We start from the raw sequence: 71,904 nt of genomic DNA on the forward strand, positions 1-71,904 counted from the left end.
TAGACAAAGAAAAGAACCCTAAACCTAAATATGATTTCAGATTTGGGTGATTTTTGGTAGACCTAATGTTTGAGAGAAGATCTAAAAGATAGACGGTTCATCTGATTTCAGATTTGGGTGATTTTTGGTAGACCTGATCTTTGAGAGAAGACCTAAAAGATAGACGGTTCAGATCGTTGAAATATATTATGGAGTGAGCTACACAAAAAACTTGTGTAAAAAAAGTAGTGTCACGAATCTGTATATATATATATAAAGTGAAGGGTTTTTTTATAAGAAGATATTAAGTAAAGGAGGTTAAGCTAAGCTTCACAATTATTCGTAAATAACTTGATGTTGAACTTAGTCATTGCATAAGTCTTATCTAAAATCTTCTATTTACATAAAAAAGATGAACACTACGAGACTGTAATACCTGTTGCCAAACCAATATACATTTGTTTTGCTTGAAACGCTGGTGTTTAGAAACGAAAAACGTTGTATTGCAACAAGTTTGGTGCTAACTAATAATGCATAATGCATGTCAGTTGGTATTGTTTTATCATTAAACTTAAAAATCGAATTATATATGCTAAGATAGAAGATTAAGTTTAGCTTTAACAAAGTGATGTCAATCCCACGATGTAAGTCAAAAGATGCTGAAATGTCTCTATTAGTATTTTTGACCCTTGAAAATATAGATTATCATGAGTTAATCCCTTTTGAAAAAGGCATATTTGTCTATTTGTCCCCTAAACTTGTATGGAGCTGCTAATTTTCTCCTTAAACTTAAATTTTAGTTGATTACCCCTTTGAACTTTTATAATTAGCTAATTTTCCCAGAATTTTAATTTTAGCCGATCATCTCCAGAACTTTTATAAATAGCCAATTCCCCCTAGCGTCAAAATTTAAAAACTTTCATTCAATTTTTCATCCATGGCCAATTATAAAATTTCTAGAGATAATCAGCTAAAATTAAAGCTTAATGAAAAAATTGACTCATTATAAAAATTCAAAGAAATAATCTGTTAAAATTAAAGTTCAGAGGATAAATCAACAGCTTTATGTAAATTCAGAAACAAATCAACAAATGGCTCATTAAAAACATTTGATATGAGTCAGAACCAACGCAATTTTTGATTAAAAACATTGAACTAATTGCGCTGGGCCTAGCGAGCGCTGGAGGCCAACCCATGCAGGGATCGGATGACAAGAAACTTCTAGCAAGACCTAGTCTATGCTAAAGGACAACATTTATAAAGGAAAAGGATAAGATCATTTTTCTACGAATCCTAAAGATCCCGTAATCGTATCTAAACACGAAATATAATTTAGGGTACGACAAACACAATAAAACTACACCGTGCCAGGTGAGTTCCTCTCTTCTACGTTGAAAAGTTTATTTACGGTTATAACAATAAAGAAAAAACATATTTTCAGTTGTAACTAAAACCAACTTCAATGGTGGGCTAAAAGCTAAATTATCCTCCAAATTTCCCCTCAAACCCACTCCAACTTAAGGGGAAATTTTGGGCTAAATGCGTGCTAAACCAATGCCAAATTTCCCCCAAAATTTAGCCTAGAAATCGGAGTGGACTCCATCCAATATTTATCGGAATTTAAATTTTTTTAGATTAAAATGTTCATAAAATTAATTTACGATAGTCTACATATTTATTTTTAAAAAAAAATTTAATTTAACAAAAAAATAGCCTAAGTTCATTCTTTAATAATTTCGGGCTAAAATTTTAGGCTAGAACGGTTGGAGCATAAAAACTGTTTCTGGGTTAAGAGTTAAATTTTCCAGACTAAAAAATTTAATTTTTAGCCCAACCATTGGAGATGGTCTAAGACCTTTTATATTTTCGTCAACAATTTGTTAGTCAGACCACATGAGCATGATAACGTACAAAACCAAAATTACAATACTTTTTTCTATAAAAAAGTTGATTGGGGTAATAAATCTGCAAACTGGGAAACTCAATATCTGCAACCAATCAAAGGTTGAAGATTGAAGACGGAGAAAAATAGGCGCCAGTATTTGCTTTGCCCTCTCTCTCTCTCTCTAAAACTTTCTCTCTCTACTCTTTGAAGCCTACTTGCAACGTCTTCTTTTTCCTTCTTTAAATAAAAAACAAAGTTAAATAGAGGATTCAGAGTCGATACAATACAAATATATTTATGTACACAGAGAGGTCAACACACACTCATAAATCTCTGTTCACCAACTCCTCTTCTTCTTCCTCAAGCGGCTCTGATTTCACGGTATGTCCTCTCTCTCTCTACAATTTTGTTTGGGATTCTATATTTCTCTCTTCTTCCGCTCAGTCTCTATGGTCATATGTTGTTTCAGAAATTTGGGATTTTTGAATTGCTTTCTGGGTTTAAATGGTTCTGCCTCTGATTGAATCTGTTTTTGTTAGTCATCCTCGAAAACAAGACGTGGGTTGTGCATGTTTTTCTCCTCGCTTTGATGGGTCGGTGCTTGATTTTCCATATTTTTTAAAGTTCAATATTTTAATTTTTAGATGCTTTTCTCTTTTTCTGAAGTGATAATTTCAAGTTAATTTCAAAGATTAAATGGTATGTAGCTGCAAGATGAAGCTGCTTCTACTTTGTAGATTACTGGGTTTCTCCCTTTTTGCATAGGTTTCCAGCCATTAGGGTTTTTGATAAAATTCATGAAAAAGAAGTTGGTGGTTGCCAAGATGTAACCCTGCATTCCAATTCAGAAGTCAAAACCTGCATTATGAGCACCTCATAATCTCCTAATTAAATCTTCTACCCGGTCAACTTCAAGTTACTGACCCTTGTGATAATTGATGCAACTGAATGAAGCCTGAAAACCCTCAAATCGCATGTTTATGGTGGCGGATTGGTTTTGGTTTCAATCCGATATGTTGAGAGCATTCAATTTTGTGTGGAATTTGTGCATGATTTTCAATAGCTTGTTGGGGTTTCATATTATGTGTTGCGGTTTAAAGATACCGGTTCTACACTTTCGGGAATCAGAATTTGATCGGCACAAAGCTTGCCGGTTCCCTTTGTATTTGAGAGGGATACGTTTATTTTGTGTTTCCTGTTATTCTGAAGAATCCGAAACCCTGCCCCTTTTGTTGAACGTGACAGTATTTTTTTTTCTTCACTTTTTATGGCTTTGAAATCTAGTTGTCACCTTTGATTTTCCTGGAGGGACGAATTGGAAATCTAGTCGTTACCTTGTGTCCGCATCTTTTCAACATCATCTTCATTTTTACCTCGGTTTCCTAGTCTTCTGTATTTTGGGTTTTCTTATGCTTCCCTTCTAATTTAATCATCATTGGGGCCTTTTCCGTTGTTGTGCAATATGCTGTCTTACACTGATGTAGCGGTTGATTTGCGATTTTTTATTTTGCCATATCATGTAAACTTTTGTGACTGAAAACACTTAAAATCGACTATCTTTTATCAAAGCCAAGATATACTGAAGTAGTCTATGTTCTGAGAATATAAAAAAGTACAAATCTTTGAAGCAGCGTGGCCAGTAGCCCTCCCATAATTTTGTTGGTTTCTTTTTGGTTGGTGAATGGGGATTCTCGGATGCATTTCTATTGCAAATCGAACAACTTTGTGAGAACATTGTGGTAGTAATTGGAACTTCTTGTGAATGTCTGTTTCGATTTTCTTGTCACCATTTTTCAACTTATCTCCGGTTAATATGATATGTTTGGATACATGCAGACCAAGCACATCAGACATTTTATGGATAAAGCAGGACTTGGCAAGGAGGCTCCTGAAGAAGTGACTCGTGAGTCGCTTATTGCCATTTCGTACTCTTTACCAGAGAAGAATCTCACTTCAAAACTCTCTTCTGGAAAGTTGAATGGCGAGGCAGTAGATACTGATGGAGAAGAGAAGTTTAGGTCTGAGCTGATCTCCATTTCGTATACAGAGTCACCGGAAGTTGGAGGCTTACCTGTTACCATGGGAGAACTTAACGGCTAGGGTGCAGGCGGTTCCTGTATTAATAGAAACCGAGTAATACTGTGTGCATGGACTTGTACTGTGGAAGTTGTTTACATGTTCTGTAAAATAAACCTTAAAAGAGTTCCTTGAGACAATGAATGAAAAAACTTCCTGTCTTCTGTGTCTCTGTGTGCTGCTGGTTGTGAAATCTGGGTTTTGTATCTCTGCTACCTCGAAGTTTACTCTAAATCTTTTGGCCCTTGTGTTACCAATTGTTGGGACTCACAGCTCGCCTGCAATGAATAATATAAACTTTGTGTTATCTTTTCATGGTACTTTAAAACTTTAGAGATGAGATTGAAAGTTTTAGATTTTGCTTATGGGATAAAGTATTTTGAAGTTTGTAGTATGATGATGAATTGATAGGTTTATAAACTTTTTCTTATAATTAATTTCAACATAACTGGAAATTTTCATATAGTCTTAGTAATATGTGCGTGATAAACTCCAAATCGAACCAAACTGCACAGCAATATTGGTGAACCGATTACATCGGTTTAAGCCATTATGGTTCGGGGTGGTTTGAAATTCAGGCAAATCAGTTTGGGTCTTGGTTTGTACCCAAAACTGAACCAATCCAAACCGTGTCAACATTTTATTAGGCTGGCAGAATATTCTACAACTTAAAAAAAAAAAAAAAAAAAACCTTGCACAATAGACTAGTCAGACGAGCTAGTCAACAAGTTACAGTTTGATACTGATGAAAAATTGTTTGGGCCCAAGGCGGTGTCAAATACTATGGGCCGAATGATAAATCCCGGGCCAGTTGGCAGGGTCGGTCAAATCTTATCCTAATAAGTAGTCCAGATAAATAGAAAAGGTCGAGGAAGTCCTGGTGCGACCAGGATTCTCGACCGGCAAAGAATAAAGCCTCGAAAAAGGGGAAAGTTCAAAGTCCTAGTGGGAGTAGGTTGTTCGAGGTAGAGTTGAAACGGGACAAGGACTCCCAATCCAGATAAGGATGTAATTCGGTCTCAGGGAATGGGGTGCTATAAATACAAGAAATCATGCAACAGAAAAACCCCTTCAACTCAGCATACAATTGCACTGCGCAAAACCTCTCAAATACCTTGAGATTTTTGTTTTTCTTTTTCTGCCGATACACCTTCAGTTTGGATAAACAGCACTATGGAGGCACCCGGCGAGCATCTTCAGTTTGGATAAACAGCACTGCTGCCGCAGAATCAGCCGACCGAGAAGCACCTTCAGTTTGGATAAACAGCACTGCGTCGAGGCCGACCGGTTACCTATCTAAGTCTCGGCCGAGAAGGGTTTTCAAACCCTTGTTGGTAGAGGTCACCTTGCTAGCCTTCTCGGCGTAGTCAAGTGTTACGAATTGTGTTACTCGGCGTACTGGACGCCGAGTGATTTTATGATTGGATACTCGCAAGTAAGTTTCAGGGTTCGGCATTCCGACGGCCGAACTACATTTACCATCAAGACATACATCACATTTGAGTACCTGTGCCCATATAGTTTGGTCTCGATTCGACGTGCTTATACTCTTACGAATATAATCACAGTGACCGAATCGGGCTCCGACGATTTGTGAACTCCGCAGAATTAGTAACCTTGTCTTCAGGCTATAGAACCCAGAGACCGAGAATGTTCCTTCCTCGGTCGCAATCGCAAGATAGAGAAGTCAACGACGCGCTCAACGCGACATCAACGAATTTTACTCCTTGGCCGAGCTCGGCCGACGAGTTGGCACGCCCCGCATTCAACCGAATGACGTAGTTAGCTTATTAGTTACTCGGCCTGCGCGCCACGTAGGTTTTGTAATTTTTAGAGTCAACAAAAACATAGTTGTAAGATATAAACTTAAAAGACTAGAAATCTTAACTAGTCAAACTCCACCAAGTTTAAGTTTAATAGCAAATATTCATACACAGAAGCTTATTCACTTATCAGATCACACAATACCAACAAGTAACAATAACATAAGAATGTAAGTTAAATAAAAATATGTTGTGAAATCAACGGTATGTGTGCAGTGGAATAAAGTAAATAAGACACAATATTTACGAGGTTCAACAAGTGTATCTACATCCTCAGGGTAGTAGCAGTAGTCTCTCTTATTATCATACTAAAATTACAAAGTAATGGAAACAATACATTGTATTTATGCTTCTCTATCATATTTGTATTCTGATAGGCCTTTATATAGAGAAACTTTATCTTCTTTGTTAAGGTCAACAAATGTGAAAGTAGGCAGCACAACTTTAACATTTGTTGGCTGTTGGTGCCTTTTTCTTCAAGTGGGTCATCCACCTTTATAACACTCCTTCTTGGATGACCACAAGTTTTTAACTGATTGTCTTCATTAGAACTTTGCTCATATGGCCAATGTAACATACTCTTAGACACTCCCTAAGATGATATCTCCCCTTGATTAGAATAAGCTTTGAATTAATTAATTTGTCATTAAGCCAATACGCAATAGTTGGAGTGTTTGCTTCTGAAGGTGAATCATGTGTGCTCCAAATTTGATTGGCCATAGGTCTTAACCATACACATGTATTTCTAAGAGATATAAAGATGTAGCACTGAATGCTTGTTTCCTTGATCATTGCAAGATCAATCTATTTCCATATGTAAATACTAATCATTCTGAGAGCGATTTGAATGTAGACTAGAGAGATATTTAGATTTTGCTTGCTCAATGTGACTATGGCTATTAGTAAGTTCTTTGGAATAAAACAAGCACATGCCTATAATTTTCTGGTGATATCAATAGATAAACTTTATTCCATTGCAATACCCATTTTGTTGGTATTGTGCTCCACATGAAATGTAATAATTGATTCAGTATATTGTGCTAAATACAGTAAGGCACGTACTTCACTAAGATAAGGTACTTCTAGATCAAATATCAATTCATCATTTACCTCACGAGGATGAATGACCTTTCTTAGTGCTTAAAAATTAATTAACCATTTGAGTGTTCAACTCATGATCTTCAAACCACATGGTTTTTAATACCATAAACTTTTGGTGGATAAGAATTTGTGTTGGCATATCGTTCGATCTGCATCTCGAGACAATATTCCTTTCAACACTTTATAATCTGTCTAGAGTCTCAATTTTATATGAACTCTTGCAACAGATTTAGTATGTTGCAACAATATAATGAAAGTACTCTCTGGCAATTTTATACCATCTATTAGTATTGAGCACATAATGTGTGCTTTACCCTTCTAGGGTTTACTTTAAGCAATTTGAATCATTTAGGGGTTTTTTACACTTCATGACACATTCTCCTTTAGAATTTATACAGAGCAATTTACCTCTATGTATACTTGAGGGATTTACTTGTGGAGATATGCTTCGGGCATATATATATCTCCACTGAAATGAACGAGTTTCACAATGAGAAATCATGTTTAAAAGAGTATATAACAATTTCAGGTTTCAACTAGGAACCAGGTGTCATATCATGTAATATTTCACTGTATTACAAATGTCAATATGTAACGTTATGGGTTCAACATCATTTGACGATTTGTACTATAAGTCTATTTTTCCACGTTTTTACTAAATTATAATGAAATTGCCTTTTTCCATTTTGGCCAATAATTTTTCTTTTCGTCAACGAACAAAAGAACGTGGCTCACTATCAACACAGCTCATTGATGAAATTAGTAGCTACTGTAAAACAAAAATCAACATTGGTTATCATTAATTCGTGATCCACAATTCTCATGTACATGCAGATGCATAGTTCATAAGCATTGTTGGAGTTTTGAGCTACTTTAGTCCCACATCAGGGAACTCAAGTTCCCTAGAGGCCCTTATATTAGGTTAGTCACCTTTATTAGTGATTAGGTGTTGGACCATTTGGAATGAAAATTGAGGTTTGGGCCACTAATTGTGTGGATTAGGCTTGTGATAATTATACCATAATATTAATATTATTAATCAAGATCAGAGTTCATTAATTTTAATTTTGAATTAAGTTTTTAATTAAACTAATTAAGAAAATGTTTTGATTAATAGACACAACAGTTTGGAAAGAGTTGTGCGGTTTTAGATACATCCAAAAGATATTTGAAAATGCACGAAATATCCTATATAACTGAAGATTCTCAGTTCTTTCGTATATCATCTTTTTCCTTTCTATCTCTCCCATACAAAACCTAACAGAGAGTAAACACACAAAGCAATTCGCCAGAATTCTATAATCCAGTGCGGGTTGTAGAATTAGATAGTTGTATCCTGGTTGAGTAGACGCCATAAAACCACAAGCACAAGAATGAGACGGAAATACTATTCGAAGGACATAGTTTTTGTACTAGCCTTTATCTGTGTAAACCAAGTTAGTACAATTTTAATTCCTGTATTTATTTATGTTATTTCATTTTGTATTGCAAGTATTTTTCGTTAGTAAAGTTTTAGAATTTCAAGTTCTATTATTTTTATTTATTTCTGAATTGTTCTCCAACAATCTTGGAACAGTATGAAACAATCAGAAACTAAACCTCATTCTGAAAGCTTGAGAAATTTAAGGGCGGAGACTTCAAAAGTTGGCAACAGAAAATGCTGTTTTATTTGACAACTTTGAATCTGGCTAATGTTATGTGTGAGATTGTGCCTAGCCAGAAACTTTGACAGTTATAAATGCCTAGAATCATAATGATTTCCTCTGCAGAAACTATATTCTCAATGCATTAAATGATTCGTTGTATAATGTCTATGTGGTATGCAAGACAACCAAGGAACTTTGGGAATCACTTGAGAAAAAAATATAAAACAAATGATACTGGTTTAAAGAAATTTGTCGTGGCCAAATTTTGGGACTACAAAATGGTTGATTCCAAGTCTGTTCTCTCTCAAATTGAAGATCTCCAGAAAATCATCCATGACATTTATGTTGAAGGGACGGTGATCAATGAGTCTTTTCAGGTGGTGTATTTTATAGAGAAATTGCCACCTTCTTGGAAGGAGTTCAAGAATTATCTCAAGCATAAATGTAAAGAGATGACCCTCGAGGATCTCATTGTAAGGCTGAGAATTGAGGAAGATAACAGAAAGAATGAGAAGGGCCTGGTTTCAAGTATGGAAGCCAAGGAGAATGTTGTTGAAGGAAGTTCATAGCAAAGGCCGAAATTCTAGAAAACTAAGAAGAAGGAAAAAAACTTTGTCCCTGGTGTGAAAGGCAAAGACTTCAAGAAAATTAAGGGAAGTTGCTGGGTTTGTGGAAAGTTAGGCCATAGGGCTCAAGAATGTCGCCATCGAAGGGATCAAGGTCCTGGAAATCAAGGCAACAATAACTGCACAAACCTGATTCAAAATGATGTGGATCCCTGATTGCAATGATTTCTAAAATCAATCTTGTATCTGACTACGCTGATTGGTGGATAGATACAGGTGCGACTCGCCATGTATGTGGTGACATAAATATGTTATCTTCGTACCAGAAAGTTGAGGGGAACAAGCAGCTATTTATGGGAAATGTGTATGCATCTGTGGTGGCTAGAATAGGGAAATGTATTATGAAATTCACTTCTGAAGAGGAATTAACCCTCCTTGATGCACTGCATGTACCCGATATAAAGAAGAATCTTGTTTCCAGTCCTATCCTTAGTAATAAGGGATTCAAACTAGTTTTTGAGTCTAATAAGTTTGTACTAACTGAAGGGGAATGTTTGTAGGAAATGCTTACCTTGCTGATGGATTATTCAAACTGAATATACTTGCTAATGCTATGAATGAAATAAATAATGCTTCTGGTTATATTGTTGATTCATCTAATTTATGGCACTCTAGGTTAGGACATGTAAATTTTTGTTCTCTTTTTAGAATGCATAATTTAGGTTTGCTGCCCAAACTTGATTATTTAGATAATGTTAAATGTGAAACTTGTACAGAATCAAAATTTGCAAGTAAAAACTTTAAATTAGTGCATGAAAAATCCAATGATTTGTTAGATTTAATTCATAGTGACTTGTGTGATTCCAACTCATGGTGGAAAGAACTGTTATGTAACATTTATAGATGATTTCAGTTAAACCTGTAAACGGGTCGGGTTTATTGGGTTTGGGTCGGGTTCAATCCTACTCGTTAAGTTAACGGGTCACCTAAACCTAACCCGTTAAGTTAACGGGTCACCTGAACCCAACCCGTTAAAGCTAACGGGTCACCTGTTTCATCCGTTTTACCTATTAACAATTTGCTTTTGGGTTTGGTACCCAACCCGTTAAGCTGTGGTCCGATTCGACGTCGACTGACCGAAGCTTTGCGATAAAAAATGGTGGAGTAGAGTGAAGCGAAGACGGCGTCATTTGTGTAGGATTGCAACATTGCAAATGTGGCGTGGCTACATGTTGGGGAGTTCGATAATCGGATCAATTTCGGATCTTGGGGCGGATTTTTGGATTTTGGATTTGAGATTTGGTCAAGGCTGAGAGTTCAGCTGGGAAATGTTTTGCAGGTGTTTTGGTGAAAGAGCTGCTTGGATTGGTCGATGCGTCGTCGCGAAAGAAAAACAAGAAATGTCTCGCTTTATAATCAAGAAGAACATGAAATGAAGAAGATCTTCTGCATTATTGCAAGGCTTCGAATCCTTCTGCATTATGATTTCCATACAAATCTATGGAAAATGAAAAACAGAGACTGAAAAATTTGATAAGAAATCGAACGAACAATTAAAGCAGAGACTGAAAGGCTGTTTGGATCGAGGGAAAATGAAGAGCAGTTGTTTACCTTCCGAAGCAACAAAAGATCTTCTCCTCCTTCTCCTTCTCCGTTGGAGTGAGAAGAGTGACTAACAGACTATTAAAATTACACAAAAGTCCTTAATAATGGATGTTAATGGGTGGTTAACGGGTTTTGCAGGTTCACCCGAAATGACCCGTTATTTAACAGGTGATTAACAGATTGACCCGTTAACCACCCGACCCGTTTATCATTCACCCGAATACTAATTTATCATGTCGGGTCGGATCGGGTTAACGGGTTGGGTTGGAAATGCCAGGTCTAATTTCAGTAAGTATTGTTTTGTTTATTTACTTCATAGTAAAGATGAGACATTGGATATGTTTAATACATATACGGCAGAAATTTATAATCAACTTAACAAGAAGATTAAAGTCTTAAGGTCCAATAAGGGAGGAGAATATGAGTCTCATACCTTTGCTGAATTTTGTGCCACACATGGCATAATTCATCAAACAACAACTCCCTATACACGACAACAAAATGGTATTACCGAACAGAAAAAAAAAGGACTTTTAAAGACATGATCAATTCCATGTTGAATAGCTTTGGGCTTCCACACAATTTGTGGGGTGAAGCTTTACTTACTGCAAATAAAATTTTGAATCGAATTCCACCTAAAACGAGAAAGGAGTCACCATATGAATTATGGAAAGGAAGAACCCCAACATTTAAATTGCTTAACATGTGGGGTTGCTTGGCCAAAGTACAAGTCTCATTGCCAAAGAAAACAAAATTAGGGCCCAAAACTATAGATTATGTTTTTATTGGTTTTGCATCTAATAGCTCAGCTTAAAGATTCTTAGTTTTTCATTTCGAAGTACACGATATACATGTCAATACTATCGTAGAATCTATAAATGCAATATTTTTTGAGGATATATGTCCATGCAAAATGGGCAAGTCTAATTTCTTGAAAAAGAGTTTACATGATGATGTATCTAAGGTTAATGACCAATCTAGAGAACATGATGATGATTCATCCTCATCTAGAGTTCAAGAAGAAGAACTTGAACCTAGAAGGAGTAAAAGGACAAAAATCCGAAAGGACTTTGGGCCTGATTTTGTGATCTTATTAATTGAGATAAAACCACAATCATTCAAGGAGGCCATATCCACTTCTGAAGCTCCATTTTGGAAGGATGCAGTTAACAGTGAAGTAAATTCCATTATGAAAAATCATACATGGGAATTAGTTGATTTTCCCCCTGGCAATAAGCCAATTGGGTACAAATAGATCTTTAAGAAGAAATTAAAACCATATGAGACAATTGACATATTAAGGCTCACTTGGTAGCTAAAAGGATACTGTCAAAAACATGGTTTGGATTTCTTTGATACATACTATGTGACATCCCACATCGCCCAGGGGAGTGATCCTTATATGTATATTCCCATCCCCACCCAGTACGAGGCCTTTTGGGAGCTCACTGGCTTCGGGTTCTGTAGGAACTCCGAAGTTAAGCGAGAAGAGGGCTAGGGCAATCCCATGATGGGTAACCCACTGGGAAGTTGCTCGTGAGTTCCCAAAAACAAAACCGTGAGGGAATGGTAAGCCCAAAGCGGACAATATCGTGCTACGGTAGTGGAGTCGGGCCTGGGAAGTAGTTCCGCCTCGGGCCGGGATGTGACAAATTGGTATCAGAGCCTAACCCTAGTCGTGGTGTGCCGACGAGGACGTCGGGCCCCTAAGGGGGGTGGATTGTGACATCCCACATAGCCCAGGGGAGTGATCCTTAAATGTATATTTCAATCCCTACCTAGCACGAGACCTTTTGGGAGCTCACTGGCTTTGGGTTCTGTAGGAACTCTGAAGTTAAGCGAGAAGGGGGCTAGAGCAATCCCATGATGGGTGACCCACTGGGAAGTTGCTCGTGAGTTCCCAAAAACAAAACCGTGAGGGAATGGTAAGCCCAAAGCGGACAATATCGTGCTACAGTGGTGCAGCGGGCCCGGGAAGTGATCCGCCCCTGGCCGGGATGTGACAAATGGTATCAGAGCCAATCCCTGGCCGGAAATGTGTCGACGAAGACGTCGGGCCCCTAAGGGGGGTGGATTGTGACATCCCACATCGCCCAGGGGAGTGATCCTTATATGTATATTCCCATCCCCACCCAGTACGAGGCCTTTTGGGAGCTCACTGACTTCGGGTTCAGCATCAGAGCCAATCCCTAGCCGAAAATGTGCCGACGAGGACGTCGGGCCCTTAAGGGGAGTGGATTGTGACATCCCACATCGCCCAGGGGAGTGATCCTTATATGTATATTCCCATCCCCACCCAGTACGAGGCCTTTTGGGAGCTCACTGGCTTCGGGTTCCGTAGGAACTCCGAAGTTAAGCGAGAAGAGGGCTAGAGCAATCCTATGATGGGTGACCCACTGGGAAGTTGCTCGTGAGTTCCTAAAAACAAAACCGTGAGGGAATGGTAAGCCCAAAGCGGACAATATCGTGTTACGGTAGTGGAGTCGGGCCCGGGAAGTAGTTCCGCCCCGGGCCTGGATTTGACAAATTGGTATCAGAGCCTAACCCTGGTCGTTGTGTGCTGACGAGGACGTCGGGCCCCTAAGGGGGGTGGATTGTGACATCCCACATAGCCCAGGGGAGTGATCCTTAAATGTATATTCCAATCCCTACCTAGCACGAGGCCTTTTGGGAGCTCACTGGCTTTGGGTTCCGTAGGAACTCCGAAGTTAAGCGAGAAGGGGGCTAGAGCAATCCCATGATGGGTGACCCACTGGGAAGTTGCTTGTGAGTTCCCAAAAACAAAACCGTGAGGGAATGGTAAGCCCAAAGCGGACAATATCGTGCTACGGTGGTGCAGCGGGCCCGGGATGTGACATACTCGCCTATAACGAGTATTACTTCAATAAGATTGTTGAGTGCTATAGCTGCACTCCGTAACATGGAAATACATCAAATGGTTGTAAAGACTACATTCTTGACTGGAGACTTAGATGAGGAAATATATATGGAACAACCCATGGGTTTGTGGGTAAAGGTCAAGAACACAAAGTTTGTAAACTTGTGAAATCGCTATATGGCCTTAAACATGCTCCAAATCAATGGCATGAAAAATTTGACCATATTATGATCACACATGGGCTTAAGATAAATGAGTGTGATAAATGTGTCTCCATAAAAACTCAAAATAATTCTTGCGTTATGTTGTGTTTATATGTAGATGATATGCTTATAATGGGAACTAACAAAGAGATAATAAATTGGACCAATAAGATATTGAAATCAAGTTTCGATATGAAAGATCTTGGTCTAGCTGATGTGATTCTTGGTATAAAAATCAAAAGAAACCAATAAGGTTATACTCTTACACAATCTCATTATATAGAAGCTACACTTAGAAAATAGAAAATATGATCATTTGGAATGTAAACATGCAATTACTCCTTTTGATGCCAATAGCAAACTAAAGAAAAATAGTGGTGATGCTATATCTCAATGTGAATATTCACAAGTTATTGGAAGCGTATCTACATTATTAACTGTACAAGGCTTGATATAGCATACTTAGTGAGTAGACTGAGTAGATATACATGCAATCCAGGGCATGATCATTGGGAAGCTTTAATTCGAGTATTGAGATACTTAAAGCATACAATGAATTATGGATTGCATTATACGAGGTATTCTCTTGTGCTTGAAGGATTTACTAATGCGAATTGGATATCTGATAGTATTGATACGAAATCCATAAGTGGATATGTATTTACTTTGGGAGGAGCAATAATATCTTGGAAATCTTCCAAACAAACATGCATAGCCCGATCTACGATGGAATTAGAATTTATAGCTCTCGATATGGCTGGAGAAAAAGCTTAGTGGCTAAGAGATTGTTTGGAAGATGTTCTCATATGGCCGAAACCTATAACAACAATATGTATACACTGTGATAGTCTAGCTGCACAATATTGAGCTAAAAATAGTGTATACAATGGGAGGTCTAGAAAAATTAGCCGAAGGCATAATACAATCAAGCAATGGCTCTCTAGTGGTGTAATTTCTATTGACTATGTTAAGTCAAAAGATAATATTGTAGATCCGCTTACTAAAGGTTTGTCTAGAGAGCAAGTTAAGCATACATCGTAGGGAATGGGTTTAAAGCCAATAAAGTAAAATGAAACTGCCAAACAGAAACCTAACCTAGTGGATTGGAGATCTGATGGTCTAGGCTCAATAGGCAAACTGGTTTGGCTAGTTTCAATGAAGAAACACACTTACATACCCATTCCTATGATGGAAGAAGTGTGGTGACTACTGATGGGTGTAGGATATATTAGTTTAATGATATTGATACTTGTAAGTCAAGTGGAATAATAACAGCCTATTCTTAATCAATATCACCTATATAAGAGTAAATGTGGGGTCACATTTATGAGAATTACATGGCTACATTCTCTAAAGCTCTCATGAATCCAGGATTTGTTTAGGACCAAAATGAACACAAACGTATGAATTTACAAAGTGTTGGTGTGACATATGTTTTGCTTATTTTCTTGGTTTACTGCGGAGATGAATAGTTCAAGATTTTATATTCATTGCGTCATCTAGTAAATCCGATAAGTATATACTAAGGTATGTTCAAGTCCAAAAGACACCTCTCATGATGTGTGTCACATCTATTGTTTACTCTAATTTTTTACCTTACCCTAGGACCTAATAATCGGCTTAAGATGTGGGGTATTGTTGGAGTTTTGAGCTCCTTTAGTTCCACATCGAGGAACTTAAGTTCCTTAGAGGCCCTTATATTAGGTTAGTCACCTTTATTAGTGATTAGGTGTTAGACCATTTGGAATGAGAATTGAGGTTTGGGCCACTAATTGTGTAGATTAGGCTTGTGATAATTATATCATAATATTAATATAGGGAGTTGTTATTACCACTCTAAAAATCTCATTCTAAACTCCAAATTTTCTATATTAGGAAAAAAAAAAACCACTTATGAGGAGTGAAGAATGAGATTTTTGGAGTGCTAATAATATTTTCCTCAATATAATATTAATATTATTAATCAACACAAGGGCCTTGGGGCACTTGGGGCCTAAGAAGTTAAAATTAATAAGAGTTCATTAATTTTAATTTCGAATTAAGTTTTTAATGAAACTAATTAAGAAAACATTTTGATTAATAGACACAACTGTTTGGAAAGAGTTGTGTGGTTTCAGATACATCCAAAAGATATTTGAAAAGGTATGAAATAGCCTATATAATTGAAGACTCTTAGTTCCTTCGTGTATCATCTTTTTCCTTTCTATCTCTCATACAAAACCTTACAGAGAGTAAACACACAAAGCAATTCGCCAGAATTCTATAATCCAGTGCGGGTTGTAGAATTAGATAGTTGTATTTTGGTCGAGTAGACATCATAGAACCACAAGCACAAGAGTGGGACGAAAATACTGTTCGAATGACATAACTTTTGAGCCAGCCTCTATCTGTGTAAACCAAGTTAATACCATTTTAATTCTTGTATTTATTTATGTTATTTCATTCTGTATTGCAAGTATTTTTCGTTAATAAAGTTTTAGAATTTCAAATTCTGTTATTTTTATTTATTTCTGAATTGTTATCCAACAAGCATTTCATTACTTCGGATATCCTTGCCTCTTCAGGGTCTTTTCATTGTCTCTTTTAGGACAATCATCTCTTATTAGATGAATTTGTTCAGAGAACTAGGATCATAACCTCATCTAGAGCGTTATAGAGCTTGGATTTTTAATCTCCACTTTTGGGGAGTTGAATCATTGGAACCTATACATTTATCATGCTTCAGGCATGAGACACAGTAAAATTGACAGTGCATAGATTATCCTTTTTGGGACTTGAATCCATGTGGTGACGATTATGCTTTGGGCATGCAACATTTTAGTAGTGCTAAGTCCATGAATAGTCTTATTGAAATATGAGTCGGTTAGTTAGCACAAGATTTAATGCATGGATAGGTGCTCGGGGAGCATAACACTTTCTTGAAATATGAGTTTTCTAACAAAAAAACAGTTGAGCTTCTAAGAAGATTCAAGCAGGCATTTTCATGGATATTTTTATAAAAGGGTAATTCTTAGTTTATTATCCTCAAGTATTGTAATTTTCAAACTTTCATACGTCAAGGTCTTTTTCATCCCAATTTCATATTTCATACCTAATGTTTGAATTTTGTGACATTTTCATACTTCCATTAGTCTTTTTGTTATTAGCCTAGTTAACTTATGACGTGGCTAGACTTTCGCACATCAAAGTTATGTAGACCTGACAATTTCTTATACGACACGTAAACAACACGAAAATAACAAGTTTTAGGTCGACGCGATAACTAATCGGGTCGTTATTGAGCCACACGATAAGAACCCGTTAATAACAGGTTCTTAACATGTTTACACGAGAGTGACACGCAGGTAACTCATTTTGACACATTAAGAAAAAAGTTATTTTGATGATTTTAATTTTGTAAACTACTATAAAATACAATAGCCATTGTGTGTGCGCGCGCGTGTGTGTATTGTATATTAAAAATGTATTCTTGTATTATTTTTTTATAAAATTGAAAAATTTATTTATTTATTTACTTTTATAGTATACTATAGGCAAAAAGTGAGATTAAAAAAAATTATAAAACACATTAAAAATCAAGCAATTTAAAAATACCAAACACATTAAAAAAAATTATAATAATTAATTTACAAGTACGAAAAAATGTGAAAAAAAATATGCAAACACTTGTGATCGTATCCTTTACGCTTTGAGGATGAATACATCATCGTTTAAATTTTTAAAACCATACAAACCCTCAGGAATATTAATTTTAAAGGAGTTCAAAATAAATAAAATTCTTAATCATTAATGTACAAGTTTGAAACATGTGAAATCACATACAAACGCTCGTGATTGCTTCCTCTACGCTTAAACGATGGTTACATGATCGTTTAGATTTTAAAACCCTCCAAATCTTATGAAACTCAACTCCCTTTATTTTGCATATCCTTGTACATTTGGTATTTTATAGTAATGTACTAATATTTTTTCATTAGACTCTTTTTTTAGGGTATGCAATACTTGAAAGACAAATGTTTTTTCATTTTTTTATTTTTTATGTTTCCAAGTAATATTTATCTAACAATACAGTATGCATATACTAATTTAGTATTATGTTTTTCATTTTTTTGGGGTCAAATTATATTTTTCATTTTCACTATTTATTGATTTAAAATATATATTATTTAACAGGTAACGGGTTGGGTCATATTACTTGATAATATAAACGGGTCTATTTCGAGTCGGGTTAAATTATCCATTTACTTTAACCGGTGTTACATGACACGATCCGTCAAGATAATAGGTAAGTCATGAAAATGACATGAACACGAAAAACACATCACGAATACCAGGTCTAAAGTTATGCCACATGAACAATAAACATAAAGAATTAATTCATAAAAAGTAAAAAGACAAAATTAAAGAAAAGGCATCTCCCTTTTCTCTTCCCCTCCCTCTTTGACTCCCACCGCATTTCCATCCCACCCATCGGCCCATCTCCCCATTTGCGATCAAATGTCAGCGTCTCCACCACGCTCTCTGCTACGGCCTACACCGTCAATAAAATATGATTTTTACGGATTTCCTTGAGGAAATATGGTTTTTTTTTTTTTTTTTTTTTTTTTCAAAACCCATATCGAGAATTTGATTATTAAGAGGAGAAACTAGTTCTTGTGCTATGCAAGAGGAGAAACTAGTTTTTTTTTTCTTTTTTTTTATTTATATATATATAAGTTATTCATTTATCTTTTTAGTATCTAGAAGTGAAAATGTTTTAAGTAGTTAAATGAAAAAAAAAAAAAAATAGTTCTCAAATTATAATTTTGATAACTTTTCAATACTGAAATTTTTCAGGAAGCAACGAAATTTCATTTTCCACTGCTACAAAGATTGCAGCTGCCAAAATACAATGAAGCCTTATTCCGGCCCTGGAAAATCATTGTCCCACAGAGATGATGTGATGAAATGCACTTCTGAATTTTGAACGAAACACTTTTAGCAGAGGAAGGAACTCTCAACCTTCGGTTCTAAAACTTGAAAATAAGGTTATGCCTTTTGCTATGAAGTCCAATAATGGTTCGGCTGCATGTGTGCTGCACACTGAATGTAACCTGAGTAACACCTCACTTCGCCGAGAAAGGTAATGGAGTGACCTCGTTTCATGAAAGAATCAAGGACTCTTCGCCAGTAGAGAATTATGATAGATAACTAGTCGGACGTAGTAAACCTATTGTTTAAAAAATGTTAGGCCTCCTGAATCCAACTGATTCTACAACTCAATCCTATTTAACCAAACTATTACCTTTGATGGTTGCCTCTAGAAAACGCTGTCTAATAGGGATGTCGTCGTCCGTCGATAGTTAACACAAATCTGTCTAACCAGACTGTATTCGTGCTAATAGTTAGTGAAGCTGATAATATTTCTCAAAAGGGTCGAGAGAATTTGGATAGAGCATTAATTTGTGCGTTGAGTTAAAGGTCCCTCTACGTTGCAAATCCTCTTGTTTTTATAGGACTAATGCGCTTGGATGTGTTATAGGGTCCATGCCGTGAACACCAAGTCATATTTTGATAATGTAACGTTTAAGTGATTAGTTTATCCCACCATGTAACTGTCTAGGTGCATGAAAGTTCCAATGATAATTTCTATGGACTTATTCCAACTGATAATTATTCAAGCCAAATGACTTATCACGAAGTTTGATCAGATTGGCTCTTAGATTTCCACCTATGTGTCCCGTGTTTGAAACTCGCCCTCCCCTTATCAAGGTCAATTGCATGGTTTAATGTAGTCTTCTCACATCAATCCAACTTTTACGTATTATGGAGTCTATAAAAATCACTGACCGTTGAATCAACTTGTGGTATCAATCCACTGCCCTCTCATTTTTATCCTCATCTCCAAACTAAAATATATTTCTCCAAGATAATTATTACAATAATTGAGATGTGTAGGTCATTTGTAAAAATTTTAATTCGTTCAATGATATCAATTACTCGGGTGATAGTGCAAAAGCGAGTCCAAACAAGTAATTATTATATTTTCATGTGGATTTAAATGAGATTCCTAGTAGGTATTATTAATTTTAGGTTTAGTATATAATAGAAAAGCATTATATGTTATTCTTAGTATCTAGTCACTTCAAATTCATAACAAATATTGTAATTCTTTTTACATGGTATAATATTTAGCTATATATGGATTGTTTTTTTGGTGAACTCTATATATGGATGTTACGTAGATTGTATCTATTATCTTTTAACAATGTGTATACATTGTATTTTTCGTAATATCTGTACTCATTTTTGTGTGAGAAGAATCCTCACATTTAAAAGGAGCTAATGCTAATTTAGGGTGATTAAGAGATTTTACAATTTGGTTGTTATTGTGGTGTAATTATGTAATTAATTATAGAGTTGTGGTTACAAAACTAAAGCCCAACGGCTGCCTACTTGTGTATATAACCGTGTATGTGGGTTTATAAATGATAAGAAAGAATCATTTCTACAATTTTATTTAGCCTGCAAATTAGTATTTTTCTATATTTTCCCAGAAGGATCTTAGTCAGAAATTCCACATATTGTCCAAATTTAAACATTACTTTAAATGGCTTTTAGATTAGAAAAATGCCAAAATAAAAGTATACACGAATGGTGCAGGTTTAAAAGAATCAAAGCCAATTTACAACACGACGAAACAAAAAATATAGGTAAGGGGCCGGCATATATGTATGTCTTATCACACAGGTTTGTATGTTTTTTTCTTTTCTTTATTTGGTTTATTATGACAAATCGCAATTTCCTTATGTGTAATACTATTATTCATACCATATTTTCATACTACTTTAGGTTGCATGTGATGTGGACAGCTACATCATTTGAATTAATCAAATGAACTTAATTTGAATTAATCAAATGAATTAAATTTAAAAATCTAATTAATTCAAATGATGTGATTATTCACATCAGATGCTATCTAAAGTGATATAGAAATGTAGTATAAAAATATGTTACGGATAACATTACTCATTTTATACCCCTGTAGGCTCTCTCTTACACATTTTATACCCCTTTAGGCTCTCTCTCTCTCACTCTCTCTCTCTCTCTCTCTCTCGGGCCATGCCTAGGAGTATATATAAAGGAGCAAACATAGAGACACAGAAACAGAGTGAGGGATATCACTCAAAGTGCGAGCTTCTTCTCCCTCCCTCTCTCTCTCTCTTTCTGTGCTCACAGAGTGAGTGTTCTCTCTCTCTCTCGTTCTCTCGCTCCCTCTCAGTTTCTTTAGTGAGTGAGTAGTAAGTTATAACAAAGCAAAAGAGAATCATGGTGATGGGTTTCGTGGTGGGTGTGGGAACGGGGCTGGGTTCCATTTGGATGGTACTTTTGTTGAGCTTTGTTGGTCTTGTGGCCTTCTGGTGGCTTATCAAGAATGCGAATCGGTTGCTGTATGAAACCAAGCTGGGTGAAAGGCAGTACTCTCTCCCACCTGGTGACTTGGGCTTGCCTTTCATTGGCAACATGTGGTCCTTCCTCAGAGCTTTCAAGTCTAACAATCCTGAGTCCTTTCTCGATACGTTTGTTTCCAGGTCAAATTTCACCTCTCTCTCTCTCTCTCTCTCTCTAATTTTGCCAAAGTTATATTGTTCTTCCTTGTTTAGCTAAAAGCAAACTAAGTTGCGTTATGTGGTTGATATTGAGCCAAAATGATACATTTAGTAGCGGATATCAGTATATGCTTACAGTGTCGATATCTGGTCGATATCATGAAGTGTTCAAAAAATAAATGATTACCAAAATGTCGATCATGTTTGCACTCTATGTATCCGTAAATGGGTGTTTGAATTACCAATTTGTCCCAACATGGGAAAATCTTGCGTTGTACGTCTTTGTTTACCACAAGTAACGTTTGTGAAGTACAGAGTAGAAAACGTTACCAAAAACGCTACATAATTGCCTTTTTTTTTTTTCTTTTTTTTTTTTTGGTCACTTTCACTGTCACAATTGTAACCAAAGCTTTTGTCCTCTAATTTATTTGTGTAACTGATATTTTGTGTGCATGTTTGACACTTGTTGAGGACAGTCTTTACACAATGTGGGTGACTGCCACCACCACACTTCATGTAAATACTCCCAAATTTTCACCGCTCCTTATTTTGAGTTTTCTGCACAAAAACCCTTGTTTTAGCATGCTTAGGAAGGCTCACTGCTCTCTTTGTCCTACGAAAAACTCTTGATGACATAAAATACCGTCACAATAACGTTATGTGCCATGTAAATTGTCCTCATTTCCGATACGGTTCACGCCTTCTCATGTTTTTCGCATTACAAGTAATTGTCCACATAGGATATGTCAAACTTGAAACTACCCAAGAAATTATTTGAACTTGTGTCAAGTTAACAAGACGGATTTTTATTTAAGCCTTTGATAAGAGGGGCCTATCTCCTCCTTCTCTGTCCCACACACTAACTGTACATGAGGACTTTAGAGTACAATGGGTGGTCATGTTAAACCAAATTGTCCATGTAGGATGCTAATTAAAACTATAAAATATCCCAAATCTTGTTTATAAGAAATTTGGGTTTAACAGTAAACATTAAAAAAAAAAAAAAAAAAGGTTTTATATTTGGTAGATGTGGTACTCTTTTTTCTTGACAAAGTTTCTTCAAGTCGTTTTAACAAGTCAGGTTTTAATGAGGCCACTAATTTCCTCGTCTGCTTGATCTCGTCTGATGAAGAGTCAATTTACCTTAAATAAAGAAAAATAAAAAATGGTTTTAGAGTTTATTCTTTGATGGGTTGAGAATATCTTCATTTTTGTATTGAGGGGATTTGGTAAAGTTGTTAATATTTTGAATGAGTAGCCTAATTTAATTTCAATATGCTTCTCCCTTGTCCTCAACTACTTGGCATTTTCTGACCAAAGAAAGCACTTGGCATGCATTTAGGTGCAAAAGTGGGATATAATGGAGAATAGAGAACCTGACTCATTCCTACTGAGGATATGGAAGTCAATTTTCCAAACATAAGGAATATGTTCCCAATTTGTTGAGTTGATCGACAAGAACTGCTTTTTTTGCAAGTGATTCTCTTTAGAAACTGCTTTTAATATTCTCCTGTGTTTTTTCCCCGTTTTAAAATAAAAAACAAACAAAATAAAAAAGTTTAGAATAAAAAACGGACATGTGTGCTAGGAAACTAGATGAACTAACAAGTTCAATAGGTGGCCATCACTATAGTTTATGGGAATAAGAAGCAGAAAATATTTTTGGTCCAAAACCTGCATGCTTTTGTTGGGTACCATGCATGTAGCAATGTGTCGCACTAATGTTTTGTCAGGGCGATGCAGTGCGTCTAATGCACCCAATACAAACTAGTATATGGATGAAAGAACATTAGTTACATTGTACCATAATGTTGAACAATGTGAATGGAAGAGTTTCTTTTCGCCTCACCATTTGTCACTTCAACTCAAAAGCGAGTCTAACACGAGCGCGCGCAAACAGACACATACACTCTTCTTTGGTTGACCCTTTTTTCATTTGAATTATTTGGAAGTTGATTATCGGCTTAGTTCAATCGTTTTGTGTGTGCCATATATTTAGCCAATTTGACTAATTTCAGTGTAACGATGTTACCATATCAATGAACAATACAGATTTGGGAAAACTGGAATCTACAAGGCCTTCATGTTTGGGTTCCCAAGTGTCATTGTTACAACGCCTGAAACAAGTAAAAGAGTTTTGACAGATGACGATGCATTCAAACCCGGGTGGCCTGTTTCTACTGTGGAGCTAATTGGAAAGAAATCATTCATTGGTATATCTTACGAGGAACACAAACGTCTAAGAAGGCTAACAGCAGCTCCAGTCAATGGTCATGAAGCACTCTCCGTGTACATGAAGTACATTGAAGAGATTGTCATAAGGTCCTTGGAAAAATGGTCCAAAATGGGACAAATAGAGTTCTTAACTCAACTCAGAAAGCTTACCTTCAAGATTATTATGTACATCTTTCTTAGCTCAGAGAGCGAGTCAGTCATGGAGGCTCTGGAGAGGGAATATACAGTACTTAACTACGGAGTTAGAGCCATGGCAATCAATCTTCCAGGATTTGCATACCATAAAGCGCTTAAGGTGAGGAACTGATAAATTGGATTTTTGGTTTCATAACTTGGACAGTTGTGTTGGTAATTTTTTTAGCATTTAACTGAGGTCTTTGCATTTCAGGCTCGGAAAAATCTTGTTGCTATATTTCAATCAATTGTGGACGATCGAAGAGCTCAAAGAAAGGCCGGAAACTACTATGCAAAGAAGAAAGATATGATGGACGCTCTGCTGGATGTTGAGGACGATGATGGAAGAAAACTTACCGATGAGGAAATTATAGATGTACTGTTAATGTACTTGAATGCAGGCCATGAATCTTCCGGCCATACCATCATGTGGGCTACCGTTTTCCTACAAGCAAACCCAGAAGCTTTCCAGAGAGCTAAGGTATTTGAATTCACATATTTTTGGTTAGTTCATCTTGAATGAAGTTCTTTTATTGTCTCCTTTTCCTTTTGAATATTAGGGGACTGATTTACCTGTGCAGGCGCAATGACACAATTCACCAGTCGCAGCATTTTAGCCTTCATTTTGGCATGCATAATCAATCCACTTTGATTAGGCCGCATTTTTTAAATTGATCGATATTTATGCTGTTATTCAATGAATTATGGTTTGATCAATCCACCGATATGGTTTGATGAATTCTGTCTGATGACTCCTAAAAACTTTAAATATTATTTGCTAATCATGTTTGAACAATTTTGACTCCTAAAAACTTTAAATATTATTTGCTAATCATGTTTGAACAACTTTAGGCTGAGCAAGAGGAGATTCTCAAGAGGAGGCCACCAACGCAGAAGGGCATGACACTTAAGGAATATAGGGAAATGGACTATCTTTCAAAGGTAAGTGGCTTCACCTTCACTTTCGTCTTTATTCAGCAGCTGCCAAGTGATTCCAGCTAACTGTTTTAAACTCCATAGGTGATTGACGAAACTCTTCGCGTGATAACATTCTCACTCACCGTCTTTCGTGAGGCAAAGAAGGATGTCAAAATAAATGGTAGGTTAAGATTTTCTTTCTTATGTATTTTACTCTGCATACATATCTTCAATGGTTACACATTTTTCTTTGAATAACTATGAGACCTCAGAAATTTACGTAATGGCTTCAATTTCAGGTTACAGCATTCCTAAGGGCTGGAAAGTATTGGTGTGGTTCAGGAGCATTCACTATGATTCTGAATTATATCCAAACCCAATGGAATTCAACCCTTCCAGATGGGATGTAAGTTTTTAAACACCTGTAATTTACTAATAATTATGAAAAACAATAATTTATACTTACATCTAACTTGTTTTCCTGCTTTCTGCCGGCCCAGAATTTAACACCGAAAGCATTAAGTTTTCTTCCCTTTGGAGCTGGAAGCCATCTGTGCCCCGGAAATGATCTTGCTAAGCTGGAAATTGCTATTTTCCTTCACCATTTCCTCCTTAATTATAAGTGAGTACTCTTAAACAAATTCCTCTCCATGACTAAAATTGGAAACTTTGTTGTTATAATCTTAATAATCTTCTAATGTTTCGGTGATTTGATGCTGCAGGATGGAACGCGCTAATGCGGGATGCCCCTTGATGTACTTGCCTCACACTAGGCCAATAGACAATTGCATGGCAAAAATCAAGAAATGTGGATCTGCAAAGGCCTGAGAGCACTGAGAGGATAAGAGAAGAGAGTACACAGATTAAGGTATTTCATTTCGTAGGTTATAAATATAAGCCTTTTTACGGCCTCATATATTTCGCTTAGGTTCTATGATTTTAAATAGCAAATTTTGAACCTAATCTTCTGTCCATATGTTACTAGCCCAGGAGCCACGCCAGCAAATATACACAGAAGTGAGGCGACCGGGGAGTTTCCGCGGATCAGCAGCTAGCTTGGTTTAGTTAATTTAGAGGTTATGTTTCAGCGGGAAAGAAGACCTAGCATGCAAACCAATAAGAGCTATTTGTGCATTTGCAGGCTTGTTTAATCTGTAACCTTGTTGTCTTCTCTTAATAAAACTGCTGGACAATGCACCAAGGACTTGACTCTTTTTTTATTTTTTTATTCTTGGGCTGTCTTTTGTGGTTTTCTCCATTTATGATAAATTTGGACGAGAGATTAAGAGATTTCGGTTAAACTAATTAGAAATGCACTGCTCATGAGCATCATAAAGTCACCAAACAAATGAGAGCTACACGTTTTGAGGCATTATGTCCTTAATGGTCCAACGATGCCAACTAGAACAAAATTACTATGTACATCATTACATTTGATACTATTTTGACGGAATAAAAAGAACTTAGTCAAAGTTAAGAGAATAGTGAGTTTCAACATATAAAATGATGATATTTGAGTTTTAGAGAGAAAAAAAAAAAATAGTTACGAACAATTATAAAATAAAATATTATTAAAAACATAGATAGAAAATATCTTGAAACAATAGTTCAAATCCTCAAAGCCCAGCAAATTCTCGAAATTGATCCCTCCTTTAACTTAATGGCCAAAATCCTTATTTATATTACAAAAGGTTTTAGAATAAAACTAGAAAACATGATAAAATAATAAACTAGCAAATAAAAGGTTTCTATTTAAAGTTAAATTCAGACTTCTCAGGAAAACACACTTTTGACCGCCAAATCAATTCTGATTTGGTCTAGAAGGTCTCTTTTGAAAGCTTAGGACGTCCCCAACAAATCCATCTTCCTCAAAATATGCCACCTTTACCTTCAAAATACCTAAAACGTCCAAAAACGTTAATTTGAGAAAGCTACGCGCTGAACCTTCTTTTCTTTACCACGGTCAAACGGCTTAGTAGAAAAATCTGAAATCTTGATACAATCACCTTGGAAGACTCACAAACATCCTCTGATTGGAATCACTCCAAAATTCATGCGTTTGATTACTTTATGCTCAAGAGAAAGTCACATATCCTACATTAGAAATATAATTTAAGAGTATCAAAATTCTCACAAAATAACCAATAAATTAATACTAAGAATAGGATAAAAAAATATAATATAATATTCCCTCATCACCTGTGCACGTCTAAAACTTGATAGTATATAAGAGATAAAGTTCCGGGAAGGAAAAACTGAAGTAACGGTATTTCAAATTCGAAGCGAAATGACAACGGCTACTTTGGCAAGATAAATGGGCAAGGCTATTACAAACACCACAAGCTCAGGAAAGGGATGGTCCAACCCTCACATGGCGGCTGCTTCTCGCGCCATTGCCAAACGGATCCCATTGTTTGATCTCGTCCTCAAATTCAGAGATGCAATGGTAAATATCTAATACTAATTCAAAGTATTTGTCACACACTGCAAGTGTTTGATGAAATCCCTGACTCACATGCGGTAGCCTCTTTTTCTTTCTTAGGATGAAAGTTTCTATGTTTAAACTGTCTTCGTGAGTTTTAGGGCTTTAATTGTAGAAAACTGGTGCAAGTAGCTCTCAAGAAATCTCAGGATGGTTAGAGATGGTCTGGGATTTAATTCCAATGGAGCAACATCCTCGTTTCGTGACTACACTGTGGCAGTTATGGCGCGAAAGGAATAAGGTTCTTCATGGAGCCAAGGTGTCGTCGGTTCATTGTGTGCTATGATGAGGCGTATAAACAAGTTCTGAACTCCCATCATAGGAGTACTCCTTCCTTTGTGTGCTAGTGAGGTCCGCTGGAGGCCTCCTAGTGTAGGTATTCTCAAGCTCAATGTGGACGGAGCTATCAATGTTATCAATGGAACTAGAGGTGCGGGAGGCATTGTCAGGGATGATCGAGGATGGCTAGTAGGGGCTGTGGCGATGAAAGCTACAAACATAGTGTCGATCCTTGCTATGGAATGAAATCCAGTGTTATCCTAAAAAATACTGCATCCCAAATGCTAAATGTTTTTCAAAATAAAAGAGGATTTGAAAGGATCTGAGGATAAAGGCAGAAACTCATGTTTAGAGAAGCTGTCACAGACGACCTGTCAGCCATATTAGGTGACCGGCTGATTGGGCTTTAAAGCACATAGCTTGCTGCTAGGACCAGACCAGTCGGTCTACCTTGCAGAATTCAAATTCTCACACCTCTTCGGAGGTGGAGTTCTGTGAATACGTTTAAAGCTTGGAAGCTCCATATATAGTACCAAAGTTACTCAAATCAATGTTCTCTAAGTTTGAGAACGAAATCAAATGAGCAGACATGTCTTTCTTGAAGTGGTGCTTCTTGATCAAAGAGTGCAAACCAAGAGATATCAGGCTTTGAATGGTTGTTCCATTTTAGAATCGGATACTTAAACCTCCTTAAATAGAGGGCGAAATTTTGGAAGAAAGTATGATTGATATTATTCTTACAAATACTCAATGCTATACACAAAGCCTACTCCACCTTTTTCAATGAAAAACCAAAACACTAGGAACAATATTTCTCTAGGTTTTGTAAATTTCCTTAGTTTTTTACTTGAGTATTCCTTGTTAACTCTTGTGTGTTTGGGGTTTGTCTTATGAGAGTGCAAAATTTTGACAAATAATAAGCATAAAGATATGCTTCATTGTATCCATATGGCTTATTATTCAATGATACCTTTGTAAACTTGATGTGGACGCTAATAAAGTCTGATAGATAGCATATTTATACTTGCCTTGAAGCAACTTTTCATCTTCATCGTCATATTTTCAGAAATTTTCTCGAACACCAAATTTCGTCCATATTTGGCTTTTTATTTTTATTTTTATTATTTTTATATTTTTTTAATTTCTTTTCCATTCTATCTCATGTGCTTCTGCGTCGCTTCAGAATGCGAGGGCTAGGAATCCTGTTTTGAGTGACAGGGAGCAACCAAGGACTCGGTTTAATCCCCCTTGGTCCCCTTCTCCCAATGATATGGTAAAGATTAATGTGGATGCCAGTTGGAAGGCGGGTGGTAGCACTTGTCATATGTGGTACGGGACTCGAACTCCAACTGCTTGGCGGTAAGGAGGAAGGAAATAAGGGCTCCATACGTCCTGGTGGCAGAGGCTTTGGGTGCTTTGGAGGGCTGCGCTCTGGCTCAACAAATGGGGTATTCGAGAATTTGTTGAATAAGAAGAGTATCCAAGATAACTCTAATGATCCCAAGAAGAAGAAAATAGAGCACACTCTTAAAGAAAGCTCACAAAACAAACTAATTAGCAAAGCTTTTCTTATTTAGCTCTAGGCTTTGTTTCTCCTTGGATGATTTACAATGCTTAAGGACTTGGGTATTTATAGCAAACCAAATGAAAGCTACACCACACACTTACTTCACCTACAACCTCCACTTACTTCACCAACCTCACACACTTACTTCACCAACCTCACACACTTACTTCAGCAACCTCACACACTTACTTCACCTACAACATCCACCTACTTCACCTACAATTGACATTGATTCTCAACAATCCCCCTCAATGTCAGCTCTCATTCTTTGCACTGTGCTGAGCAGACAGCGAAAATTTTCGAGCTTGCCTGTACTTAAACTTTTTTGTGAACAAGTCCGCAACTTGATCATTCGTTTTGACCTGTCTCATCTCAATCTCTTCTTGTAGAACCTTTTCTCTGATAAAGTGGTAGTGCACTTCCACATGTTTAGTTCTTGCATGAAAGACTGGATTTTCCGCCAAGCGAATGGCCGATTGGTTATCACAGTACAATGGTACTGGATAATCTACTGGTTGATGTAGATCACTCATCAACTGTACCAGCCATACATTCTCTTGAGCTGCCATTGCTGTTGCTCTATACTCTGCTTCAGTGGTTGACAATGATACCGTGGCCTGTCTCTTGCTACACCAAGAGATGGTTCCAGAACCAAGCTTAAACACATACCCAGTTGTTGATCTCCTGGTGTCATGATCTCCCGCATAGTCAGCATCACAGTAACCAACTAACTTGCAGTCTTCACCTTTCTTGTACAAAAGACCATAGTCAATTGTACTCTTCACATATCTTAGTATTCGTCGAACTGCTTCCAAGTGAGGCTTCTTTGGATTTTGCATGTACCGACTCATCACACCAACTGCATAAGAAATGTCAGGTCGAGTCAAGGTTAAGTAGATCAGACTACCTACCAATTGTCGATACATCGTCGCATCTTCCAAATCTTTTCCTTCATGTGCACTCATTTTGACATTTGGCTCCATCGGCGTAGAGATCAGCTTGCATTCGAGCATTCCGAACCTCTTCAATAAATCTTTGGAATACTTCTGTTGACAGAGAAATATTCCTTCTTGTGTGCGATCAACCTCTAGACCAAGGAAATGCTTGAGTTGACCAAGTTCCTTCATCTGGAAACGGACTGATAAATTCTCCTTCGTCTGAAGATTTTCTGCCTCATCATCACCGGTTATGATTAAGTCATCCACATACACTAGCACAATAGCTAGCTTTCCTTCATTGGCTTTGACAAACAAGCTGGAATCTGCAGGTGTTACTGAATAACCACTTTGTGTTAGAAATTCAGCAATCTTACCATACCACGCCCTGGGTGCTTGTTTCAATCCGTAGAGTGCTTTCCGCAGTTTACACACATATTCAGGATGATCTTGGTTCTGAAATCCCATTGGTTGGATCATGTAGATCTCCCGATCCAGCTCTCCATGAAGAAAAGCATTCTTCACATCCATCTGCCACAGATTCCAGTCTTTGTTGGCTGCAAGTGCAAGTAAGACTCGTACTGTTGTAAGCTTCGCCACTGGACTAAACGTTTCATCATAGTCTAGTCCGTACTGTTGAGAGAAACCACGAGTTACCAATCGTGCCTTGTACCTCTCGATTGACCCATCTGGACGACGCTTTATCTTGTAAACCCACTTGCAGGATATGGGTTTCATATCTCTTGACTTTGGCACGAGATCCCAAGTCTGATTTTGCTGAAGTGCATCAAGCTCTTCTTTCATAGCTGTCATCCACTCAGAACTCTGCGATGCTTCTTCAAACGTCTCAGGTTCTGTTGCAGTTGTTTCTTCAATTATGGCTGCATTGGCGTATTTAGGATTTTGCTTCCTGATTCTTGTTGACCTCCTTAGTTGTGATTGTGGAGTTAATACTTCCACTTCACTAGGTCTATCTTCTTTTGGTTGTTGATATATGTCAGCTTGGCAAGGCTTTTGGGGCACTGCTTGCTCAACATCATCACCATCAAGCGAATCTTCAGACTCATCAGGTCTCAACTGGATTCGAACAATTTGCTCCCCCATCTTTTGCTGCAACTTATCTTCTATCTCTCTTGAATCAGGCAACACTTCATTTTCTGAGCACCACCAAGAAGATGTTTTAGCATCCCATTCTTCATCCATAGCTAGATATGCTATGACGTCCCAATCATCTTCACTTTTCTTCTCTAAGTTGGCGACGTTACTCTCTGCAGGCCTTTTGAACCAGCAATCCTTCGCCATGTGACCATTCTTTCCACAATTGTAACATTTGCCCTCAAATCTTTTATTATTCTGGGACTGACCACGGTTGCCGTGATACTTCGGAGCTCCCCCTGGCCGAGAACTCCCTCCTCCTTGATGACCTTTTTCCTTGTCACCATTTCTTTTAGATCCACCACCAGCACGTTGCTTAAAGCTGCCTTTACTTTTGGTGTGGAGCGCTTCCTCCTCACCTTTTAACGAGACCCCTCCCATTTGCTTTGCCAAAGCTTCTTGATCGGCAAGCAAATTCTCAAACTCAACAAGCGATGGTTGTGTCGGCCATCCTTGTATAGCGGCAATGAACCCTCGATATTCGGGTCTCAAACCATGGATAATTATTCTCTTCATCCTGGTTTCCCCAATAGGAGCTGTTGGATCTAATTCTGAAATTTCGCGGCATGTCGACTTCACCTTGTGAAAGTACTGGGCAATCGTCATGTCGCGTTGTACCATCGATAGCAGCTCATTCTCGAGAAGTTGCAATTTTGTATCGTTCATCTTCGAAAAGAGTGTAACAAAAGTGTCCCATGCTTCCTTTGGCGTTTTAGCATCCTGAATGTGCTCCAACATTTCTTCTTCTATTGTGGTCTTTAAGGCAAACATTGATTTGCCTGCTTTAATTTTCCACTTCCGCAAGACACCGTTAACATCTTCCGCTGCCGGTTGTGTAACTTCACTACCACCGACAACCTCCCACAAGTCTTGACCTTGAAGGTAAGACTCTATACACGTTGCCCACGTGTTATAGTTTTGGTTGTTGAGCTTCTTGATTCCTCCAACAACTTGAAGATCACCCATCGTATCGGCAAGACTTTGACTACACCGAACAAGCTTGAGTGACTACCGTGCAGAGTAATACACTACTCTCGACACAAAGAAGCTCCCTCTCAAGGTTTGTGATAACCCCAGCAATAATCTCAAGAATTTTTTTTCTGATGTGGAAGATCAGTCAAAACTGCAACCACAGAGCATACTCGAAATTTCAAGAGACTTTACAACCAATGCTCTACCAAGAACGATCCCTGACCGACTTGGCTCTGATACCAATTGTTGAATAAGAAGAGTATCCAAGATAACTCTAATGATCCCAAGAAGAAGAAAATAGAGCACACTCTTAAAGAAAGCTCACAAAACAAACTAATTAGCAAAGCTTTTCTTATTTAGCTCTAGGCTTTGTTTCTCCTTGGATGATTTACAATGCTTGAGGACTTAGGTATTTATAGCAAACCAAATGAAAGCTACACCACACACTTACTTCACCTACAACATCCACCTACTTCACCTACAACCTCCACTTACTTCACCAACCTCACACACTTACTTCAGCAACCTCACACACTTACTTCACCTACAACATCCACCTACTTCACCTACAATTGACATTGATTCTCAACAGAATTATCTTAGAGTCCGACTCTAAGTAGGTGATCTCATGGTTCAATGGTTGCATAGATAATGGAGGCTGGGAGGTGTTTCCTAACCTCTGTAAGATTCGGCAGGTGGGCAACCTCTTTCTCGCGTGCAACTGGTCTTGGGTCTCAAGATCAGTAAATGGAGTGGCGGATTTCATAGTGTCGCATTATGGAGCGGAGATGAGCGACTTGCTCTGGTTTGAAAGACCCTTATCTTCATTTGTAAGAATCTTGAACAGGACGGGCTTCCATGCCCTCCAAACTAGTTTTTGTTTAGGGAGGCTGTAAAGGTTGACATGGGCGTGTTTCTCTCGGTTTCCTTTTATTCCCTTAGTGTTTTTAGCCTGATGTTTGTTATCCCGGAGTTGGCTTTCTGTACTCTTCTTGGCTTCGGCCCTGGTAATGATATTTCCAGTTCGTCCATATTTGGTAGGTGGACGATACATGACCAACTTAAGAGGGTAAAAACTTATAGTTTTCCGCACTTAGATGAGTTGGTGCTATGGTGCTATACATAGTCGATTGATTACACCTGCACGAATTGGTTGGAAATATAATTGGTTGGCGGTTGTCGGTTTTAGTTAGTGGCAGAAAGTGTCATGGATGAAAATTTTGAATATCTAATGGTGAGGAGGATATTGGGTATTTAAAAAAGTTTAGGTTACCGTCTTATAGGAAGAGGGGATGGGCGAAGACGTTAAACCACCAGCAAGTTCATTAATGGATTAACCACCTTAGTTAGTAATTCAACAACTGCTAACTTGTGACGTTTGCCCACCATTAGTTTCATTCAAATTGAACCGCCACCTCCCTGGTGTAGAAACGCCGCGACACTAGGTCATCCGCCATGAGCAAGGGCGGGGAGCTAGAGGCCTAGGGACAAGGGCCCTTTATCAAATTTTGTATAGCCAAATTTATGCGTTAATAATATATCTACAAAGTTTATCACATCCTTATCTTTATAGGTCATACCACTTGGCTGCGGCTTTCTTCAAGAAGTTAGACCTTTCTAATCACTTTCAACAAGAAGAAAGTAGTCTACTTTTATACTTACGGGTTATGGTTCTTTTTTATCGCTTTGTGCGTGTAGAGAGTAAGGTTACTTTTATAGTCGATGATTAAGTTTTATGAGTAATTTGACTCGTCTAATCCTTTATCAGCCTCATTAATGAAATTACAATTTTATCTAAATTGATAATCGAATTAAACGAGTTTTAAAACTTGAGTCTTGATTCACTTTTGTTGTTAACTATTCCATATTATATTGGGAGATTTTTCTGAGCAAATATATAGTTCTAATCAAACCGAAAAATATAACATGGAAAGATTGAAGGTGTTGATAAAAAAGCTAGCATTGAATAACATAAATAAACAAGAAATTGACAATTGGGCATCTTACTATCTCTTCCCTTCTTCTTCTGACTTATTAGCTTATTCTGTTTCCACATGGATCTTGCCGCTATATATGAAAAGTTTAACATTAAAAATAAGCTTCGACTACCGACTAACACGACGCATATATAGACTAGTCCTTGCCATCACATCTCTCACAGTCAGATGAGCATTCTTATTATATTACCAAGGATATAAATATAATTTAAGCATATGATCTCCCCTACACTTCCATGCCACCACTTGGCCCAACATACACCTTACCATTTTTCCGGCTAAAAATAATTTAAAGAAAAGGGAGTTTCAAACCCAAGATGAATGAGAAAAAAAAAAAAAAAAAAAAGATATAAATAAAATTAAAAAAAAAAAAAAAAAAAAAAACTTTGAGCATCTTAATTATGACGTTATATGATATCTTAAAATGCTAAGAGTTTGGCCATATAAAGTGGATCCTTTTTTTTTCAAATTTTAACTTCAAGAATTGCTACACGACCACATTTTTCATATCACAATCACACATTGTCTAATAGAGATAAGGTTTACCAACATATGTGAGTCTTATCTCTATTAAAAATGATAAATGTAGTATAAAAAATCTTATAAGACTAACCTTTTTATTTAACTTCAGTGAAATTTTTTAATTTGGGAATATATACACTTCATATGTAACGATAATGACTACTATATTTTTTGTTTGTAACAGATGATGGTAAAAGCTAACACATTATATTTGACTCAATAACTCAGTCACTCTCCAATGCACATGAATAATTTTAGGGTCGCATATATTTTGAAAAATGTGTAGGTGAAGCCTCAGTACAAGAATTGTCATATAACACAAAAACTTAAAACAAAATCTGGTCTAGACTAATGACAAGGTTCGAAAGAGAGTTTAGGACAGATACATACCATCATCTGAAATAGTATGAGAGGATGGAGAAAGCCGAGCATTTGTGATTCCAGAACTAGCTAGGTTTTGTATGCTTTAAATTGATACCCATTATAACAATATACTGGTAAGCACAAACAACGGTTATAACGAAAATTATGACAAATTTTTCTTTTGTAATTTTCAAGTTGTTAAAAAAAAAAACATGTAGACGGGTAAAAAAAAAGGTAAACAGGTAAAAAAGGATAAACGGGTTAAAACGCGGGTAAATGGTTATGGTTAAATGTAATTTCTAGAGTTTTGTCAACTTCCAAACGTAAATCCTGGTTTTGGTTTCATAATATTATAATATCTAGTTTAATTTGTCAAACTTTCAGAATTACTTCATGAATTCTGTCAACATCACAGTGTAAATATATCTCGTTTCATTTCACGTATCTGTTAGACTTGAAAAGTATGTAGACGCAATTTCTGAATTGAAAATGATACGTTAAACATCAAGTCATATGGTTTTGAACTGTAATTAGGCTAAAACTTAATAAAATGCCCAAAAAAAGGATAAGCTCGGGCCTAGACTTCCCAATAAGTGATATGGTTTAAATTTTCTCCTCTAGTTTTAGTTCACACCAAACAAAATCGCCCTGCTTAATAGTGATTGGTTATACAGACTGCAGTATATAGTACAACTATACTGCACAAATGATTGGCGAACTATTTTATGCACAAAATTTAGTTTAAGAATTCAAGCTCTCTAGCATTACCCTTAGTAAAATAGTGTTCGAACTTCCCTATAGTTTAAATGTAGACATTTGAAGAAACTAAATCAGTTTTCTTGTATTTTTTTATTAGAAAGAACTAAGGCATTTTATACTCAAATTTATCAATACCTGCCGATTGTCCTGAAAATTAAGATTTTCTTCTTCAATCATTGTGTTTCAAGTTGAAATACTTCCCTCTACTCTTGATATAAATTAATATAAAATGTCGCTCATAATAAAATTAAGGATAAAAAGATTGTCAACTTGTGTAGCTCTCCTTTGGATACCACGTACTATTGGACCCGATTAAACAAAACCAATGATTTTTTTTGTCAACTAGCAATCAGCTCCAATTTTCTATTATTTAAACAAAACCAATGATTTTTTTTTTTTTTGTTAAACTAGCGTGATCATCAGCTCTATTTTTCTATAATTCTGTCAAACATTGCTGATCCAACTCCCTTAATAATAATAAACTTTAGAAATAAAAATTTGTTGATCCAACTCCAATTTTTTTATTTTTTTTATTGAATTTGATCAGATTTTCACCTGGAGAGTTAGATGGTATATATCATTGTCAACAAAAGGCAGCTCAACCGTTGGTAGCTACAAGTTATTGAACATAAAAACATCTTGGTCTTTTGTTCCGTCATATTCCTAATATTATAAAAAGTACACACTTAATTGAGAACATGTTAGCCTCGCAGTATTCGCCGTGTGTTTTGTGAGATTGATTTGAAACATGTAGAAAATTCATAGATATAGTTGAAAACTCTCCATCTTTTAATATGATCAGTTATAAATTTTAAAAAAGAAAAAAAAAGAAAAGAGAAAACTGCAGATTCAAACCATGCATATATATCTTGTGCGCGCAACGTATGATGTAGATGTAAGTGGTTACTTTTTAAAGTCAACTCCCAAAACGGGCGGATATTTATGTTCATTTTGTTTTCCCACACCAAAACTTATAAAATCTTCCCTATGCCCTGTTATTAGAAAAAGGATCCCTGATCTCCAGATGAGCTGTGAATTCAAATCATCAAGGTTTAGCCTGCACTATGAGAGATTTTTCGGTGCATTATGAAATATTTTTCGGTATACTCGATACATTGTCATATGGTATAACAATTTCACTTAAATTATCAGATACGTTTGTTGTATTTTATGAATATACTCTAGAAGTAAAACATATCAATCATGTCGTTCACCACATGCGGAGCTAATTAAAGGTCTACAAAGGTCACTCAATTAAACATAACCTAATCTCATATGTGCTTAAGGATAAAGAGACTCAAGACACTTGGGCTTAAAGGTGTATGTCATTTCATTCTTTGCCTCAAGTTAGATTGACCCTCTTATTAGAAATTCTGACTACACCATTGTCGTTCACTCCTATTGTAATACGTAAAATAATACATTATGTGGTAAGTGTTTTAAATAAGGCTTTAATTTTCTGATGTGAAATTCGTTCTCAACAAAATCCATATTCATTGGATAAAATGAGACCTATTCCCTGATCAGTCACATTACAATGCTGTCACAAACAAATCTGGAATTAAAGATATAATTATTTTTCATTCATGTTACTACCAGGAATGAGCCGATGTCATATTATATATATATATTTGATTTTTCCAAAAATTTGATTTTGCTGTAAATTAATTGGCTCCTCATTGTATATACATCTAACCTGCAAATAAATGTACTCAAATATTATGTTAATGCCATATTTGTGAACCAGCAAAATTATCACTGGCATGCTTTTTTCCTTTTTAATTAATCGCGCCGTTTCTTTTAATTTGAATTTTCTGAAAAGGAAGTTAATCTTAAACATGGTCAACCAAACACATGCATGAACAAAGTAACTCCTCGTCAATTTGCCATGGTGTTCTTACCATCTTTTTATTTTTGCGGTCAAGCTATTTGCCATGTGTTACCAAGCAGAAACGTTTATTCCAGTGGTGGATATATCTCATAAAATTATTAGATTTTTGGATAAGAAAGCAAAATAACAAAAAGAAATGGGTCAGATAGGAATATCACCACAACTATGGTAGACTTATGGTACTTAATTAGAATTAAATTTAAAATTTAAAATTTTTAAAATAAATTCAAAACAAAGAAACTTTCCTGTGCTGACTTGTAGATTTAATGCTACAGCTAGGGATAGCTACCAAATGCATATCCATATGTTGACTTTGAATTTTTCCCTTTTTTTGGACTTCCACATCTTCCTCCCCTCACTATATATATACATATTTGCGTGTGTGAGAGGAGATCTCAGTATTGTTAATAACCTCATCAGTCATAACCTCCTCAACTTCTCTTTGATTTTACAATGGAGGATCTTGAGATATCAGAGAGAAAAACACCTGCAGATCATTCAGCCATGGACGACTTTCCTCCGTACCATTTCAGATGTCCCATTTCTATGGAGCTCATGAAAGATCCCGTCACCATCTCCACTGGTGTCACCTACGAGCGTAACAACATTGAGAAATGGTTCTTCTCCTACAAGAAGAAAACTTGTCCTGCCACAATGCAAAGCGTTGAGAATTTCGACATGATTCCAAACCACACCCTCAAGAGGCTCATTGTTGCATGGCAAACCAAGGAGGATGCTAAAAAAGCTATTTGCTCAACATCATCTACACCAAGGCCTTCAAATAAACATGACGAAATTCAAGCGCATCTCAACACAATCGTGTCATCCCCATTCAAGGTAAATTCGATTAAGAAACTCCGTTCCATCATCGAGATAGATGACGAGACGAAAAATGATTTTATTCGATCAAACGGGGTCGAAGTTCTTGTCCAAATTCTTGATCAAATTCTCTTGGAGAGCTCGGATTTCATTACGTTTAGAGCTTGTGAGGAGGCTCTTTGTATTCTTCACCAACTTCCCATATTGGAAGAAGGGAAAACATTTAAATTGTTATCGAAGCAAGAATCAACCAGATCAATGGCCATCATGCTTCAGCGAGGAAGCGCTGAGGCACGGCTCCATACCATTACCATATTCAAGAAGATGACGAAAACCCAGTATGATTGGAGCTTCGTGGTACAAGATCAAGGTATAGATTTTTTTAAATCCTTGTTGGAGCTTGTTTCGGATGAAATATGTAGCAAAGCAAGTTCTTGTGCCTTGGAAGTCTTGATAGAAATATTGACAGCATCAAAGAAAAACAGGCTGAGGGCAATTGAAGCGGGTGCAGTTTGTGTCCTCATAGAGCTACTGCCAGACTCCAACAGATCCAAATGTGAGAAAATGTTACAAGTGATAAAGTTGTTATGTGAATGTGCTGAGGGAAGGCAGGCCTTGGTGGAACATGGTCTGGGCATTGTTTCCATTTCCAAAAAAATGTTGCATGTTTCCAATGCTGCCACCAAGATTGGGGTCAAGATCATATGGTTGATTTGTAATTTTCATCCGACCGAGAGGGTATTGGAGGAAATGTTGATTTGTGGACCTGTGAAGAAGCTTGTGGCATTGTTGCACATGGATGGCAGATCTTCTACAAAGGATAAGGTGGTGAAGATCTTCAAGATGCATGGAAATTCATGGAAACAATATCCATGTTTCCCTTGTAATTTGAAGGACTATTTGGGATTTGTAAATGATCCTCGCTAATTAGGGTTTTATCTTCTTTCAAGTTTTGTATTAATTTTTTAAAACACACAGCAAAATACAGTTAATTTTCTCATGAAAAAAATTGAACTGGTACAAGTATTGTGAAAGTCTAATTAATGATTTAGAATTTTATATATATGATTCGGATATTGGTTCAATGGTGGTATAGTACTATTTTATTTTGTGTTGCTCAGGATATATATCCTTTTCATCGATGGAACTGCATCTATCCCTAGATATGCTTTCTAAATTTCCTTTTACCTTTCTTCTGGCTGCAATCTCTCTCCTGCTAATTGTTTCTACTTAACTGGAGTAAGTTTTTGTTTTTGTTTTTTTGTTTTTTTGTTTTTTTTCAGAGTAAGTTTTAGTTCAACTCACATAGAATATGAGTCTTATGTTTATACGTATTGAGTTTAAAAACAAATTGTAGTTGAGCAAATCATGGAGGCATGTGAGTGTACAATAAGGGATCTCTAACCTTCAAACGTTTTAAGGAGAATACTCTATGATATAATTAAGAGTCTTTGGCCACAGCACATGAATGAGATTTGAGAAGTACATTGACAAGAGGATTAGATCAAATAGTAGACATGAATAACTATCAACCAAACAATATGATTAAGAGTATTGATATAGAGAAAATCATATTGAAGAATACAACGGAGTTGAGTAAGGACAATAAATTGTTTAATTGTTTATAGCTAGAATTAATTAATTTGTTAATTAATCAAACTAATAAGTTTGTTTTAGATCTCGAGTTAGTGTTAGGCCTCAAGACCTAATAGGCTTCGAATAGTCAAAGCCATTAACTTAAGTTGTATGACAACTTAGTAACTAAAACTCAAAAGGTCCAAAAGCCCAAAGGCTTTAGGCATAGTTGTGAGAAGGGAGATGTTTTCACTTATGTTGAAAGCCATGTATAAGGAGAATTATATCTCCACCTTTCATTAGGGGTTTCTTTGAGGCAAAAGAGAGAAAATATCTTTTTTTTTTTTCTTCTAAGGAGGTCGGCCACATGGAAGAGGATTGCTTGCATTTTTTCCCCTCCCATGTCACTCATCTTCTTCCTCAATCATTTTTAGTGTCGAAATGTAGAGGCCTCCTTCTTTAGTGGCTTTTGAGAATCCAATGAGCCAAAATGATGAAGATGAAGGCTATGGAGTCCAACTCAAATAGAGGAATGAAGGCCCTCACTTTAGATAATTATCCTTTACGTATGCAAAGATGAACTACAAAGGTATAATAACTCTCGACTCTCTTTGTGAATTTCAATTGAGTCTTTGGTTCACCACATTAGTAGGCTTTAAATTTCATGGGTAAAGTTTTGTTTTGAGTGCATATAAGTTTGCTTCTGCCATTTAATTGTTAAATGCATGTATGATGTTGCTAAAATAAACATAGCATAATCAATGTTTTTTTTCTTCAGTGTCTTGTGGCAATTTGCATGATTGCAGGGTGGTGACTTTAGCATGTCAAATGATGTGTACATTGTCATTTAAGGATGCAACATATTCCCAGGTTTGATCGTCTGCTTGGCAGACACATCTTGATAAAAATAATGTCCGAACCATCGAACGAGTTGGGATGGAGTGAGGTGATCGTTTGAGTTATGGGATATCATCCCAATTGAGCTTCAAAGTTGATGGTTGGAATCATGCTATTTTCGTGTAAATAAAAATAGTTTAGACCCACAGCAAACCTTGTTTTTATTTATGGCCCAAACAGGCGCATTATGGTTGTGCGACTTCATTATTGTGAGATTATCATGATGTAAATGATTCCAATGTTCAAATTCCAACTTTGTAAATATTATATCATTTATTGAACACAATTAAAGCAATGATTTTTGAACTTTAAGTGGAATTTATAATAAAACATGTAATATTGCGATTTAAGATGCACTGTTGGTTGTTTCAATCAACTGCGTCAATCTTTATTGGTTAAACGTAGAGCCAAATGAGCATTTGACCTCAAAATATAAAAAGAGGTAGAGACAAAAGAAGCTTACAGTCAGATAACAATTCAAATATAAAAACAAACAAAAACAATCATTGTTTGGTGGTGATTTGGAAAGATGGTGAAATCCTAGTACCCTTCGGATCTTTCTTTCTAAAAGTTCTGCGGGATCGTTGGTTGTAGTAAAAGATTGTCTCTAGCCGTGTTTTTAGGCTGCGTTACAGTCATACTGAAATTTTATTTTATAGGTGAGCGCTATTATTAAATAAAATTGTAGCGTGTCTAATCAGTGATGGTGACCCAAGACCCTAGCAACCAGGTTGATTAGGGGTGGATTTTTTTGCCAAATTGCCATGCCAACCGTGCCATACCGATTTTGTGCCAACGGTAATGGTACGGTATTGTACCGTACTGAAATTTCGTGGTACGATATTAGTAATGGATACCATTACCATGGTATTACCGTATCGTACCGAAAATATAATATAATATATAATTATAATATAACACATATTTATAATTTATAATATTCTAATAATTTAAAAATAAACCCTACAGACAGACTACAGTAGACACAAACTAGTGAGTGACTATTCGCTCTCCCTCTCTCATTTCAAGCTTTCAAGTTTCAGCCGTTTTACATAGACTACACTTCGTCTCTCCCATCGTCTTGTCTCAGATTCTCCCATCGTTCCGTTGAACAATCTCACTCACTCTCATCCATCTCATCTTCGTCGCTACTGGGACTCCACCTATCAAGGTTAATTCTCAAGAGTTAGATAAAAAAAAAGTTTTAGAAACCCTAAATTGATAAATTGGGGATTTGTAATTGATTTGTTAAATGGAATTAGACTCAATTGATTAGGAATTGCATGACCTTTTGATCGAGTTATCACTTGTCAATGATGCATATCTTTTTTTCTTCTATGCTTTTCTGCTTTTTGGTTGTTGGGTTTAGTTTCGAGGAATTATACAATCTGCATTTAGGCTGTTTTCTGTGATTGATCGGTACTGATGGGAATTATACAATATGCGTTTAGGCTGTATTCTGTAAAGATTATAAACTAAGATGGGTAAGCAGTAAGCCTAAGCTCAAGACATTGGTTTGTAAATTATAACAAGCAGTTAAGAATATAATCTATGTTTGTTTTTTATTTGCTTTTTAATTGAGACAATTGGAATGGGTGCTATTTTTTGGTATGATATGTATCTATACGAAAGCTTCTACTATATTTGGATATGATGTGTATACGATATAATGTTGTGTTTTATTTTCGGTATTAGGTCAAGATAAGTCTAGGACAAGCCAATCTCTGTGTGGCTCTAATACTAGAACACCTTCCACCACCCAACCCTAACCCCAACCCCAACCTCAAACACAATCTCAAAAACAAAATCAAGGAGAAAGGGATGAAAGTGTGGGAAGTGGTAAGAGAAGAGATGTGCCCGATGAATATGAAGATGTAAGTGGGTTGCAATCGGAGTGTTGGTTACATGCTAAGAGAGTGAAAAGAACCTTGGGTAAAGGGAAATACATTCACCTTACAATTTGCTCATATTGCAAAAAAAAGGTTTCGGCCGATCCTGGAAAAAATGGGACATCAAGCATAGGACATTACCTTAGAAAAGTTTGTAAAGACTCACCTCTTTATATGAAAGGGGATAATAATCAACCGGTCTTAACAAATGAGTCTACAAGTGGTGGATTGGTCCCCCACACCTTTAACCAAAAAAAACTTGAGTTAAAGGTTGTGATGTTTCTCATTAAGGATGAACAACCATTTAAGGTGCTTGAAGGTAGTGGGTACATTGACATGATGAAAGAGGCTCAACCTCGATTCAAGATTCTAAATAGGAAGAAGATTGGGGCCGGTGTGTGGGATTTATGTGTCGGAGAAGTCTAAGTTATTTGAAGCAATGCATAATCAAAGGGTAAGTATCACAACCAATACTTGGACATCGGTACAAAACATTAACTACATGGTAGTTACCGCTCATTTCATGGATAGTGAATGGAAGTTGCACAAACAAATCATAAACTTCATAAAGATCACATGTCATAAGGGAGAAGACATTGGGAAAGTTCTAGAGGTGTTTTTGAACCAATGGGGGATAGAGAAGATCTTTAGCATTACGGTTGATAATGCTTCCGCCAATGATGTTGCGATTAACTACATGAAAAAGAGGCTAGGGAAATGAATTCTCTCTTGGTTGGTGGGAAGTACATACATATGAGGTGTTCTTGTCACATCTTAAATTTAGTTGTCAAGAGTGGGCTAAAGGAGCTTGCTAAGTCGGTTGAGGGGATTCGGAATTGTGTCAAGTACATTCATTCTTCACCGGCTAGATTGGATAAGTTTAGGGATTTTGCTATCTTATTCAAGATGGACAAGATGTCAAATGTGCCTTTTGATGTGTCTACAAGGTGGAATGCAACATATAAAATGCCTGACGTTGCATACAAGTTTAGGAAGGTGTGTCTTAGGATAGCGGATGAGAATGTGCAATTTTGTGATTACTTTGAAAAAATGGAGATGGATTCAAAGAAGAATTTGGGAAAAAAAGTGGGGCCTCCGGATGAGGAGGATTGGGAGAAATCACTAGCCTTTACCCACTTTCTTAAGAAGTTTCATGATTCTACTTTGAAGCTTAGTGCAACAAAAAATGTTACATCAACTTTGCTATGGGATCAAGTGGTTGCTTTACTAATAGAGATTGAGAAGAAAAAGAAAGATCCTACCAATCCTACATTGCAAAGGGTGGCTACTACAATGATGCATAAATTTAACAAGTATTGGGGAAGTTTTAAGAATGTGAACCCACTTATGTTTGGCCAAGTTCTAGACCCTTGTTATAAACTTCAAATGATTACCATTAGCCTCAAAACACTTGGATGAGATGATAGAAAGATAGCTTGGATGCTTATGGAGATTAAAAAATGCTTGCTTGATTTGTATAATGAGTATAGAAGGGGTTCTTCTACTACCATTGGGGCTACATTGGGAAGATGTGGAACTAAATGAGGAGTACATAATTCAAGCTTGTGGGGGTGATGAGAAAAAAATTGAAATGATGAAGGAGCTTATACAAGAAGGGAGGGAGCAACGCCTTTTGGAGATATCTAATGAAGTTGAAAAGTACTTCGCCGCTCCTTATATTAGCATTGTTGTTGGTGGCTTTGATCTCTTGAATTGGTGGAAATCAAACACAAAAGAGTTCCCAATTCTTTCACAAATAGCCAAGGATATCTTTGCAATCCCCACATCTACCGTTGCTAGTGAAAATGAATTTAGCCTAGGAAGGAGGGTTGTGGACCCTTTTAGGGCATCATTGACTCCTAAAATGGTAGAGGCACTAGTGTGTACTAGTGATTGGCTTAGGGTGGATGAAGTAAACTTCTACAAAGAACCAACAGAAGATATGCTTCAATTTTACAAGGAAATGGAAGAAGTTGAAACAAGTAAGATATGCTTTAATTTTTTTAGTAAATTTGTTGTTAAATGGTTTTCAACTTTAATTCTTCTTGCTACTAATATGTTTTCTTTGTTTGTAATGTAGGCTTGACACAAAGTCAATCTTCTACAAGTTCAATGCCTCCTCCAAAAGCTTCGACATCTTAAACTTGAAGAATTGATCAATGAATTTTACCTTTTGAAGTTTAGTTTCAATTTTCATTTGGTTTGAAACTTTAACTTCTATTTGGATTGTAAGCTTAATTTTCATTATGAATCTTGATGCATCATTTGAATTATTGTGTGTGTGAATTGTGAATGATGAATAAGAGATAAATTTAGGCTACAATGTATGGAATATCAGGAGCTAAGGAGAGGTTTAAGTTAAAGAGGTGAGTCTTGTGGTACTGCTTTATGTTTCCGTTGAATAATCAACCGGTACCGCTAAGGTGAGGAATTATTAGGCTACGCATTGTCCTTGTAGACCTATGGTACTGCTTTATGTTTCCATTCTTTGTTTCAGGCTTATAATTTTCAAGTAATTCATCAACATTTCATGCGGCTGTAAATCCATTTGGGCACTTGTTATGAGAATTTTCTTCCGTCTATGCATTTGGTTTATATATCTTTGTCTTATCACAGAGGCACAAAATATGAAATGTTGAACAAAGCAAAAACAGATTTTGTCTCAAAATAAAGTGGCAATTACCATTGCCATACCATGCCAACCGAACATTTGGCAATACCAAACTTCGGTATATGGTAATGGTAATAGATTTTACCAAACCGAAAGTTTGGTACGGTAATTGGTACGAGAGTTTTGATACCAACAACTGCTGAAAGGCATTCCGTACAACACATATCAGCATTACCGGTTGCAAAACTTTACCTAGCAAGTTCAATCTCAGTTGCCAAATTCAAACGTGCAGAAAGATGATAAAAGAAGAACATTAATATCGACAAATGAATGCCTCGCTTGATACGTTGTGCAAATTTGTGTTCATAGGCTTTAACCATGAGTATACAGATTTATATCATTTGGCTGACACAAGAAATGCCTACTACCGAGCCATTCGGTTTTATTACCATGAACTTGAGCGGTGTTTTTATATGTACCTGCTGAAGTGCGAACATAAACTAAATGGCCTCGACAAGTTACAAGGTCTGAGCAGGTAGAAACAGCGGAGTACTCAAAGCTTGGCAATGGCAGTTGCAGGCAAATTTGATCTTGCAGGGAGCTTTAATTCTTCCCATCCTTCATCATCCAACTTAGAGAAGTATTGCTCGACCATATGGTTTGTGACGAGCTCCAAATTGGAAGGCTCCCACTGCATGAAGAACCAAGAGAAGAATCCAAAGAAAATTAAAGCGCAAAATACACACATATTTGTATGATAAAAACATATATACACAGCCAGATATGTGTGCGCGTGTGCGTGCGTGTGTGATGAGTAAGCACACAACAGGGATTCTACACCCAAAATTATTTGCCCTGTTGGCATTAGAGCAAAAATTTTAGGCGTTTCAATGCCTTCGCGTCCGAACATGAAAAAGTCAGGATGAGCAGCAGAGATAATTTCTCTACACACAAGTTAACTTGTCAAAAGCAAGAATATGCTCATTTTAAGACAAGGGCCACTTTGTGGTAGCACAACCATCAATGTCGTACATAGATTTAAACGTTTCATGTTTTAGGTTCCCAGTAAAGGTTAACAGAAAATAAGTCAATTTAGAATGTTTAAATACTTTTGTTGATTATAATTAGATGATTACACACCTTCAGTATATGTTGATTACTTGCGCAGACGATCTATCAAAAGAAAAGTAATAAAATGTCATTTACCTTTGGGTTCTTATCCTTGTCCAGCAATAAAGCTCTGCAACCCTGCAATTAAAAGCAAGGCTTGAGTCACCCGAGAAAACAAAAACAATGTGGATACACTATTTGAACAAGCTAACCTCTCTGAAGTCCTTGCTGACTTCTCCTTTCACAACGTGCGAAACCATTCTATATTCACGAACAAGGCACTGGCCAACTCCCTGAAGTCTTCCTTCTCTAATCTAAAATCGAAAGGAACACATTAATACCAAGCCCAAAAAATTTCCAATTCAATTTCATACAACGCAAAGTGTCTTAATGTTTGTCCTCAGCACATTATGAAACTGCAACTCCAAGCTTTAGGTGATATTTGTGTGGTATACAATGCCTCATTTTGTGCTGAGAGAAAATAAAGAGAAATATTTGCCTTTCATAACCATCATATTACATGTTCATGTGAGCGATGACTTTTTATTTCACCTTACTATAGTGAATTCCATTTTACTCCCTTCAAATTTGTCCAATGTAAGCTGCTTAACAAATTTTAGTTTTGTTATACAATTTACGGACGAAGCAGGAATTCATATTTTTAGAATATACTTATAGAACCCTATACCATCTGCCCTGCGCATAACAAGCAATCTTATTCTTGCTCTATATAAGGAGTAAAAAAACAATCTGGTATCATACCAGTTTTACACAAACTAATGATAAGTAATTTTGATATGCTACAATTAACCAACTGCAATTTTAAGGCCTGCAGTAGACATACCGATCTCAAAGAAATCTTCAAACTCATTGGCGATGCCTTCTTTAACGCTTGAATTGTTGAAGTTAGCCAAGCATCCACTCCGTTTGGAGCCTCCTCATCCTCCTTTAATACAAATCATAGGTATCATCAAGTAAAGTATACATACTTAATCTACAAGTTGAACACTAAACATAAACTACTCAAGTACCGAGCCAAAAGAGTAATAAACTTTCCAAAGATCCAGAACACAGATAACATCAAACCAAGCCTTCCAATATTTTAAACTCAAATCAACTTACAAGGGCAGATACAATTTCTTCTACAGTTCTTCTAGAAAAGCACTTCTCTATAACATCCATCCTGTATTCAAAACAGCTGAAAATTACAAAAAACATATTCCCAGCTTTTCATTTTTGAGAATATATAACTGGTTCAACAAATGATGGGTCTAGTTGAACTAATAGACACATCAATTTCTGGACTACGCAATGGATTTGTTATAACTTGACAAATGCATAAAGATGCAGTTACTCTCCTTAACGTCCAAGCCAAAGCACCAATTTTACATCTAGAAACTTCTAAGTGTGTAGCAACTTAGACATTGTAACTGTTAGATGTGCTTCAACCATTAAAATAACGAATATAATGAGGAATGTAGTTGGTGTCCAAAGTTTTATGGTGTTCATGCTTCCGCTGTGGTGATCCAAATGGTTATAAAATCTTGTGAGTTCCACTGGATAATCCATTGGAAGAAAAATAAGATCACGCAGAACAGTGAATTCCATTAATGGAAAGTTCAAAGCGACTCGCGCATGAGAATTGGAGTCCATTAGAAGAAAAAAAGAAAAAGAAAAACATCCTAGAAAAAAGAGTTAAAGAAAAAAGGAACAGAAATACTAACCGGTAGTATGCACTTTTCTTCTTCAGAGCTGGACTCTGCGAGTATTTATCTATGACTGCTTGAATAATGGCAAAATCACTTGAATCAACTTTGTATAAAGCTTCTTCTAACAAAGACAATCTCTGTCAATAAACCAACCACAGAATAAGCACTCAAGTCTCAAACGGAAGGAATAACATGCTGCTACTTGTTATGATTCTTAACTAGCATAACTCCTTAACCAATCAGGTCATCTTCTTCTTGTTAAGTTTCAATTACGACCATTGGAATAGATAAAATATGATGATAATTAGAGATAACACACCGTTGATGGAACAAAGTGTGTTGCAAGACTGCAAGCAAGCATTTCAGCACCATCCAATCTGGTACCTGTAAGACCAACATATTCTCCTGCAATGCACATAGAGGAGAAGGAGCAATCAATAATTGAGAACAAAGATAGTAAAGAAGATGAGCACATGCAATACTTCCCACTTTACCCTTCATACAAAAGACAGTACAAGAAAAAATAAACTATTTATTTAAGTCAAACAAAAATGTAAACCAGAGACATAACAGATATTACCGAAGAATCCAGGAAGCCTGGACAAGTAATAAGAGGCACCAACATCCGGAAAAAGTCCCAAAGCAGTTTCTGGCATTGCAAAAACCTGCAAAGTTTTCATAAGAAATACAAGGGATTAAGTTGCTACTAAAAAGACAGATATCTTTGCAATTGCCTCCCCAAATGCAGTAAAAGATCTGGACCGTTCGGTGGGATACCAACAGCAATGCAACAAATAACAGAGTCTGCAGATTTCTTGCTTTTACTTGTAGAAAACAACAGATCCCTCCTCTTCTTTCCCAATACAAAGGTCAAACCATAATCTCAAATCATATACATAGCTTGGGAATTCATGCATCCCCTTAGCGTTTTTATAATGGGAACTTATGTATCTTCCTTGCATGCTTGTTCTTTACAAGTCCCCCATTTAGCTCAGAAAATCTTAGCTATCCATAAATATAAAGAAATGCTACATTTTAATCTCTGATATGTGCAATATATGTCATCAATATTTTTTGACACAATTTCAGCATACGCCTTGTAGACTTTATATTATCTCAAAGCCCATGGACTTTGGCCATGAAACAGAAAACGTGTTTTATATTCTTTAAGTCATAGAAAGGTTATGTCTTCATTCCTCGATCGGGTTAACTCATACTTATAGATTTTCAATGTACTCACAGAAACCTTGGGTCCATATAAAGCAACAAAATTGTTATTGATGTACAACAAAAAGTAATGAGATTATTTTCAAGATATTGAAGTGACAAAATAACTAGCATCTCACAACAGACAATTAACTACAATGCATACAGATAGAGCATTGAAATTTTCCATATAAGGCACTCAGAATTTTCACATGTAATTCAGTTTTATCCTACTGTGATAATATAAGAGAAGTTAACTTCCCATAGTTTAAAACAAAGAGGGAAAATAGAGAAAACAAAAAGATCAAATAGTTCAAATCAAAAGGATGCAACCAAAATTACTCCTAACTTCAGACCTTGGATAAAGTGAGACATACCGAATTCTCAGTTGCAACACGGAATCTTCCATGTATTGAAGCACCAGCCCCACCTCCCATGACAATCCCATCCAGAATTGAAACCTTCAAGGATGTCATGCTAACAGTAAGAAAAACATATTTTTCTAAATAAAGCTAAATTGATTAAGAAATAATACCTCTGATACCAGAACTGAATAAATATTAATATGAAAACAGCACTTAACAAAGGAACTAAGTCACCTGGGGTTTACTGTATGTTGCCAGCAAATAATTCAAGGTATACTCCTTTTGAAAAAAATGAGCAGCTAATCTCCAATTTCCTAAGTTATAATGCAACAGGGTGATATCAGGTTGAAAGTAATTTACTGCATCTTACAAATAGATACTCAACATTTTCACACAGCTAAGCAGAACTGGAAATGGAAAATTTAATGACAGTTAGGTGTGCACCTAAACTGAAGCTATTGTTTATTACATGATGTTAATGATCAGTAAATATGCTCAATAAAAATAGAAAAAGAAAAGACAGATGAAAAAAAAGCAGTTGTGCCTTCATTAATCTGACGAACCACAGCCGCTACATCTCCACCAGCACAAAAGGCTCTTCCTTTCCCCTAGAAAAAGATAAACAGATCATACACATGTCACAATGTTTTACTTTCACTGTCTTGCTGAAAACAGGAGTATGATCATTCAATTATTAATTCAATCAAAGCTTTAGTGGATAAAAGCACAGCCTCTATCCATCACAATACATTATACACCAAAATAAATTATGTTTTCAGGTTAAATCCCCATCCTTTTGGATTGCCACTAAGCAAGCAAACTGAAACCGGCTGAAAATGAAAAAGAATACCAAGTTGGTATTGGTTTAAAGCCAAGAGACTGTAAAACTTCTATGCTCTCAACCATTTATAAGCAAAATGATCAGGATGAATTTTTAAGTGGGGCTGCAAGTGGTATGAAACATGCACTCCCAATAAACTTAAAATCCTCTTTCTTGGAGAAAATCAAACAGAATCTAAAGACGAGCTTACATCTTAACAGGATTGTAGGTTCACAACATCAAGCCAAAGACTTTGATGCTAATATTTATATACGAAACTCAAAAGAAAATGTAAGCACACAACATAGGTCTGTGAAAAAGAGTGATAACTTAAATGCTTACACATTAACAAACATCAAATATCCCAAATTAAAGATCAACTGCATGTGTAAGACAATATTCTTCTTTCTTGTTTCTCATTGAGCAAGTTTAAATACAATACATAAAACTAGAGCATGGAAGAAGAGTACCTTGACAATTACCAACTTGACATTAGCATCATCCTCAAAGGCAAGAAAATGCTCCAACAGACGAGAAATCTACCAAAAAAAAAAAAAAAAGAAACTAGAAATGAAAACCATTATATTCTTGTTTCACCAAAACCTATATTAAACACACCTTATAGCCATGGAGATAATATCACTGCATGAAAAAGCATGACATAGTTTTACGCAGATTAATTTAATTATCTAACAGTCGATTAAAAGATGAAGCAGGCAAACTCAGAATAAAGAATGTCTGAAGACCAAAAAATTTCTTGAATTACTGCTTGATTTCTGCGTACTTTTGTACTTTGGAAAGACCACATTCCCTTCATACTTTTGTACCATAAACATTTCCACTTTTGATTTCAACATGATGCCTCTCGGGACCTTCAAGGGCTGATATGATTCTTAAAACAGTATATACCTTCTTTTTTGTAAAAAGAAAGTTAGAAAAATAGTTTGAGGAGGTATACATTCTTTTAAATTTTATCCTTGAAAATTTATAATCTATTTCATAACTTGAATTATAGAAAGTTGAGTTACAAATAAAAAATAATACAGACACGAAATATAAATCGTAAAACATAGACACAAGATGAAAACGGGAAAAAGAGTAAGCTCTCAAACTCTCAACATAGTCAATAAAGTACATGTTCATGATAGGGCAATACCATATCAAAGTTAAGGGCATTCAACTGCCGAGGCCGGTTCAATGTCAATGTCCTCGCAATCAAATTCTTCTGTACCAGAACCTATCAGATAACATGAACAAAACATAAGGCTTCAGACAAATACTAGGCAAGAATTGAAATCAAACGTACTATATTTTTCACATAATCCACATTTCTACAATAACTATTTCCGACCCAATTCAGGAAAACAATCAAAAATTAGAATTTAACCATTGGAAATACAAATTTTAAGATGTCCGATGCTCCATTCCTAATTTTCCCAGAAGCCAAACAGAAAATAATAGGGATTGAATTAAAACAGAAGAAATATATACAGATACACATATATGTATATATGTATAGTAAAGGGTATGAATAGAACAGAAAATTGGTTCACCGAATCTCCTTCGCGCGGGGTAGAGGTAATAGAAGAAGCCATGGTAGTACTGGAAACGCACTGAAAGTCTGAAACGACTGAGACAGGCGCACGCCTGAAGCTTTTGGATACTGGTTTCAGCTGAATATGGCGGCATAGATTGTTGGGTCTTTTTACCGGTCCGAAAATTGGTTGGGTCCACTAGTTAGAGTGCTGACGCAAACCATTTGGATTTGGCCTAGCAGCCTCTCGGACTCCAGTCCACCTGATTAAAAGTCGTTAGCGTTCGACTTACGTAGCGGAAATGATTAGGATTGTTTGAGCAATTCAAATGTTACCACCTCGCTACTTATACTATATTCTAATTGTATTCTTTTTTATTTGTAAATAAGACGTTTTAGATTTGATTTTTGACAAAGACGAATTTGAACCACATTATTGCTAGCATCTTGTGAGGTCTCTTAATGTAGATAATATCATTTGTTAAAAAAAAAAATTGTTATCATCTCATTTCAAACTCCAACAATTCAAACGTAACCTTTGGAGTTGATTTAATTATTATCATATTAAACGAAAAAAGAGAGTTGATTAGACTTGTCAATTGATCGGATTTTAATCAAGATTCGATTTGAGTTCGACGTAATTAATAATATATAAGATTGAGATTTTCATTTTTATGTGTTGAGGGATTGTTAGCCTAAATGCCTTCAACGCTCAAAAGGACGGCTCCTTAATGTATACTGTAGGGTGTTTTCTCGTGCCCAAGACCTTTTGTGACAACCTTAATCGAATGATAACGGCGTTGTGGTGGAATGGAGCTAATGACGGATGTCGTACTCACTGGTTCAAGTGGGATACTTTGTGTGCCCCAAAAGAGGGGGAGGCTCGGGTTTCAAAAGTATGTATGCATTTAACCTTGCTCCCTTGGTAAGATAGGGATGGCAGCTGATCCATGAGCATGGCGATTTGGAGGCTAGGGTCCTAAAGGCCAAGTATCAACCTTTAGAGGTTGAACCATGTAGACATATAACGTTGCTCTCTTAACACAACGATCTTCTATTAAATATGTTCTCAAGTTGTATCAGAGTCCTGCGTCAAACTTGACATTTGGTTATTTACGTTCTTAAGGACAAAGCTGAATCTTATATGGTCTTTAGTTAGGGAACTGTTTTTGGCATTCCAAAAATTTCTTTCTGCACTTCTTATAATGTAATTTTTTTGTTTTCAAATTATAGAAAGTATAGAGTACAAAATGAGATTTTTCGATTGCCAATAACAATCCTCTTTAGTTATTGCTATTCTTAATTTTTCCGAAGCCTCGTTTGTTCTCCAACGCCTCCTTTCATTTACAACTCGAGGTAAAATTCATTAATCGACTCTCACCATGACTAATCATTGAGAAAGTTCAATTTTATGGTTGCTAATTGCATGTGATTCAATTTACGATTCTCTTTTTTTTTTTTTTTTTTTTTCCTTAAAAGGGGGCTGGTAACAAGCCACAGTTATCCACCTCTTTCAAAGATCAGGAAGACTCATATAGACATTTGAGCCTTCCCTGGCCACAAGTTTGGCTTCCACACCATCAGTGGATTTCGAACCCGAGGCCTCCAGTTTTTAGTTTGAAGGAAGCCTTGCAATCTATCATTTACCACTGGACCACCAACTTGTGGTTGGTTAAGAAGAAAAAAATTTACGCTTATCTCAACCAAATTGAAAAGATGAAGTAATGTATGTGACGTAAGTGGAAACAAAATAAAGTCTAGGGGTTAAAGTGAAATTTAGCATAGCTAAAAGTAAGCCATTTTCTTTTCAAACGCAACTGTTTGTTGTGCTGCCCAGAATCAGTGTCGTAGTATCAGAGAGAGTTTTCAATTTCTCATCTTTTGAAGGAAAGGAGAAATGGGATTGAAATTTGAGGAGGAGGACTTCTTAGCTTGCTGCGCAAGCACCAAATTCGCCAAAGAAATGGCGGAGGCGTCCCCTTTCTCATCTCTCGACGAAGCTGTGACTGCCGCCAGAGACATTTGGTTCAACAAGGTCGATGTCAATGGCTGGCTCCAATCGTTCTCCGCTCATCCTCAAATCGGAAACTCGCCTTCGCCTTCTTCTCACTCCACATCTGCTCAGTTCGGTTCTTAATCTCACTTTTCTTATTTAATTGCCGTTTTTGTTGATATTTCACAAATTTTTACTCAAATCTTGACAACCCTTGAAGGAAATCGGCATAATTGAATTAAAATTACTTGAATTTGCACACCATCGATGATCTGATGGATTGTTGTTAGCGTAAATTTTAGTGTTTAATTAAACCTAATTACAATAAAAATTGGAAATTTTGAATCTTCCAAAAGATGCCCAATTGGATTTTGGCTCGTCAAAAAGCATCCTGGGTATTGGCGTATGGAGTTGATTCATGTCATCAATGGGTTTGCTTTTTTTTTTTTTTTTTTTTTTTTCTTCTCTCCTTCCAGTCTCGATTTAGATTCTAATTCGTGATTAATTTTTCGTATTCAGTTAATTGTAATGCTATTCTATCTTTAGTTTACGTTTGAATGTGTTAAACAAATAGGTTGCCTTCAGTATTTGAGTGCTGAGCAATAAGCCATGTGGTGTTTGAGCTTAGTATTATTTACCATCAAGATGAGGCCTTTAAAGTTTAAATCTTTTGCTGGACCGCTTGACGTTTTACTAGCTCCATACCGAGTGCGAAAAACACTTGTTCTTTGTGGGCTAGTTGATGCTAATTAACGGCCTTTCTTTCTCCATTAGTCTTTTTAGATATGCAAATGCAATGACATTAAATTAAGTGATGAAGCAATCGTTTGTAGGTGGAGTAAGGGAGAGCAGGCAACTGCTGTAGCAACTGCCACTAGTTCTAGCTTGCAGGTTAGTATGCTTCAGATACTTTATGCATATCTTTGAAGTTGTAATTCCCCCTTCAAATGAAACCAAACATATTCAAGGTTTCCCTCTATTTCATCCAGTTTTAGTATGCAGAAGTGAAAGGATTAAAAATAGTTTGATATTTCAATTTCTGTTTGTTTATGTGAAAGTTATGATCAGAGTTTTTTCCGTTTACTTAAATTTTATCCACCTGGCTTTTGTAGGAACTGGCTGAATGGAATGCTAAATACCGGCAGAAGTTTGGTTTTGTATTTCTTATTTGTGCATCTGGAAAGAGTTCTGATGGGATACTTGCTGAGTTGAAGGTAATTGTTAAAATTTCCAAATGTTAAAGATTATATACGTGACCCACATGAGCATTATAGAATAGCTTGGAGAGATATACTAGCGTTTAAGTCAATGGATTCAACGTACTGAAACTATTTCATTTTGAGAATTTCAGTTTAAGCGTTTTCATTAATACAAGTTTCTTTAAACTCAATGCAGAACGAATTTGTTTACTCAATAACTTTTGGTTTGCATATTCTGGCTTAATTAACATTTTTCATGGGAAACATAATAAATCAAACAATCAAAGTCAATAATTTACAAAAATCACTCTCTTATAAATGAACTATCAAGGACAATAGTAGTTTGTTGGAATATAACAAGTGTCTCTACCGGTGATTGAGGCCCAAAATGATGGATAAAACCTCACTCTGACCTCTATATTGGCACTTGCGCCCCATTTTTATCTTTGGAGATTCGATTATTCCTTTCCAACCAATTCACTCCAAAAAAACAAAGCGATTAAAAATACTTTTAAAGAACTTTAGCCTTGCTATTTTTGCCGGAAAACAATGTTTGGCAACCAATAATTTAGCACAGGATGGTGGGGTGAACCAGCTCAGTTTTGCCTCTACGAAGAGCTTAAGCCAAAATTTTAATGTTTTCCGGCAATGAAGAAATAAATAAAGAATGTGTTCCACTCCATAGAAAGTGTGTACAAAAGACAGGAGATAGCCTGCAGTTTAGAAGTAGCCCTAAACCATACGTTGACTAACATAGTTCTTATATTAGCATTTGCGATTGAGTAAACAATGACCAAGCTTGAAGAGAACTAGTTATTGTCCTTAATCTTTATTATGTGTAAGCAAATATTTTTCTTGCAACTTATAAAGGAAATGTATAGACCACATGAGATGTTCACCAGAACTTCCGCTGATCTTTATTTTGGGATGCCTGTTGAGTGAGGAGAAGGATACCACTTCTGCGAGGACGATGCTCTACAGATTCTGCATAAATTGTTACTCACATTAATAGATGTACTTTTCCTCTTTGCAGAAACGATATCCAAACAGGCCAATAGTTGAGTTCGAGATTGCAGCTCAAGAGCAGATGAAAATAACAGAGCTACGCCTTGCGAAGCTCTTTGCAGCAAAAGAAAATGTTACTTCCACAGGCAACAAGAATCCCACAATTGTTGCAAAGAAAGCGGAAGGTATTGTAAATTTCTATTCCAGATCCTTCTCAAAATTGTGAGTTTTAGTCCGCTTAATGCTTATGCAGCTCTGGGCTTTGCTTTTCTGACAATGTTTATAACTCATGGATGACTCTTCTCTCCAGAGGAAGTCACTTCTCTTTCCTTTGCATATGCTACTATTTCTAATTTTTTTTTTTTATTAATTTTACGAACCCTAGAAGATCGTGTGAGCATTATTGGAGGGCATTTAACTGCAACTGCTTCTGAAGCTTCATCAGTAAAAACTTCTCAAGCTCCAACTCGAACCCGTCCACCCATCACAACCCATGTCTTGGATGTTTCTCGAGGATTTCCAGGTGCTGGAATTGAAGTGTGTTTAGAAATGTGGAAGGGTGTTCAACCTCGTCCGGTGTTTGGCGAGTCAAATGCAGGTGGTTGGGTATTTCAAGGGTCTTCGACTACAGATAATGATGGGCGAAGTGGTCAATTGATGAGCATCGTTGATGCAGTGAACCCAGGCATATACAGGATAAACTTTAACACAGGTAAGTACTGCCCAAGCGGGTTCTTCCCTTATGTTTCTATCGTGTTTGAGATCAGAGAGTCACAGAAATTGGAACATTTTCATGTTCCTCTGCTGCTGTCGCCTTTCTCATTCACAACATACCGTGGAAGCTAGACGTGTGTGTAGTTCAGTTGATGAATAAATTGTCTATAATTTTACTTGAGATTGAACTATGTATTAAATATATCGGAAAGTAATATCGATCTCCATGTGTTAGTGGTGATAATATGAACAAAGATAATGTGAATGGCAGTTTCCTTGTAGGATGGGAAGAAATCTTTCTCACTTGCCACCTTGTAGTAAAAGGAGTGTGCTTTCCCAGTGTGAAATTCACATCCCTGGGCTCAGCCCTGGGTCAAGGCCTTGCCTATACAATCTTTCATTTTTTATTTTTGATCCAAGTTCAGTTATTTCGAACCTCTTGCTCAAAATTTCCAATCCTTTCTTAAATTAGGGGTGGTTTTCAAAATAGGCAACGCAGGTAATATTGTTACTGTCTCTGTCATGAACCCTTAAGGCCTGAACATTGCATATAGGCTTCAAATTTAACTGTCCATTTACCCTCTAAAGTTCTACTGTACTATTTTTTTTTTTTTTTTTTCTGGGAAAATTAGGTCTTGAAACTCATTGAAAATTACCAATCTATTCTTTAAAGTGTCTCATATAAGTTACGTGACTTAATTTGATGAGAAATTAGATAAAATAGCTTTGAATTTACGATAAGAAGGAATATGGTTGTTTTTGATGAACTAGGACTTGTTTTTCTAGAAGAATTGTCTAGCTACTTGGTTTTCATTCGAGTAATAATTAAGGGACCAAATCGGCAAGTTACTCGGTATCTAATATTGCTTAAAAGATGAGGAATGCTAGTCACCTTTCCCTTCGTACATTCTCTTTTGACATTCTCGTTTATTTTAAAATCCTACAATGTTACTTCCTGATCCGATCGAATCATCAAATTTTGAAATCACCCTTTAAAGATCATCTTTACTGAAAGATAGCTAAATCTGAATCCATTTAATTAGTTATCTTATTTGTTATTCAACAATATAGAAAAGCTATGTTATTCAGTTAAACAATAAAATCATGACTACACTAATCAAACGATTAAACGATTTTCAATTTAGTATTTATTATTTTTATTTTGCAAAGTTCATCTTTATAGAGTCATACAAAATAAAGAAAATTGTAGAAATGGTTCTTCAACTTTAACCAAATTAGAGCAATGATCCATCAACTAAAAATTCATGACTATTGGTCATTTAACTCATCAAAACGTGTAGCTATGATCATTTTTGTTAACTCCGTTAACACTTCCATCAAAATGAGTCATGTGCCACGCACGTGAGGTTAGAATCAAGGAGAAAAATGGGAACTAAATGAAAAATTGTAAAAATGGGGGAATTTATCAAATATAACAAGAAATTAACCCTTAATTTAAAAAATGTCAACTTTTATAAAAACTTTCATATATATTCAAAATTTCACTTAAATAGACATAACTACCGTCAATTTATATGAATAACTAATTGTTAGACTTAAAACTTTTTGTGCTATAATCTCTACTAAAATTTTCTCCTTTTTTTTTTTTCTTTTCTTTTCCAAACGAAGAGCAAAAGTTTTCTCTCAATTTTATTTTAACAAATAATCAAGGAAACCTTTCTTTCACACTTTGTTCACAGACAACACTTTAGTATGTTATAAAAGTGAACAATCAAAGTAAAGAAATAAAAGTAATTATCTTTTAATTGTAGGAAATTTAAAGAATTGTACGTACAACCAAAACAAACAATAAAATGATCAAAAGAAAATATTTATTCGTTACACCTCAATTTCTTGGCCCATACAATAAAATGATAGAAAGAAAATTTTATTCATAAAACTCTAATTTAAAAGGGTTCTACAAACTAGGATGAAGTTGAATGGGATTCCTACAAGTTTGTTTATAATGGCCATTTGAACCACATTTTGAACACTTTCGAGTTGATTTTTCTTCTCCATGTGATGGGATCCTCTTTTCTTTGCGCCTACCATATCTTCTTCGTGTAATTGGTGGTAGGACAATTCTTTCACAGACATCATCAATTACTATCCAATTAGTTTGATCACCAACTGACCATATAGTTTCTACATAGGCAATGACCAAAGAGTTTGTAGTATAATAATGAGAACACATAGGATAACATGAAAGTTGTCGGTGTCTACATGCATCACAAGCATGTGAGCAAGGGAGTTGGTCAAAATTAAATTGTCGGCATGTGCAACTCTTTTCCTCTAAATTCACAACTTCAATACGAGATCCATCGTATACATGAAATGAGTAAGTTGCAATAAACGATACCTGCATGTTCACATACATATATATTACTCAAACAAAAGAAGAACTAAACAACCAAAAAAATATTCCGCATAAGAACTTCAAAAGCAATTCGCAATTAGTGATCCGTAAGAGAAGTGGATGAATACCCTGAACCGCTGCATAAAATCATAAAGGCAATTTATATAAAACCATAGCAGCAATTACGTTGAAGTTACACAAGATTTGGTTTTTAACCTCCTTTTTTTTTTTCTTTTTTTTCTTTTTTTTGGGGGGGGTGGTCTAAGCCTAAGAATCTGTAAAATACTTTAAAAACTTGAGAACAAATGAAAGTGTTCCAAAATTAAATAGACAAATTGGACTAAATTCTATTTAAGTGAATGCAAAAATACCTGTAATGATAATCCTTGCTTGTTATTTTCTTGCACCAATTTGTCTGCCTAATCTGTTAAATGTGTATTCATTTTGGCTGCCTCGGTTCGACGCTCATAAAACCACTTATGGAGAATATTCATTCTTAAATACTCAAGAAATCGGGTGATAGGTAGTTTTCGAGCATCTCTGGTGATTACATTGAGACATTCAGCAATATTTGTTGTCATGATGTTGTACCACTTGCATCCATCGCCGACACAACCAATTTCAAACCTTTCTTTGCTTGATCTCTTCACTCTGAACTCATAATTGTTCTTCATAGCATCAATACCCAACTTTTTTTTTTCTTTTTCTAAATCCTCCTTAGTCTCGTACAATTGGTTCCATCTGAATTGCACATGTTTGCCTTGTCTGATTCATGCACAATATTTGTACCCTTGTGAACATTTGATTGGTTAGAGCTGGATTCATCAAATTGCACATTAACAGGCACATCATCACATACCATCCATTCAGGAGGCAACTCATTGAATCCAACATTATCTTGGAACACATTATCAGACTCCATGTGTGGCATATTCTCAAATTCTTCATGATACGATCCATTCTCAACTTCTTGATTTACCAAGTCGTTATCTGAATCATGTAGCACAATATCTTCCAAATCACCTTGGGTAACAAAGTTAAGACTTATTTGTAATGGGTCATCATTATCTTCCAAAGAAAATACTTTCTACTTTAATGTAACACACAAGGGAATCTTCCAAGACCTTGAAAGGTTTTCAAAAATAAATGCCCTCACTTCATCATCATCAACTATATTTGCAGGCCATGTAGTTTCCATTGCGTTATATATGACTTTCATACTTATCTCATAGTTATTTTGGTCCACATTCACAATACTATGTACTTTCTTTTGAAGCTCCATAAATGTGATCTTGTCTGAAACAAGTAATCCTTTTGTTTTGCAAATTTTTGTACGTTGAGTCAGCCCATCTCCCATCGTAGTTCACTAAATTGTCAAACTACACATTGTCCTGAAATATGAGCAAAACAATAAGAAAATAAAAAGTGACATATACATAATTAATATATACACAAAACATCATGCATATGAGCAATGGAAGAAGGACCTTGTTGATTAAGGTGCTATTCTGGAAGTTAACTTCCAATTACTTTTACACATTGAAAAAAAAAAAAAAAAATTAGTATTGCTTACCAAACCAACATAAGATGAATAAAAAAACAGAAAGAAAAACTTTATTCCGAAAACCCTACTTTTTCAAATATGCACTGAAGAACTATTAGCTTTGTCTCTAACTGATTGGCAAATGCTATTAGATTTGTCTATCTTCCATTGACATAAAAAACCTAATTTTTCTAATATGTGCTCAAGAATTTCTATTCCGTGGTCTTTACAAAAATTGACAGTTTATTCTTCAATAAAATTCAACCAAAGGAAGAAACTACAAAAGCTAAGAGAAAACGTGGACTAGGAAGAATGAAAATATTAACCATCTACACTCAACTTCATATGTTTAGGGTTACACAAAGTCTCCATAGTAGCCGATGCCTTCACTATCTCTCCACCATTTTTTAGGTTTTGCCGTCCAAAATATCAAACTAATAGGGTTTTGGTTTTTTTTTTAATTTATTTGGTTTTAAAGTTTAAGGGCATTTGTGTCTATTTAAGTGATATTTTGAATGTATTTGAAAGTTTTTATAAAAACTGTCATTTTTGAAATTAAGAGCTAATATTTGGCTATATTTGGTAAATACTCTAAAAATGGTCCCTCAACTTTAACCTAATTGGAGAAATGGTCCCACAACTTTCACCCAATCTGAGCAACAGTCCCTCAACTTTAACCCAATTGGAGCAATGATTTTTCCAATACGACTCGTTTTAATAGAAGTTTTAATGGAGTTGATGAAAATGACTATAGCTGCACGTTTTGAGGAGTTAAGGGACTATTGGTCATGAATTTTTAGTTGAGGGATCATTGCTCCAATTGGCTTAAAGTTGAGGGACCATTGCTACAATTTTCTCTACAAAATAAACAACTTCGATAATCAAGCAGTATTGTAGGATGTTAAAAATAAGGAGAAATTAGGTTCTCATCCTTCATTTTGCTACTCCATTGATTAAAATCCTATTCATTTTCAATTTTTGATCAAGGTCCTTGGGTATTAATAACATCATTAATTATTTCAATAATAAAATATTTTTTTATTTCTAAATATATTCATTTAATGTTAAAAATGTTACAATTAGTATATTTATATTTATGACTAAATTTTTTATCATATATTTTTAGTGTTAGTTTGTACCCATTTTAATTTGTACCAATTTTCTTTTCAGTTTTGATTTGTACCCATATATTAATTTCTTTTTGTGCCCATATTTTTTAAAGTTTATTTGTATTTGTACCCATATATTTTTTTTACTTGTACTTTTTATTTTGCTAAATGTACCCATGCTAATTATATGTATCCATTCATGTAAAACTTTTTAATCTTAAAATGTACTCATTCTTAAATATACCAATTTGTTATATGTAAAATGTATAATTTTTTTATATAATTATAAAAAAATTTCTTTAAAGTTTTGATTTGTACCCATATATTAATTTCTTTTTGTGCCCATATTTTTTAAAGTTTATTTGTATTTGTACCCATATATTTTTTTTATTTGTACTTTTTATTTTGCTAAATGTACCCATGCTAATTATATGTATCCATTCATGTAAAACTTTTTAATCTTAAAATGTACTCATTCTTAAATATACCAATTTGTTATATGTAAAATGTATAATTTTTTTATATAAAATCTATTCAATTTTTTTCTAATCCATTTTTAAACTTACATGGGTACGTTCTTTTTTCTTTGATTTTAAAATGTATCCATATCAAGTTTAATCAAAGAAATTTACTAATGTTATTAAGCCTAATATCTTCTTCTTCTTCTTCCCTCTTTTAATGTACCCATGTTTTGATTAAATTAATTTTTCGGAATGTACCCATGTTTATAACACACACACACACACACACAATAGTATATTTGTATTTTAAAATTTTTAATCCCATAAATTATGGTTTGTTTATATTTAAAATCTCATTTATATAAACAACTAAAATTTCTAATTTTTAATTTAAAAAATATAGTAACGTACATAGAAATAAATTATTACATTAATTTCAAAGCCCTTGATCAAAAATTAAAAACCAACAAGCTTTCAATCAAAGAATATTTATAACTAAGGACCACATCCAAAGTCTCTCTAAAAATAATAAAAAAGATGAAAATTAAAAAAAAAAGAAAAAAGAAAAAAAAAAGAGAGAGAGTACAAGGGGAAAAATAACTAGCATTCACCAGTAGTAATAGGATTAAAAATACGAGGACAAAAGGGCAGTGACCGAAGGAGGCGGTGCATGGTATAAAAAAGCAGTATGAATTCTAGTTGTATAAGAAGTATGAATTGTAGTTGTATAAGAAGCTAATTACTTATAAAAAAAAATGAAGATACATGGGCAAATTGTGAATGAGATTATCACCACATGCATTGTTATTGTATAAATTTTTTTTTTTACATGTTAATACATTATTATGCTACAATCGTTGTTCCAGTAGGAAAATGATGTTCTTCGGCTCCCTTCTATCAAATCCACCCAATCAATCAATTCAGGCTCTTGAAATTTGATCCAACGACTTCATTAAAAATTATAATAACTTTAACCATTGGATCAAGTTTCAAGAGCCCAGATTAGGTGATAGGGTGGATTTGGTGGAAGGGATCCGGAGAGGATCCCTTTCCGTTCCCGTACACACGGAATTGACACTCATCAAATAGTAGTAGTACAATACACAGAAATTTACACTTGTCAAGAGGAAAAATTAGCTTAATTAAGATGAAACCCAACCTTATTCTCAAATTATGCCTTCAACTTAAAACTCGGATCTTGAATTGGCATTGTGGGATGGGAATTTAGATTGATTGACTCCTCATCAACATCGCCCACAAGTTTGTCCTAAACGTCTGCATGTTTGACAAGTGTCACCTATACGTCCATAGACCGTCTTTGCTCTTTCTGGGTCGTACGAACTCTATATATATGTTACATTTTTCATTGTCGATTATTGGGAGCATTATAGTGCAGTTCATTTGGTTAATTTTGTAAGGTGTTGATAAAAGAGAAAGAAAAAATGCAGGCAGTGAAGGACAAGATAAATGAAATGGGCGCCATGAAAAAGGTCAAGGAGGAGGCCAGGGCCGAAGAGAGGGTACGTATATTACAACACTTTATACAAATAGTATTGCATTGATATGTTTGCAGATTACATTCCATAAGAAATATAGAGCGACTTAATCATATAAGTCTCGACTCCACAAAGAATATATTCAGGTGTTTGATTTTTTTATTTGGTCATTTTCATTGTACAATATTATCATTATGAAAATACACACAAGTACGAAGTGACATGTACATTCATTCATCAGTACATCAATGTACCTATGAACGTGCATGAATATGCTTGGAGTGTTTTACTACGTACGTTTCGTGTATGTAATCAAACGACTATAATCAGATTTCAACCTAACACTCATTTTTATATTGCTGGCTTCAAATTGTATATTACTAGGCTGAGAAGGAAATAGCAAAGGCGAGAGTAGACGTAGCTCATGAGGTGCGATTGGCTAAAGAAGCTGAAGCAGCAATGTCACTGCATGTGGCCAAGGCTGGGGAGATTGCCAGAGCTGGAGACAAGGCAGCACATGAACATGAAATTAAGGCAAAGCATGCGGCTGATGGTACGAACACTACACATGGACATGGAGCTTCTCCTTCTGAACTGGCCGGTGCGGGAGGTCATCCAGCTTATAAACGCATGCCCTAATTTTTTATTTATCTTTCCCTGAACATGCACCTATGAATTTGTACTCCTTATTCATATATATATATATATATGCATGTGCTTTGTATTGTTCATGCATTTCCATGTAATTTTCTATGTTAAACTATTTCTTATAGTTTTGATTCGATACAGTTTTCCTCCGATTTTAGGCAAATTTGTTATGTTGTGTAATATAAAATTAATAATATTAAATTTGATGTTATTTATAATCTTTGTTATGATACATTTTATCACACTATTTTTAGTCGCCCGGCCACGTCTCGCCCTCAAGGCTCTATCTTCAGGTTTTTATTTTATTTTGTTGTTTAGGCTCGGCACTTATGGATTCCCCTTATGTGTACTTTCAATGACATTAGGACACTTTTGAAAAAAAAAAAAAAAAAAAAAACGAAAAAAAAAAAAAGCTCCCAAAATGAGAGCTTCTAATTTTTTTGTTTCCCTTTCTTTTATTAAACAAATGATATTATCTATACATCAAGAGGTAGTATTGTGGGGGAGTGGGTTAAGCCTCACAGTGGACTACGATAATGTGATTCAAATTTGTCTTTGGCAAGAATCGAAAGATCTTTCACTTACAACTGAAGATGAATACTGCTAAATTGTAGTACTAAGTGACAAATGAGAGCTTCGAGACATTAAAATGAATATAAAAAAAAAAAAAGAAGGAAAACTAATGAAAAGGGCTTGAAAACTTTGAGTTTTAATGATAAGGACAAAATAAAGGGTAAAGTGAATAGTACCAGGATTGAATTTTTAGTGTAAAAATATGGTTTTTCGTTAAAGTGAACAGTACCGTGGACTTTTCGATAAAACTTCAAAAAAAAAAATCAACTCCAATCATGTTTTTTTAAGAAATTTTCTAGGAGTTCTTAAAAAGCTGGTGTTTCGAGAATGTGTAAAATTTTCTCCTCCGAGTAGCTCTTTAGGGATCAGGATCCTTTCCTAATCTAAGGATGAGGATCCTCATAAACAAGGGATGTGGGCTGTTGGATGAAAATTCAACGGTTATAATTATTATAACTTTAAAATGACTCTATGTTTGTAGCCGTTGAATTTTTATCCAATGGTCCACATACCTTGGTCATGAGGATTCTCATCCTTAGATTAGGAGATGATCCTGGTCCGCTCTTTAGTAATGCTAAACGGTTTAAATATTATTTTATTAAAAATTAATTAGTGGTTGGTGTAGAATATTTTGTTAACGTGTAGAGACATACATGATACACTATGGATCATCAAATACGAGATGTGACACGATAATAATTTAAGCATTGATAATGAATTAATATGTAAAATACTGAATTAACTTTTTCATACAAACAATACTGAGCAGATGGATTTGAATTCAAAACTTTGCTGCATGGGTAAATTCCTAGAGTTAATTTGGCAAGTGCTTTTAAATGACTAAAACTGATTTTAAATAAAATATTTTTGGAACCATATTTTAGTAAAAAGGCAAGTTAATTCTGAAAAAAACACTTGAAGTTTTTCATGTTAAAAGCATCAGTTATGTGCTTCTTACTGGAAGCACTTCAAGTGTTTTTGAAACCCAAAAATATTTTCTCTAGAATCAATCATTTTAAGGCACTTGCCAAAATGAGCCCTCAATCATTTGCCAAAAAAACAGAAAAAAGAAAAATCCAACTATATATAAAGATGCAGAGGATTAGAACTCACATATTCCAATTGAACTCCTGTACCTTAATACTCACCAGATCCTATACATAAATGTGCATAATAAATTCACATATCATCACTTAGTCATCCATATCCAACCAACCCAAATCTATCTGGCTTTACATTTAAAGAAACCCTATAATTACATATTTCAACTCTATATATACCTTATTTCAGGGAATGAACTACAAGAGGCCGCCTCAACCTCAAAATCATCTAATCCATTGTCTATTCCTTCAACAATCCCAAGCTCACCATGACAAGAAAAAAAATTAAGCTTGCATACATAAGAGATGACGTTTCAAGAAAAGTCACCTTCAAGAAAAGGAAGAATGGGCTGATGAAGAAGGTAAAGGAACTTAGCATTCTTTGTGGAATTGATGTATCTGCTATCGTTTATAGCCAGTATGACACCAAACCAGATGTTGGTTCGTGCCGAGATGTAGCCCGACGAATTGTCACAAGGTTTAAGCAGATGCCGGAGAGGGACAAAAGCAGAAATATGCTGAATCAAGAGAGTTTTCTTAGGCAGCAGATACTTAAAGCTGAGGAGCAGTTGAAAAAACAAATTAAGGAAAACCAAGAGAAGGAAATAATGGTACAATCTATGCGCGGGAGCCTCCCAGGTGACTGGTTGCAGAATTTGAGTGGTACGGATTTGAACGGCTTGTTGTTGTCGATTGAGAAAAATATAGAAGCAATTGAGGAAGAAATGCAAGAGGCGTGACCATAAGCAACAATAATTAATGAGGTTGGAAGGGTAACGAAAAAGGGAGGAGAAATGATGGGGTATTAGGTTATATTAAAATAAATTTACCGCTCCACTATTTGGATTTTCATTATAATTTAATTCGAATATTATGTAGTGCAATGTCATATCAAAATTGTCTTGAAGATCTTTACCCCCAAATAAAATAAAATAAAAGGAAAATTGTCTTGAACACAAAGCATTTAAATCTTAACCGTTAAAGTGGTACATAAAGCATTTAAATCTTAACCGTTAAAGCGGTGGGTTTTATTTTTATTTTTATTTTTATTTTTTTAACAAAAAATATTATCTACATTAAGGAAGTGGAAGAGTGGGTTAAGCCTTACAATGATCTAGCAATAATGTGGTTCAATTCGTCTTTGGTGGAATTGAACCTACGACCTCTCACGTACCAATGAAGAGGAATACCACTAGACCGTAGTACTAAGTGGCAACCGCTAAGGTGTTCTATATATTTGATTTGTATGTCGACACTGTTGTTGGGTTTCTTAATTCCTCTGATTAAAAAAGGTTCATGGTTGCACTTAGTATCGCGGTTTCGGTTATAGGTTCAAATTTCGTGAACTACGAGTTCGAAATTTATTTATTTCCTATTCCTTAGTATAAAATATATCGTTGTATAAAAAAAAGGGTGATGGTCACTACTTATTAGTCTTATGGTCTAGTGGAATTTTACTACATTTTATAAGAGGAAAACTAATAAAAAGAGCTTGAAAACTTTGAATTTTAACTATAAGGACAAAATAAAGGGTAAAGTGAATAGTACCAGAATTGACTTTTTAGTGTAAAAATGTGGTTTTTCGTTAAAGTAAATAGTACCGAGAGTTTTTCGTTAAAATTCTCTTTTATAAGAGGTCATAAGTTTGATTCCCGTTGATGGTTAGTTCAATACTGAATTATTATATATGCCTAGTCAATTGCGTGTTTAGCCAAATCCGTCACCCCTAAATGTAAAAGAGTAGTGCTGCACTTATCTTCTATTTGTATCATCTCTCTAATAGAGTTAGGGTTCACCAACACATGTGGATTCTATCTTATTAGATAGATGATGCAAATAGATAGTATAATAACATTTTTGAATGTAAAATACTATTTGGATTCCATGTGCATAATACTTGCGCACGCACAACGGAGCATTCCCCCTGCTAATATTAATATATCTTCATTGTATAAATTTCAACCAAAAATATCATGAATATGTTACTTGGTGCTCACACCGTTAATTTGTTTCATGCATAAATGACCTCCAATTTGAATGAATTTTTTTTATTTTTTATTTTTATTTTTATAGAGATAATCTTCAAATTAAGATTAAAAAAAAAACAAAAGGCTCTGATTATAAAATTCATATAATGAAGATACATTATTTGCATGGGATTGGATGAGTGCATTTCGCGTGCTTCCCTTGTCAATGAAACAAGGACATATGAACATAAATTTACACATTTTTATTTCATTGGCAAAGGATACCACCATGACAGTGTACCCGTGTGATATAAATTCTTCTCCCCCAATAAGAGATGTTAGTATTATTCTTTACGGACCGGACCACGTATCTAATACAAGTAAGTTTCACATTTATAAGTGAGGTCTAAAAAACATTTTTCATTAAAGAATGAAATCATTTATCCTTGAATGCAATCTAGTTAAACACTTGCTAGCTAGTTAATCTTGCAAACTTTTAAAAACCTATATGACAATTAAGTAATTTGGGTTATTTAGTGCTAGAAAACCATAAGAAATATTTGAAACTCATTAGTATTAATTTTTGTTTCTTAAAATTTTTGTTAGAGGTGAAAGAAAGTGAGTGAGATTGAGAAGATTTGGTTTGGAAAGGGATTAAGTTGAATCCCTACCTGAACTAGCATGGTGGGTCAAAACTTAACTAAGAGATGGTACCGACATCATATCATTCCCAGACATTATTCTTTAGAGGCCAACTAGATGGTAATCACAAGAGATGGTTGTGAAGGGATATCTCTACCCTCTCATTATTATTTTTTCTAGCCAACATCATATTAATGTGAGGCGGGCTTGGTAATAGTGAGACTCCCATAACCCACTAGGAGGTTTTTTTTTGAAATCTCCTGAATTCCATCTTGAGGGATATGAGATTTGCCAAAAATAGTGGGTGATGTCAACTGATTTAAAGGCCCGAATCGTTTGACTTAATTAATATTCAAACTAATTTATTTTTGTTATGTATTTAGATATGGTTGGAAGCACACTTTCAAAGATACTCGACAAACATTGCCTAGGGGCAAAATGTCCCATCTTGGTACCGTAATGTCAAGATTCTCCTTAGATTGGAGAAGATTGCGTACATACTAGAGAAAGCTCCACCCACATACATCCTGACTCCAATGCCATTGAGGATGAGCGTGCTAAGTTTAACAAGCACATTGAGGATGGCACACAAGCCAAGTGCTATTTGGTATCTACTATGAACGAGGAGCCGTAGCGACAACATGAGAACATGGACAATGATTTTTCCATCATACTCCATCTTATGGAGTTATATGGTAAAGGGATTTGGCTCATGACTTCATCTTGCTTCTCTTTCTGATTTGTCCTCACTATTTGTTATGAACTAAAACATGAACAAGATGGAAAGTTCTCTCTCACAGTTACTAGACATATATTAGTAATCGTTGAGAAAACTATGAACAAAAGAATATTGTAGGGACTGTAGTTGTAGACCACAACAAGCCATCCTCTTTCAAGGCCAAGCCAAAAGGCAAAGGGAAGGCGAAGAAGAAGATGTCATCCACTCCCAAGGCCCAAGAAGGAGTGAAGAAGAAGGCAAAGAAACCCAAGGTAACTTGCTTCCATGTGGAAGGACGAGCATTGGAAGATGAATTACAGGTCTTACCTCGCATCTCTCAAGGATAAGAAGGCAAAAGTTTGTTCTTATGTTCAATTCTAATTGTTAGATATTATATTTAAACATTAGATATGAAATGCTAATCAATTATGCAATTGTGTGCGGGTGAGAGCAACAAGTAGAAGATGGATATGCAAGGATCGATGAAGAATGAAGTAGGAGAGTTCGGCCTATATCTTTTTGCTACTACTAAGGAAGGCTTTATGATATAAACAGTCCTTAATTTTCTTAAATTTGTTAAAAAATTATTATGTGGCTTCATTTTTGGAAGACCCATTTTTGGTATCTATGTCAATATAATTAGTCTCTAATGTTAGAGTTAATTATTTTTTTTTTAACTTATTGATGTTTAAACTAACCATGTTAATGTAATATGATGAATGCCTTCTACTGTATTTATTCCTTAAAGTAGTGTTACAAATTGAATATTGTCTTGTTGTATTCCAATTGGAATACAAAGTAATCTATCACTTACATAATGTGACAACCAAACTTTGCATCTATCAATTAAAGATAGATCTCACATGTTGGCCATAGATGGATAAGTTAACCATTGAATTTGGTTCCAATTGTCTACAAATGAGTTCTAATTGAATTAAGAAAGTCTAGAGATTTCTTTCTTGTAGAAAAGAAAGATCACATTATAATGAAGTGAATAGCACATAAGGAAATATTCCTTATATGGTTATAACTTACTTGAGCACTATCATCAAGATCACTCGATCTTGTTCAACTAGTAGTTTTTGAGCAACTAATTGGATATTCTTAAATTGTTTTAAAATGTCAAATGTGTTAGTAGTAACTAAACCAAGAAAAAGTGTCTGAAATCTATAAAGAGTTTAAAAACTACTTTCATGATCCTTATAAAAGAATATGAACTTATTATATGATATCCAAAAGTGAATAACCGCTATGGGAATCACTTTGAGATATTACTAAAGCCAAGGATCAGAACCTTGAAAACTGTTTGAGGACTGCCTTCGAGAAAGAAATGAAATGTATGAACTCCATGTTAAATGAAAGGTTGATCGTATAATTAATTGTTAGCATGGTACAACAATGATGTCAAGGTCGAAGCAAAGTTTGTATAGAGTATACAAATGAACTATGTAATGATATTGAGGTTTTGGAAATAGCTTCGAATCGTGTTACAAATAAATGGGGTTCATCTTGAACCAATGATTGTCCAAACCATAAGGTCATTGGTAGTATATTGCAACAGAATGAGAGATAGCTCAAGCGATGGAATCAAGGTCTCACTTGTTCAAAGTAGAGAACATTATATGTTTTGGAAACATGTAATAGTAAGATCTTTTTCCACTCTTCCCTTTTCTTCTTTTCCCTTTTCTTTTTCAAGTTCCCCTTTTCTTCCTCTTTCTGGCTTATGTGGGCTATAGCAGCGGGGGGAGAAATATGCTTTTCAGGTAAGGAATTTGGGGATCAGATTTGATGTGATGCAGTGGTTCGATAGTAGATGGTGAAGTAGTGCATGAAGATGAGACAGTTGGTGTGCAAGGCACAATCAGCGGCGACAATTATCGGGACATGGGAGGGTTTGATCAGGCAGAAGCGGGTGCAGTCAAATCTTAACTTCAATTAAGGCAGCAGTCAAATCTTGACTTCAATCAAAGCAGCAGTAGGTGCAGGTAACAACATCAACGGGTTCGATTAAGGGGCAATTGGCCTGAGAGTCTATTTGCAGTTTGCACAGAGTTCAGAGATAATCAGAGATGCGGCACACGATTGGATCTAGAACCACTTAGCCTCCCGCTGGATCGCCTAGATAGCGCCTAGGAGGCTGCCTAGTCCCTCCTCTTAGTGAACGTCTTGACCAAAATCGCCACGATCCGTCGCCACTCAATGCTTAGGCTACTTTGTAGAATACTAACACCGATATACTCGTGTG

General features: G+C 35.6%; 6 protein-coding genes and 1 long non-coding RNA gene across 8 annotated transcripts; 6 read left to right on the forward strand and 1 right to left on the reverse strand.

Moving 5' to 3' along the window:
- Nucleotides 1-2,104: 2,104 nt before the first annotated feature.
- Nucleotides 2,105-4,101, forward strand: LOC137734800 (uncharacterized). Its single transcript, XR_011068583.1, has 2 exons — nt 2,105-2,245; nt 3,701-4,101. It is a non-coding gene; the product is annotated as an uncharacterized lncRNA (long non-coding RNA).
- Nucleotides 4,102-20,926: 16,825 nt separating this feature from the next.
- Nucleotides 20,927-25,871, forward strand: LOC137735675 (ent-kaurenoic acid oxidase 1-like). Its single transcript, XM_068475123.1, has 9 exons — nt 20,927-21,333; nt 23,404-23,881; nt 23,975-24,241; nt 24,613-24,702; nt 24,781-24,859; nt 24,978-25,084; nt 25,179-25,300; nt 25,401-25,546; nt 25,664-25,871. Exons 1-8 carry the CDS (start codon nt 21,071-21,073, stop codon nt 25,504-25,506), a joined length of 1,512 nt encoding a protein of 503 aa, XP_068331224.1. The 5' UTR covers nt 20,927-21,070; the 3' UTR covers nt 25,507-25,546; nt 25,664-25,871.
- A 12,149-nt stretch (nt 25,872-38,020) lies between these two features.
- LOC137733250 (E3 ubiquitin-protein ligase PUB23-like) lies at nt 38,021-39,488 on the forward strand. Its single transcript, XM_068472398.1, has one exon. The coding sequence runs from the start codon at nt 38,054-38,056 to the stop codon at nt 39,344-39,346; it is 1,293 nt and encodes a 430-aa protein (XP_068328499.1). The 5' UTR covers nt 38,021-38,053; the 3' UTR covers nt 39,347-39,488.
- Nucleotides 39,489-45,686: 6,198 nt separating this feature from the next.
- LOC137735493 (3-hydroxyisobutyryl-CoA hydrolase 1-like) lies at nt 45,687-52,355 on the reverse strand. Its single transcript, XM_068474925.1, has 14 exons — nt 52,155-52,355; nt 51,758-51,838; nt 51,072-51,140; nt 50,326-50,389; nt 50,016-50,095; nt 49,794-49,877; nt 48,791-48,875; nt 48,530-48,615; nt 48,226-48,347; nt 47,624-47,684; nt 47,346-47,447; nt 46,714-46,815; nt 46,598-46,639; nt 45,687-46,082 (listed from the first exon to the last, which is right to left on the reverse strand). Exons 1-14 carry the CDS (start codon nt 52,194-52,196, stop codon nt 45,945-45,947), a joined length of 1,158 nt encoding a protein of 385 aa, XP_068331026.1. The 5' UTR covers nt 52,197-52,355; the 3' UTR covers nt 45,687-45,944.
- Nucleotides 52,356-53,960: 1,605 nt separating this feature from the next.
- Nucleotides 53,961-57,460, forward strand: LOC137734747 (uric acid degradation bifunctional protein TTL). Of its 2 annotated transcripts, none has more exons than XM_068474022.1 (5): nt 53,961-54,259; nt 54,962-55,019; nt 55,241-55,342; nt 56,361-56,517; nt 56,718-57,460. In XM_068474022.1, the coding sequence occupies exons 1-5, from the start codon at nt 54,033-54,035 to the stop codon at nt 57,176-57,178; spliced, it is 1,005 nt and encodes a 334-aa protein (XP_068330123.1). In that variant the 5' UTR covers nt 53,961-54,032; the 3' UTR covers nt 57,179-57,460. The 2 variants fall into 2 exon arrangements, with proteins under 2 accessions (XP_068330123.1, XP_068330124.1); XM_068474023.1 differs by having other exon boundaries at nt 56,721-57,460.
- Nucleotides 57,461-63,898: 6,438 nt separating this feature from the next.
- LOC137733282 (late embryogenesis abundant protein 6-like) lies at nt 63,899-64,852 on the forward strand. Its single transcript, XM_068472422.1, has 2 exons — nt 63,899-64,035; nt 64,396-64,852. The coding sequence occupies exons 1-2, from the start codon at nt 63,958-63,960 to the stop codon at nt 64,648-64,650; spliced, it is 333 nt and encodes a 110-aa protein (XP_068328523.1). The 5' UTR covers nt 63,899-63,957; the 3' UTR covers nt 64,651-64,852.
- Nucleotides 64,853-66,601: 1,749 nt separating this feature from the next.
- LOC137734189 (agamous-like MADS-box protein AGL80) lies at nt 66,602-67,072 on the forward strand. The gene has a single exon (XM_068473496.1). It carries the CDS (start codon nt 66,602-66,604, stop codon nt 67,070-67,072), a length of 471 nt encoding a protein of 156 aa, XP_068329597.1.
- The last annotated feature ends 4,832 nt before the right edge of the window (nt 67,073-71,904 follow it).

The sequence above is a fragment of the Pyrus communis genome, chromosome 5, assembly GCF_963583255.1.
Source record: "Pyrus communis chromosome 5, drPyrComm1.1, whole genome shotgun sequence".
In the NCBI taxonomy this organism is placed as follows: domain Eukaryota; kingdom Viridiplantae; phylum Streptophyta; class Magnoliopsida; order Rosales; family Rosaceae; genus Pyrus; species Pyrus communis.

Coding starts and splice junctions, on each gene's coding strand:
- LOC137734189 (XM_068473496.1), top strand. CDS start 66,602: ATGACAAGAAAAAAAATTAAGCTTGCATACATAAGAGATGACGTTTCA.
- LOC137734747 (XM_068474022.1), top strand. CDS start 54,033: ATGGGATTGAAATTTGAGGAGGAGGACTTCTTAGCTTGCTGCGCAAGC. Junction 55,020..55,240: donor CCACTAGTTCTAGCTTGCAG/GTTAGTATGCTT, acceptor TGGCTTTTGTAG/GAACTGGCTGAATGGAATGC. Junction 55,343..56,360: donor GGATACTTGCTGAGTTGAAG/GTAATTGTTAAA, acceptor TCCTCTTTGCAG/AAACGATATCCAAACAGGCC.
- LOC137735675 (XM_068475123.1), top strand. CDS start 21,071: ATGGTGATGGGTTTCGTGGTGGGTGTGGGAACGGGGCTGGGTTCCATT. Junction 23,882..23,974: donor CATACCATAAAGCGCTTAAG/GTGAGGAACTGA, acceptor TTTGCATTTCAG/GCTCGGAAAAATCTTGTTGC. Junction 24,242..24,612: donor AAGCTTTCCAGAGAGCTAAG/GTATTTGAATTC, acceptor GAACAACTTTAG/GCTGAGCAAGAGGAGATTCT.
- LOC137733282 (XM_068472422.1), top strand. CDS start 63,958: ATGCAGGCAGTGAAGGACAAGATAAATGAAATGGGCGCCATGAAAAAG. Junction 64,036..64,395: donor AGGCCAGGGCCGAAGAGAGG/GTACGTATATTA, acceptor GTATATTACTAG/GCTGAGAAGGAAATAGCAAA.
- LOC137733250 (XM_068472398.1), top strand. CDS start 38,054: ATGGAGGATCTTGAGATATCAGAGAGAAAAACACCTGCAGATCATTCA.
- LOC137735493 (XM_068474925.1), bottom strand. CDS start 52,196: ATGGCTTCTTCTATTACCTCTACCCCGCGCGAAGGAGATTCG. Junction 51,141..51,757: donor ATGCCCTTAACTTTGATATG/GTATTGCCCTAT, acceptor TTTTTTTGGTAG/ATTTCTCGTCTGTTGGAGCA. Junction 48,616..48,790: donor CAGGCTTCCTGGATTCTTCG/GTAATATCTGTT, acceptor TGTGCATTGCAG/GAGAATATGTTGGTCTTACA.